At 40.4% G+C, this 69,520-nt stretch overlaps 10 protein-coding genes and 1 pseudogene across 12 annotated transcripts in view; 4 read left to right on the plus strand and 7 right to left on the minus strand.

Moving 5' to 3' along the window:
* Positions 1 to 5,811: 5,811 nt before the first annotated feature.
* On the minus strand, positions 5,812 to 10,343 carry LOC130210826 (extracellular calcium-sensing receptor-like; annotated as a pseudogene).
* Positions 10,344 to 14,329: 3,986 nt separating this feature from the next.
* Positions 14,330 to 18,076, minus strand: LOC130211229 (vomeronasal type-2 receptor 26-like). The gene is given in 5 exon segments (XM_056441959.1): positions 14,330 to 15,255; positions 15,257 to 15,305; positions 15,308 to 15,718; positions 16,081 to 16,204; positions 18,052 to 18,076. Coding segments are annotated over 5 exon segments (1,038 nt in total). The 5' UTR covers positions 18,061 to 18,076; the 3' UTR covers positions 14,330 to 14,810.
* Positions 16,135 to 17,849, minus strand: LOC130211228 (extracellular calcium-sensing receptor-like). Of its 2 annotated transcripts, XR_008834968.1 has the most exons (3): positions 17,571 to 17,841; positions 16,302 to 17,445; positions 16,173 to 16,191 (listed from the first exon to the last, which is right to left on the minus strand). XR_008834968.1 is itself a non-coding variant. In XM_056441958.1 (2 exons), exons 1-2 carry the CDS (start codon positions 17,832 to 17,834, stop codon positions 16,642 to 16,644), a joined length of 1,068 nt encoding a protein of 355 aa, XP_056297933.1. In that variant the 5' UTR covers positions 17,835 to 17,849; the 3' UTR covers positions 16,135 to 16,641. The 2 variants fall into 2 exon arrangements, 1 of the variants encoding a protein (XP_056297933.1); XM_056441958.1 differs by having other exon boundaries at positions 16,135 to 17,445; positions 17,571 to 17,849.
* A 4,996-nt stretch (positions 18,077 to 23,072) lies between the features above and the next one.
* Positions 23,073 to 24,475, minus strand: LOC130211230 (extracellular calcium-sensing receptor-like). The gene is made up of 4 exons (XM_056441960.1): positions 24,320 to 24,475; positions 23,400 to 24,194; positions 23,206 to 23,291; positions 23,073 to 23,119 (listed from the first exon to the last, which is right to left on the minus strand). The coding sequence occupies exons 1-4, from the start codon at positions 24,386 to 24,388 to the stop codon at positions 23,095 to 23,097; spliced, it is 975 nt and encodes a 324-aa protein (XP_056297935.1). The 5' UTR covers positions 24,389 to 24,475; the 3' UTR covers positions 23,073 to 23,094.
* A 2,988-nt stretch (positions 24,476 to 27,463) lies between these two features.
* On the minus strand, positions 27,464 to 31,984 carry LOC130211226 (extracellular calcium-sensing receptor-like). Of its 2 annotated transcripts, XM_056441955.1 has the most exons (3): positions 31,738 to 31,984; positions 29,768 to 29,891; positions 27,464 to 28,828 (listed from the first exon to the last, which is right to left on the minus strand). In XM_056441955.1, the coding sequence occupies exons 1-3, from the start codon at positions 31,744 to 31,746 to the stop codon at positions 27,921 to 27,923; spliced, it is 1,041 nt and encodes a 346-aa protein (XP_056297930.1). In that variant the 5' UTR covers positions 31,747 to 31,984; the 3' UTR covers positions 27,464 to 27,920. The 2 variants fall into 2 exon arrangements, with proteins under 2 accessions (XP_056297930.1, XP_056297929.1); XM_056441954.1 differs by lacking the exon at positions 31,738 to 31,984 and having other exon boundaries at positions 29,768 to 30,081.
* LOC130211227 (extracellular calcium-sensing receptor-like) lies at positions 30,128 to 31,750 on the minus strand. The gene is made up of 2 exons (XM_056441957.1): positions 31,256 to 31,750; positions 30,128 to 31,130 (listed from the first exon to the last, which is right to left on the minus strand). The coding sequence occupies exons 1-2, from the start codon at positions 31,517 to 31,519 to the stop codon at positions 30,327 to 30,329; spliced, it is 1,068 nt and encodes a 355-aa protein (XP_056297932.1). The 5' UTR covers positions 31,520 to 31,750; the 3' UTR covers positions 30,128 to 30,326.
* Positions 31,985 to 34,064: 2,080 nt separating the features above from the next.
* On the minus strand, positions 34,065 to 37,503 carry LOC130211220 (extracellular calcium-sensing receptor-like). Its single transcript, XM_056441947.1, has 6 exons — positions 37,400 to 37,503; positions 36,919 to 37,216; positions 35,999 to 36,793; positions 35,652 to 35,879; positions 35,431 to 35,554; positions 34,065 to 34,975 (listed from the first exon to the last, which is right to left on the minus strand). Exons 1-6 carry the CDS (start codon positions 37,486 to 37,488, stop codon positions 34,065 to 34,067), a joined length of 2,445 nt encoding a protein of 814 aa, XP_056297922.1. The 5' UTR covers positions 37,489 to 37,503.
* Positions 37,504 to 40,663: 3,160 nt separating this feature from the next.
* Positions 40,664 to 43,620, plus strand: LOC130211222 (extracellular calcium-sensing receptor-like). The gene is made up of 6 exons (XM_056441950.1): positions 40,664 to 40,803; positions 40,889 to 41,177; positions 41,259 to 42,014; positions 42,097 to 42,324; positions 42,429 to 42,552; positions 42,713 to 43,620. Exons 1-6 carry the CDS (start codon positions 40,715 to 40,717, stop codon positions 43,618 to 43,620), a joined length of 2,394 nt encoding a protein of 797 aa, XP_056297925.1. The 5' UTR covers positions 40,664 to 40,714.
* A 3,954-nt stretch (positions 43,621 to 47,574) lies between these two features.
* On the plus strand, positions 47,575 to 52,118 carry LOC130211218 (extracellular calcium-sensing receptor-like). The gene is made up of 6 exons (XM_056441945.1): positions 47,575 to 47,774; positions 47,865 to 48,153; positions 48,361 to 49,167; positions 49,261 to 49,488; positions 49,810 to 49,933; positions 50,940 to 52,118. The coding sequence occupies exons 1-6, from the start codon at positions 47,575 to 47,577 to the stop codon at positions 51,833 to 51,835; spliced, it is 2,544 nt and encodes an 847-aa protein (XP_056297920.1). The 3' UTR covers positions 51,836 to 52,118.
* A 373-nt stretch (positions 52,119 to 52,491) lies between these two features.
* On the plus strand, positions 52,492 to 55,856 carry LOC130211219 (extracellular calcium-sensing receptor-like). The gene is given in 5 exon segments (XM_056441946.1): positions 52,492 to 52,978; positions 53,111 to 53,935; positions 54,027 to 54,257; positions 54,349 to 54,472; positions 54,605 to 55,856. Coding segments are annotated over 5 exon segments (2,412 nt in total). The 5' UTR covers positions 52,492 to 52,660; the 3' UTR covers positions 55,519 to 55,856.
* An 11,760-nt stretch (positions 55,857 to 67,616) lies between these two features.
* Positions 67,617 to 69,520, plus strand: part of LOC130210827 (extracellular calcium-sensing receptor-like) — a 5,689-nt gene continuing 3,785 nt past the window's right edge. Inside the window, exon 1 of the mRNA XM_056441315.1 lies at positions 67,617 to 67,638. Coding sequence (XP_056297290.1) covers positions 67,617 to 67,638 — 22 coding nt within the window. The remainder of the gene's footprint in view (positions 67,639 to 69,520) is intronic.

Below are 69,520 nucleotides of genomic sequence, written 5' to 3' on the forward strand. Positions count from 1 at the left end.
TGCATCTCTTAGGGATTTGTCGGTACGAGCATAAGAGGCTAAGAAGTCCTTTTTGTGAGAGTTGACCAGTTGAGTTTTTCTGTGGTGACATTGCCTGTTAGTGCTTGGGGATATTCAACATTTATAGACATAGAAAAAGGTATATGATCAGTTGTTGCTGCCCCATAAAGAATGCCCATACATCCTAATGAAGCATGTGCATCAGCTCTAATACAATGTTCCAGCCATGATGTCGTGTGCCAGGCCTCACTGATGTATGTATAGTTGTCTGTAGGCAAAAGCACTTCGCTTGACCGTATTAAATGATTATTATTACAGAACTGAGCCATGTGATTGGCAAATAGGAGAAAAGTACATTTAGAATTTTAAACACATTTTAGTGGTTGAGCTTTCTTTATGTGGTGCCATACAGGCCTCTACCAGCATAGTTTTAATATACAGGGCATACAGTATGCATACAAGATAATGTCAGAAAGATAGGTTATAATTTAGCATACTCATTTTAAGTTGAGTGCTTATAGACAGCAGTTTGATGTGGACAATTGAGGGACTTTGGAGAGGACAGGTAGGGCCTTCATGGCGCTCTAACTAAAAAGAAAGCAATCCAAAACCTAATCAATAGCGACATTATACGTTTATTATATGCCAAACTTATATATTAGTTTGCTGTTTGGGCATTCACTGGCACGGTACAGCAGACTGGATCTCAGAGCTAAACGGGGAAACAAAAACATTAATGAGGAAGGATAAGGAGGTATTTAGTACCACGGAATAAAAAACGCTTTGTTCCAGCAGCCATCATTCAGGTGAACAAATTAGAATTAGAACAGTGCACTAATTTGTGGCTTTGTGTACTTTTATCATCATGTCTGTCTTGTTGTTTATGTTGACTGTAATATGTGTCGAGATCAATGCCTCACTTTCCTTTGCAAACTAAATCTAACTTCAGGTACAAATAAAGTAATGTGAAAAGAAAGATCAAAACAATCTCCTAATTGATTTCAAATGTAACATGTACATGTTGTGACAAGGATGTTAATGAATTAAAATGTACCCTGTGTTTTCTGCTTGAAGCAATATGCCACCTGTTGTTCATGTTATTGAGTAAGAGGATGAAGCAATCTGCCATGTGTAATCTCTAGTGTCCGTGTGTTTGTGCCCTGCTGGAGTTCCCAGTGGAGTCGAGCCACTTGGTAATGAAGTCATGCTTACAACAGATGGGGACTTATTAATCTTACATTGTTTTCTTCCATGCTGTTTTTGTCTAGGTAAACGTGTAACCTTATATTTGCTCTGTTGCATCATAGAATATTTGAACCTGAGAGTAGTGTGAAGATAAATAATTATGTAATTGTTGCATTTGAACTTTTATTGATTTGCTTTTATTTGTTTCAGAAAACTTTTTAGCAAAGCTGAAAAGAAGCTGAGAGGAAGAACAATAATGGATGTTGGGCATGGAGAGATGCAACTTGCATGTAGACAGAGCCCAATAAGTGAAATAAGGCCACCACACCACTGTCAGTAATATTGACCATTTGGGTTATTATATTCCCAGTATAGCAGAATGGATGGTAACTCCTTCAATGTGCATATGGGCATTTGAGTACTTTAAAAAATGTGAACCTATTCTTTAATCTGATTGCATGCAATTACAAAAGGGAGAAATATAAATTATTAAAGGAAAAATGAGAAATTCTTTGAAATACAGCCAACACACTTTTAACTGTAATTGAAAAGGGCGTGAAAAAAAATTGTTTGTCCAGCTTGCATAGTATAAGTATATGATATGAACTTATACCATACTATATATATTAAAAAGTGGTGAGCATGCAGCGCAAATATAATGTAATTCAGGCCATTGTACAGTATATAGGTTCTTATTACTTTTCCTCATGTCAATATTAAGAATATAACATCTTGACAAGTGCATTATATTTACATACCATTTCAATGACATATATAATTGTTTTCTTTATTATTTATCTTCTTCTTTATTATCAGTCAAAGTATCTTGTCAGGAATAAACTTTGGTTATAAAGAAACATTCTAAAGAATACATTTGGCCCCTGAAGAGGCAGAAACAAGTCTTTTCTGTCTTACATACATACTGTATTTGTTTGGGAATATTCTTCACATTGCCTTGTGTTATATGTCAGATGCTGCATGGCTTGCAGAAGTTTCAATCAGAACTTTATTACAGACTTAGGGTCAAGACAGTACATCAAATACATTACATACAATTGCACAATAAAAAACGATTTGATATGGCGCCGTACGTGATGGCTGCTGTGTTGCGAGCTCCCGGATTTTGTAGTAGTTTTTTGTTATTTATTCTTCTTATTGCGACTATTTTTGCACAAAACGTTAGCAGCCAGTTAACGTACGACAGATGCACACTTCTGGAGATTGGATCGGCAGTTGCTCGCCGCCTACCAGAGTTTTTCAACTCTTACTCGGACGTCCCGCCAGGAACAGTAGCGGAACTATCTCCGTCCATTTTAGGCGCGATCTCACGCAAACGTCGCCGATGGAGGGGGAAGCGAGCTGGCGTGCTGGTTAGGCTGAGACGTCGAGCCAATCGACCCCCACTACCCACCATTTTACTGGCAAATGTACAGTCTTTGGACAATAAGCTATGCGAGCTACAGGCTCGTATTCAATTCCACCGGAAACTAAGGACAACTGCATCATCTGCCTTACGGAGACATGGATGTCGGAGGAGGTTACCGACTCAGCCATCGAGCCGGCAGGATTTTCCGTCCACCGCGGACAGAACAAAGACTCTCTCTGGTAAAGATCGTGGAGGGGTATGTCTCATGATAAACAGATCTTGGTGCAACCAAAGTCATGTACATACTCTCAAGTCGTTCTGTTCCCCGGACCTGGAGTACCTAATGCTCATGTGTCGACCATTCTGGCTACCGCGGGAGTTTACAGCAGTCACCGTAACTGCTGTGTACATTCCGCCTCAAGCTAACACGGACATAGCGCTGAAGGAACTCTACGGGGCGATCAGCGAGCAGGAGTCGGCACACCCCGAGGCTGCTTTCATTGTGGCGGGGGACTTCAACAAAGCGAACCTGAAGAAAGTTCTCCCGAAGTTCTACCAACACATAACAAGCAACACGCGGGGGGAGCGGATTCTCGACCACTGCTACACTCCCTTCCGGGATGGATACAAAGCCCTCCTCCGCCCACCGTTCGGCAAATCGGACCACCGCTCCATCCAACTACTCCCGCCTACAGGCAGAGGCTTAAGCAGCAACCAATCGCTGTGAAGGAAGTGCAACGCTGGTCGGACCAATCGGAGTCTATGCTACAGGACTGTTTTGAGCGTGCTGACTGGGATGTGTTCAGGGTCGCGTCGGACAACAACGTCAGTGAGTACGCGTCCTCAGTCACCGGGTTCATCAAGAAATGCATAGATGACGTTGTTCCTACCAAGTCGGTTCGGATTTATCCCAACCAGAAACCGTGGATAAATGGCGATGTTCGCTGCACTCCGCACGTAACACCGCCTTTGACTCCGGGAATATGGCGGAATACAAAAGAGGCCGCTACGACCTCCGTAAGACCATCGGCTCTGCCAAGCGGGAGTTCAGGAACAAGGTGGAGGAAAAGCTCAAGAGCCATGACGTGAGAGGTGTGTGGAAGGGCTACAGATAATCACGGACTTCAGAGGGAGAACCAGCGGTGAAGAGAACTCCTCTACCTCCCTCCCAGGCGAGCTAAATATATTCTTTGCTCGGTTCGGCGTGACGGCAGCCCGCCAAGGCAGCGCTGCCGAGGAGACCAGCCTGCTGATCATCTCAGAGGCTGGCGTGCGCAGAGCCTTCAAGCGGGTGGACATCCGGGCGGCAGGTCCCGACCACATCCCGGGCGCGCCCTCAGAGCATGTGCAGACCAGTTGGCAGGAGTCTTCGCAGACATCTTCAACCTCTCCCTGTCCCAGGCTGTTGTTCCTGAGAGCTTCAAGATGTCCACCATTGTGCCTGTCCCCAAACACCCCAAGGTAACCTGCCTGAATGACTGGAGACCCGTAGCCCTCACCTCGATTGTCAGTAAATGCTTGAGAGGTTGGTCAAGGACTTCATTTGTTCCATGTTGCCTGCCACGCTGGACCCATGGCAATTTGCATATCGTCAAAACAGATCCACCGACGACGCAATTGCCATGGCACTTCACACCGCCCTTTCCCACCTGGAGGGAGGAACTGTTGTGTGCGAATGCTGGTTGTGGACTACAGCTCAGCGTTCAACACTATTGTTCCCGCCAAGCTCGACACCAAGCTCAGAGGTCTAGGCCTGCACTCTACCATGTGCAGCTGGATACTGGACTTCCTGTCGGGCCGCCGCCAGGTGGTGAGGATGGGCAGTACCACCTCAGAGCCGCTGACCCTCAACACGGGAGCCCCTCAGGGATGCGTGTTGAGCCCTCCTCTACTCCCTGTACACCCACGACTGCACGGCCATGCACAGCTCCAACGTCATCATCAAGTTTGCTGACGACACAACAGTGTTGGGGCTGATCACCGCCGACGACGAGACAGCCTACAGGGAGGAGGTTGGATCACTGGTACAGTGGTGCCAGGAGAACAGCCTCGTCCTCAACGTCAAGAAGACCAAGGAGCTGATCGTGGACTACAGGAAGCGGAGAGGAGAGCACACCCCATCTCCATAGACGGAGTTGCAGTAGAGAGGTCAGCAGCTTCAAGTTCCTCGGCGTGCACATCTCCGAGGACCTCACATGGACCACGCACACCACTCACGTGGTGAAAAGGGCCCAACAACGCCTGTATTTCCTTAGGCGACTGAGGAAATTCAACATGGCCCCGCATCCTCAGATCATTCTACACCAGTACCATCGAGAGTGTTCTGACAGGTTGCATCACCGTCTGGTACGGGAACTGCACCGCCCTGGGCGTAGGGCACTACAGAGGGTGGTGCGGTCGGCACAGTACATCGTTGGAGGTGAGCTTCCTCCATCCTGGACATATACACCAAGCGGTGCGTGGCCAGGGCCAAACGGATGATGAAAGACAATAACCACCCGGCCACAAACTGTTCACCCTTCTACCGTCAGGCAGGCGATACCGCGGTATCAAGTGCCGCACAAACAGACTGAGGGACAGCTTCTTCAGTCAGGCCATCAGGCTGCTGAACAAGGACTGAGACCCTCATTAACACTATACACCAGAACATATTCTGTGAATATCTATGGCCATGGTGTATATTTTATTACATTGTTTATATATATATATATTGTATATATATATTGTATGTATATACATATATATATATATATTGTCTCAAAAAAGTGTATATTTTATTACATTGTTTTATATATATATATTGTCATGATGTATATTCTATTACATTGTTTTATATATATATTGTTAATACTTTCTTCTTTTTTTGTGTGGATATTGTATAGTTTATTCTCATTCTTATTCTTTTTTTAGTCTGCTACTGCTGTCGGGTGTTTTGCACATAAGAATTTCACAAACCGATTATACTTGTATAAAAGGGGATGTGACAATAAAAACTTGAAACTTGAAACTTGAACTTGAAAATAATTCAAATCAGTGTATTATTACATCATGTCCAATATATTTTATTACATTACAGACACAAGATTATTAAAGGACAATTTAAAGTCACTCACTGGCATTGTATTTGATATCATGTCCACACCATACATAGGATATATACTAAGGAATGGTTTAAGACTGGAGCTGGATGAATTTAGGACCAAGATCATCTGCATACATAATATACAGTATATTTTAATTTTTAGTCATTTGGTAAATGGTTAATAACTTATGTCATGTTTAGACGTCTTTCCCAGTATGTGTTTCTTTGTGTTCTGCTCAGGTCTAATCAGGATTATATAACATTTTGGCAGAAAAATGCAAAACAGCATTCCATAACTTGAAGCCAGAATAGCAAATATCTCCACAGCAACAGTGTACTTCCCAGGAGAGCTGACATATGCGGGGATAAACGTGATCCAGACTGCACAGAATATTAGCATGCTGAAGGTGATGAATTTGGCTTCATTGAAGTTCTCAGGAAGCTTTCTTCCCAGAAAAGCTAGTACAAAACATAATATAGCTAGAAGTCCTATATATCCTAACACAGCCCAGAACCCAAAAGCTGAGCCAAAATTACACTCTAAGATTATTCTATCCTTATAGAACAAAATATTATTGAAAGGAAATGGAGGGTTGATTGTCAGCCATAATATGCAAATAAGAACCTGTATGAGAGTGAAACACACAACACTGAGTCTCTGCTGTGCAGGCCCAAACCATTTCATCACATTACTACCTGGAAGTGATGCCCTAAAGGCCATTAACACCACTATAGTTTTCCCCAGAACACAAGAGATACAGAGGACAAAGGTGATGCCGAATGCTGTGTGTCGCAGCATGCAGGACCACTCAGTGGGCCGGCCTATGAAGGTCAGAGAACACAGGAAACACAGAGTCAAGGAGAAGAGCAGCAGGAAAGTCAGTTCAGAGTTGTTGGCCCGTACTAAAGGGGTTTCTTTGTGGATGTAGAAGACAAGCATTGTTATCATAGTTAGACAAACTCCCAGCAGAGCAAATGAGGAAATCAAAGTTCCAAGAATTTCATCATATGTCAGAAATTCTAATGCTTTGTTGACACAAGTATTTCTCTTCTTGTTGGACCAGTACTCTGATGGGCATTTCATACAGTGTATTGAGTCTGCAAGATAAAAAATAAAGAATACAGATAAATAGCAAGTTAAAATAATGTTATGATTTCAGAGGTCAACACTTCTAAATGTGGATTTGGCTCTCGACGAAGGCGGTCGCATTTTTCTCTCCCTCTCCTCCCCATGACCTTCCCCTCCCTGCTTGGCTTCTCTCGTCATGTCTTGTCTGTCTCTATACTTGAGAGACTCTCTCCGCATCGCTCTTCGAACTAAAAACCATGGACGTAATCAACTGGTCCTTAAACGCAATTGACACCATCTTCTCGATGAGAAGCTCGGGTTCGGGGGAACCTGCCTGTCCTGCCGGGACGTTGCAGCTGGTTACACGATGGACGTGTCGTGTGCCTAGCAGCCCTTTCCGTGGAGGACGTAGAAGACATCTACCTATTCGGAACTTTGATTACAGGATTTCTGCTGTTTGGATTTGGCGCTGCCCTGGTTTATCGGAAAATTAAGGAAACGGTGACAGCCGTTAAAAGCCCCCTAAGGCTGCCCGACATGATTGACGCGTTGGGCAGAGTTGTTGGCACTCAGACTTTGGCATTAAACCGTCAGAATGATAACATCGTGGAGAAGCTGACGGCTCTGCAAATGAAATTGGATCGATTTGAAATCCTATTGGCAAACGGGAGGAAAATGGAGGAATAGTGGGTGCGCAAAATTGAATTGCAGCTACTGGAAGACCAAACAATCCCAATCTTATCTGCTGCCCTCTACCAGGACGGGCCTTGGCCAAGGCCGTGACTGGAACAACAACTCCCGAAGATCACTGAAGCGAGACTCTCTCATTCCTTCCCCTATCCACAGAAACCTGTGGTTGTTTTCTCCCCAGGACCCTTCAAGGCCATCTCCATGGCAACGACCATCTTGTGGACTAAGAACTTTGTCTGTTGTGGACTGGGGGAGGACGATACACGGGGCCACTCACACAGGAACTTCAACAAACTGAAATGCACTCACTACCCCCATCCCACGCCTTCGCCTGCTTTGCCCCCAGGGTGACAGGACGGGTCTGCGTCCGCGCCGTGGGCGAAGGACCGGGCTGGCTGCTTGTCGGTGCTGGTTACCTTCTGCCCCAATGACGGGCTATCGCCCAGTCTTTGGATTACCTCCCTCCCCTTCCTACTCGTTGCAAGTCATGTCTAAGATGTATGTGCTTATGTGCAATGGTGTTTTTGTTTCTCCTGCTCCCACACTGTACCCCTCTAGGGGCATAGTCGGGGGGTGGCTTTTTCTTTTTCTCGCCTCTCTTCCCTCATGTTATGCTGTCATCTTTCATCCACCTTTTCCTAGATGGCGCCATGACGGCGCCGGTGTCTTGGTCTTGTGATTCTTGCACCTTCCGCCAAAAAAAGTTCCTCGTTTGTTTGTGAAAACATTCTTTGGCAATAAACCTGTTTCTGATTCTGATTCTGATTCTGATTCTAAAAACTCATTCGGATTTTCTGTTTTTTTCTCTCTATGTCATTATGTGTAATATAATATAATGTATTGCACAAGAAACAGGAAATTGAATTTTTACCTGTTGAATTACTGATTTTGCCCGCTGGACAGGGTATGCAATCATAACAACAGATTGGCTTGCCTTTCTGGAGGACCTTACGGGTTCCTGGGAGACAGGTCTCACTGCAGACTGACACAGGAACCACCTACGTACATAATAACAAATTCATAAACACAATTTGTGAAAAAGACAACAAGCTCAATATTTATATCAAGGTTTTTAAAATTTTCAGTGAACAGGTTGTCCAAGCAGTTTCTAATTTACCTTGGTCAACCCATTTCCCCAGACAACTGGGTTATTATTTAGAATAAACTGATGAATCTCTGGAAGAGATGCATCATAAATGCCAACTGTTACTCCTTCCATGGTTCCTTTGTTTGTCATTTGTAGGTTTACAAGTTCATATCTTGCCGGTGAATCTCCATTACTGTCAAAAGTCACTCTTTCTCCTTCCTCAGTAGTGAAATTCACAGTGTTAAGGTATTGCAAGACCTAATAAATACATAATGGAGAGATTCAACTACAGATTCCTGCTGTTATCATTCTTTCACACTTAACTGATGGTTCCTCACCTGCCATGGTTGAATGTGTTTGGTATCGGCACAGATCCCATTTAAAAAAGGCCCTGTACCTTCTTCACATTTAATCAGGTTGTCAAGAGCATGAGCCACTGCGTAAACCGACTTGTATACATTATTGGTGAATCTCAGCTCAGAGACATCAGTGAACTTTGATTCAACAGTCTGCAAGCTCTCGAAGCCGCTGCATGGCTTTCTTTGTGTGTTTGCAGTGTTATTCAGAGCGCAGTCAAACACGTCTTCCCAGAAATCTCTGACAAACTGACTGTCAGGAAACTGTGAAGGGTGAAGCTGCCTCAGGTGCTCCTCCAGCCCCGGGATCTTAGCTTTGCTGACAGTGAAGCCCAGTGAGCCCACCAGGAGGCTGTGTCCCTCACTGTCAGTCAGAGAGTCATCTGTGATCCAGGCGTCACTGCCAACCCACTGCAGCCCTGTGATGTTCTGTCTGAATAACTCAGTCGCCAGCAACTTAATTTCTCTGTGAGACATAAAAGCCATAATCACTTTGGAAGTGGCATGCTTAATGATCTCGATTATTCTCTGACGGCTGTCAGGAGGATGTGACGAGGAAAACACTTCAGAATACTCAATGCACACTCCATATTCTTGTGCAACTCGGATAAATGCAGCAATGCCATTGAGGCCATATTCGTTTTCCACAGCTAGAGCCCCAATCCATGTCCATCCAAAGTGCTTGACCAGCTTTGCCAGTGCTCTGCTCTGGTAATAGTCACTGGGAATAGTTCTGAAAAAAGTGGGGTACTCTTTCCTGTTGCTCAGACAGGCACACGTGGCAAAATGACTGATCTGCAGGTAATTATACAAACATGTTACTGGTAAAGTAGTTATTCAAGATTCTTGCACAATGACCATGTAGTTTCATAATCTAGATATTTCTAACCACACACTTAACTCAAATAAAAAAAAATACTTTGCATTAACTGCAATGACCATTCCTCTATTACTTACCACAGGTATATGGAACCTTCCAACAACTTGTGCAAATGCAATAGTTGGTCTCGATCCTGAATGTCCTAAGATAGTATGCACTGTCCCAGATTTATTGCAGTTGTCATCACTGACTTCTCCCTTTAGTCCGCTCACCAGCGCGAGTGCAGCTCTCAGAATGTCCATCGTTCCACAGTTATCATATATCTTGTAGCCCAGTTTAACATTTGGGAGCAAATTAATGTTCTTGTTGATCTCATTTATGGCAAATATGACAGCTTGAGCAAATTTAAATTCCCTAAAGTTGAAGCTGGGTCGATAACAGATAGAAGTAAATAATATATATTTGTCTCAAAATGCAATTCAAAATACTCATACACAATTTAAAATAGACCTAAAAATACATACTTGTTACATTTTCGGACCTCTGGAAATGTCTGAAATGTGTCAATTACATAATCCTGTGTTGTGCGAAATGAAAATATGCCTCCGATTACAAGGTCACCATCTTGGGCCAGTTCAGGTGGTTGTGCTGAGCCTTGCAGTCGGCACACGGAGTCTCCTTGGCCCATCTTTCCCATCAGCACCACCAAGAGGAGCAACCTCAACAATGGCATAGCTCTGCTCTGCTCTTCAGGTCAGGCCAATCTGCTCTAATTCTTATGACAGGGCTTTATACACCTTCAATAACAAGAAGGAATGTGCCATGATTGAACTCATGCCTCAAGAGACCACAGGAAAACAAACAAGTTCAGTCAAATATATTTTGTCTTTGAAAATGGGGATTTTATTCCATGCTTTTATGAACTGTATTAAATGTTGTTTATATACATATTTATTTATATATCGTTCAATATGAAAATTGTAGAGATAATCCCCTGAGCTATAGCTGTCTGAAAACCACTTTGGGTTAACTGCTTCCTACCACACTACAAGAAACACACAAACAGATGCAATCACTCTGCCCTACTGGAAGCTCCCAGCGCCCTATTTCTCGTACGTGGCTCAATAAAGTCGATCAAATGTCCTATTATCCCGCTTAAATTAACGAGATGATTGACATCAGGATATCTCGGTTTCTCAGAGGCTGATCCGCCCTCAAACTGTCTCGTTAATTTGAACCAGACGTCAGTGTACAGGATGATTGCGCGTGTCCGTCCAACTTCAAAAGGGTGAAGCGTCGATCACCGAAACCATGATTTTATAACGGCACAAAGTCAAATAAACTGACAGGAAGAGCCTCTTTTTTCTCCACTGACGAGCAGGAGACGATCAAGAACGTATATGAGGAATTCATAATCATGAACATCTAACATCTCTGTCATTAAATTCATTCACTTCCTTTGCGCTGTAGAGGGGGTGTGGCATGTATCTCCATGGAAACAGTTATACACCATGGAAGAAATAACCACTATTTTTGCTTTATACTTGATGTGGAACTCCGACAAACTTCGGAACATCAAACGCCCTTGTGTTTGGGTTCAGAACAATATCATATATATAGTTATACAGATCATCACCCGTAGGCTCACACAGCTCGGTAACTTTCACCGGCGACTTCGCTGAATAACTCGATGAACATCCTTTTTATTCTCATCCATTCTCGCCTGTGCATTAATGAATCTACTTCAATGCTTTTAGTGTGAACGCAGCACAAGTGTTGGGGAAATGTAACGGATAATTTGAAGTCCCTCATCACTAGGGATGAGAATTGATAAGATTTTAACGATTCCGATACCTTATCGATTCCTGCTTATCGATTCGATTCCTTATCGATTCTCTTATCGATTCTTTTGGGCAAGGGGTGAAAAAAAGAGCACAAACGGGTTTATTCACATTAATTTTCTTTTATATAATGCTGCACACACACAGTATGTATACATACACATTTACTTTTTTTAAATAAGCTAAAACATTTATACGATATTACTCTTGAACTTAAAATAAAACTTACATAACTTAAATAAAATGTATTCTGTTTAATTTAAACATGTTCCTAGAAATTACAGTGCTCCTTCCTTTTTTTTAAAGGGTATATGAACTGAGCTGCCAAAAATGAAACTAGCAGTGGCAAATACCAAGTGTGCGCCATCAATTGTATGGATCATCAACAATTCTTGTGCAGAAAAATAAGCATGTCTGCTTTCTCCGGGAGGATACGCGATCTCTCAGGACTTATTGTGTCTCCAGCCGTGGAGAACTCTCTCAGATGGGGTGGAGGATGAACACAAAGATATGAGGAGGTGTACAAGACGTGCTGTAGCCTGTGACCCAGACAGACCACCAGCCTCTGAACCCGTCTGACTCTGAACCTCATCAGCTACATTGGATGGCAATGGAGATTATTTATATAGTGAAAGCTGGTTTACACAATGAAACAAATGGCACTAACAAAATCGCTGAATTTGCTGAGCTGACATAAAGCCACATGAAGAGGGGAGGCGAACACGACCTCTGCCTCAATGTAGGGTGACAATGGAAGATTCTGTAGCTAAGCTAGCGTAGCTATATGCTAAGTTTAATAATGGATTAAAAATCGATATGCTCAGTTTAATAATGGGTTAACACGATAACGCGAACGTTTGCTGATAACACACGCCCTCCGATAATTAACACCGTTACGATCAAACATTTCTCAAAACTGGACTTCCAATCCAAACGTGAAGTGATCAATAACGGGAGACCAATGCCGGAGCTAAAATGTATGCTTCAAACGAAGGGACAGAAGATAACTTGATCGACTCCACACAATAAAGGCAAATGGCTTCACACAGTGAGTGGTTGTGATCACTTCTGAGGAGTTTACCTTGGACAGAAAGAGATGAAGCGCCGACGTTAGCTGAGCTGCTGCATCGAACACATGACATTCCTGTCATTTAATTCCACGCTGTGTTCAAATGCTTCTTCATATTAGTTGTATTTCCTCCCTTCGACGAAATAGATTTTTGACACACGTTACAAGTGGCGTAGTTGTCATTTTGTCGTGTGAAATAGAGCCAAACTTTAGAGCGCTTCTGCCTCGTTGCCATGTTTGCTGCAGTCTGAAGAAACTAAAAAAGTTTGCGCATGCGCAACGCCACAGAGGACCGTTAGCAGAACCGTTAAAGAATTTGGCTAACGATCCCAAACAATCGGTTCACTGGGAACCGGTTCTAAAACAGAACCGGTTCTCGATGCCCATCCCTACTCATCACCCCAATTAATCCGATTATATTTCTTTAAATGTGCCTGCTGGCAGTCGACTTTATGGCTCAACTATTCCAGAACAAGTAGATAATATAAATGTGTATATACAGGACTGTCTCAGAAAATTAGAATATTGTGATGAAGTTCTTGATTTTCTGTAATGCAATTAAAAAAACAAAAATGTCATGCATTCTGGATTCATTACAAATCAACTGAAATATTGCAAGCCTTTTATTCTTTTAATATTGCTGATTATGGCTTACAGCTTAAGAAAACTCAAATATCCTATCTCTAAATATTAGAATATCATGAAAAAGTATACGAGTAGGGTATTAAACAAATCACTTGAATTGTCTAATTAACTCGAAACACCTGCAAGGGTTTCCTGAACCTTGACAAACACTCAGCTGTTATAAATCTTTTTTTTTACTTGGTCTGAGGTAATATTAAAATTTTATGAGATAGGATTTTAGAGTTTTCTTAAGCTGCAAGCCATAATCAGCAATATTAAAAAAAATAAAAGGCTTGCAATATTTCAGTTGATTTGTAATGAATCCAGAATGCATGACATTTTTGTTTTTTTAATTGCATTACAGAAAATAAAGAACTTTATCACAATATTCTAATTTTCTGAGACAGTCCTGTACATGTATGTGGAGATGACCATATTGAATAGGAGTTTGAATATGTGTGTGTGAATCTGTGCACGGGCCAGGGAACGTAATAAACATATCAAGAAGTTTCTTTTTCCTGATGTTCTGCATCGCTGCCACTATACAACAATGTAGAACAATATACACAAATGTACAACAATGTACAAAACCGTACAGAAATGTACAACACTGTACAAAACTGTACAACAAAGTACACAAATGTATAACACTGTACACAAATGTACAACCCTGAACAACAATATACCGCAAAAAAGCGCACAGCTCTGCATACTGAGTTAATGCCAGCGTGTGGTGTTCAATGTGCTCCAGAAGTTCTGTAAATAAATGATTCCTTGTGGGCAAGATGGATAGCGTTCGGATAGTAAGTCATGCTGACATGATAAGAACTCTCTCGCTATAAAACTCTAATCTAACTAATATCGCTGCTTCAATGAGGAAGTGAGCTCAATTTCCTTCTGGGCGCGTGGCCAGATTATCCAGCTAGTTTGAATGAGCCTGCGCTGGAGCAGGTTAGAATTTTTTATTTGTTTTTATGGTGATTTTTCCAAACTTGCTTCATGGAACCGAAAAGCCTCACTTGTGTAATCTCATCCTCGAAATGATCTCGCTAACTACGTTAGCCAGCTATGAGAAATAAGGCCCTGCTGCCAAATGGAGAATACGTAGCTCAAGCAAACAAAAGGGAAACACAACGTATGCAAATTTGAAAAGATACATTTTATTGCACAAAGCAAACCAAATGTCATCAGTTGAACCAAATTAAACTACATTGAAGATGATCAGAATTATTAAAATATGAGGCGTGGACGTTAGTGAAACTTGAAGTATGTGTGAGCGTTTGACAAAAGAATCTAATCAAACCATAGCAGAGCAGTTGCCAGAAGGGAGAAGAAGTGAAAAAGCTGCAGTCGTGCTTTAAGTGATGTTGAAAGGTTTTCTGAGAGAAGGGTCAACCTTGCTTTGCCTGCTGCCACCACAACCCAGTCCTGGATAAGTGTAATGAAATGGATGGATGGACTGTTCAAATTAAGAAAAACAGTCCAGTTGCAGAAGGTAAAACCAAAACAGAGCAACAGGGATAGGTTAGACTGGTGAAAGATAGATACAATAATATACATGTGTTCCAGTCTCAAATACGGCAGGCAAATAAATGCATTAAATAGTTTTTAGCTTTCAGAATTATTTTGCTCCTTCCTTTCCCATCATATTCTTTTTTGTATTCTTCTCAGGTTTCAAGAGGATAATATAACATTTTGGAATAAAAATACAAAACAGCAGTCCAAAACTAGAGGCCAGAATAGCAAATATTTCTACAGCAACACTGAACTTCCCAGGAGAGCTGATATAAGCTGGGATAAAAGTGATCCACACTGCACAAAATATCAGCATGCTAAAGGTGATGAATTTAGCTTCATTAAAATTATCGGGCAGTTTCCGGGCCAGAAAAGCAAGAATAAAACAAAACATGGCCAGAAGTCCAATGTATCCAAGTACAGCCCAGAAGCCTACAGCTGAACCCAAAGCACACTCTAAGATGATTTTGTCCTTGAATTGCTTAAAATTCTTAAATGGAAAAGGAGGAGAAATTGTTAACCATAGGATACATATGATAACCTGTATGAGAGTGAAACACAGAACACTGAGTCTCTGCTGTGCAGGTCCAAACCATTTCATCACATTGCTACTGGGAAGTGTGGCCCTGAAGGCCATTAACACCATTATAGTTTTCCCCAGAACACAAGAGATACAGAGGACAAAGGTGATGCCGAATGCTATGTGTCGCAGCATGCAGGACCACTCAGTGGGCCGGCCTATGAAGGTCAGAGAACACAGGAAACACAGAGTCAAGGAGAAGAGCAGCAGGAAGCTGAGCTCAGAGTTGTTGGCCCTGACAATTGGAGTTTTTCTGTATATGAAGAAAATGAGTGCCACAACATTAGTGATGCATGTTCCAAATAGCGATGCTGCAGTGAGCAGTGCTCCCATAATCTCCTTGTATGATAGAAACTCTGCATTCTTCTTCACACAGGCATCTCTTCTCTCATTTGACCAATATTCAGGGTTGCATCGGAAACAGGTGATAGAATCTGAAAAAAGTATATTAAACCAGGTGTTGAATTTGCTCACCACATTTATCCCTTTTTTTCTTCCTTTTTTTTTATGCATACAAGATATGACTACAAGATAAGAAATGCATAGTATTATGAGGGTTACATCGTATTAGTATGAATAATCTGCATTTTATGTGCACAAGTTAATACTATATATGATATATAGGTATCATATGTAATGTTTTGTTTAGGTTGTTTCATTTCTTAAAAACGAAGCATGATATATATTTTCAAATGTCAATGATACTGCTGAAACAATTTAATCTCCTAGCCACCAGGAGGAGGTGAAACATTATTGTTGACTTTTTTTTAATGTTCTACTTGTATATTTGTACTACCTGTAATGTTGCTTATTTCTCCCTCTGCACATCTTAAACACTCATAGCAGCAGACTGGCTTTCCTTTCTGGAGGACCTTGCGAGTTCCTGGAGGACACTTCTCACTGCAAACTGACAAAGGCACCTGCATGACCAGAACAACCATGAGAAAAATGTTTGTGCAATTAGGACAATTCAAATACACTGTATCCAACAACTTCAGGGATAACATTGTACCATACCTTCTTTGAGTTTTGGGCCCAAATCAAAGACCTATTTAGCAGATGCATCTCTTTGCCTGCATGTAAAGTTGCATCATAAAGACCAACTGTGACAAAGTCCACAAGGCCCTTTTCTGTAGGCTGCCAGTTTATAATTTCATACTTTGCTGCTGGGTCTCCATCCTCATTAAAGTAAACCTCATCTCCGTCCTTTGTTTTGAACTGAATCTTTTTTAGAAGCTGTAAAATCTAAGAAGATGTAGAACATTATCTGACATACATGTTATAGGTTAAACTTCGAAATGTTAACAACAAAATTTCCTTTTTATTGTGACATGAAAAATATTATCGCTGCTAGTCTTCAACTCACCTTATATGGATCAAGCTGCACTGTGTTGTTACAGGTTTCTTTACAGTTGAGAATACTATGAAGTGTGTGAGCCACAGCATACACTCCTTTGTATACATTGTTAAAGATTGGCATCAGTGACATATCAGTAAAGCTGTTTTGTACTCCAGTCAGATTTTCATGTCCAGTACATTGTCTCAGATGTCCTGATGATGGCTGTGACTGCCTGAACTTACAGCTAAATAATGCTTCCCAAAACTCTGTAAACATTTCCTTACTAGATGAATTGAGCGGCTTTACATCCAACATGAACTCTCTAATGCCACTGACATGTGCTTTGGGGATCGACAGGCCTATGGCACCATCCAGAATGTGATGCCTATCCATTGCGGCAGTTTGTGAATCAAATATCCAGCCCTCACTGCCTACCCACTGGTACCCAGTCAAGTTGTTGTGAGACAAGTCAAGTAATAACACATTCATATCATAGCTGGATAGGAAAGCCACAATAACCTTGGAAGTAGAAGTCTTGATAGTGTCAATTATCTTTTGTATTTTATCCGGTGGATCTGTTCTAAAGAAAGACACAGAGTACTCCAGACAGATGCCTAGCTGCCGTGCGGTTTTTATGAATGTGGCCATGCCATCATTGCCATAATCATCATTTGTTCTAATTGCTCCAACCCAAGTCCAACCAAAATGCTTGACCAACTGGGCCATGGCCCTGCTCTGGTAGTAGTCACTGGGTATGGTTCTGAGGAATGATGGGTACTTGGTTTTATCACTGAGACAAGCACAAGTAGCAAAATGGCTGATCTAAGAGAAAAGAGAAATGATTTACCACTGCAAAGATATGAAATAGAATGCTATGATCAGCTGGAAGATTTAAACAATTATAATATTGTTTTCCCAATGAATAACTATTTAACAATCTTACCAACCATTGGGATGTGAAAGGGTCCGATGACAGTAGCTATAGCCATGCAAGGTGAAGATGACGTTTCTCCCATAATGGCCTGCACATTGGAAAGTCTGATACATGGTGCCTGGGAAGTGGCCGATGCTACTGCATTACCATTAGCCAATGACAATGCAACCCTTACACTTCTGGCAATGGAGCCACATGAATCATACATCTCGTAGCCCAGAGAGATTCCAGGCAGTAGGTCTGTGCTGTTATTGATCTCCTCAATGGCAAAGAGCATAGCCTGAGCAAACTGGAACCCTATGAAATTCAGTCTTAATGCAGGCAGTTATACATTGTTGTAATATGAAATATTCTTGAAATGTAAACAAAAGCATAATAAATTAAAATATTTGATAGTATTATTATACATTAAAGACATTTCTCTTTTTAAATACTCAGTAGGACTTCCTCTTAGATATTCTGAAATCAAAATAGATTTAGTTTGTATAATTTACCTGGTGCATTGCAGTGGCAGTGGCATTTGATTGTAGGTATCCTGTCTGTCTTTCCAGCTGCTGTGGAAAGAAAATATGCCCCCCAACATGATGTTCCCATCCTTATAAAACTGGGGGCTCTCAGGAACCCCTCTCTGCCTGCACACCAGCTCCTTAGTCTGAGAGAAAGATGCAACTAGCAAGAGTTGTAAGAGTGCCCATCCCTGCTCTGGCCACTTCTGTGTGGATGGCATACTGTCAAAGAGAGATAAACCAATGCGGCATCATGTCTGCCTTAAGGGTAATTCAAAACGTGCAATGGTATTTATACATTTTGATCCAGCAATGCAAATAATAATAAAATAATGATGTGTCATCTCTGTGGAGCAGGGCAGGAGGAGGGAGGTTCCCAAAAAAGGCTTGTGGGCCTCAGCAAATCAAAGCTGATATCTGGCAAACTCCAAATGACCATCTATGGCATCTTTGTGGGTTTCCAGCCAGATCATCTGTCAACAATCTCTGCTGTCAAACAATAGGATCACCAGCTCCCCATCTCCACCGACATCCCTCTATATCGTCCAGATCACCCTCTCTGCTAAAGTCCAGCGAAATCACGAGTCGGCCGTCCACCTTTGGATTCCTGCTCAGCTACTTTTCCGTCTCTAGGGCGCCCACCTGAGCTGCCCTGTTGTTAAAGCCTCCACTGTGAAAACAACCGATATGCATTGGTTCTTCCTGATGTAATGTTACCGTTTATGCTTTATGTGCAGCCTACAATTAAAAAAAAGTGTGTATATATATATATATACAGGACTGTCTCAGAAAATTAGAATATTGTGATGAAGTTCTTTATTTTCTGTAATGCAATTAAAAAAACAAAAATGTCATGCATTCTGGATTCATTACAAATCAACTGAAATATTGCAAGCCTTTTATTCTGATTTATTGCTGATTATGGCTTACAGCTTAAGAAAACTCAAATATCCTATCTCTAAATATTAGAATATCATGAAAAAGTATACTAGTAGGGTATTAAACAAATCACTTGAATTGTCTAATTAACTCGAAACACCTGCAAGGGTTTCCTGAGCCTTGACAAACACTCAGCTGTTATAAATCTTTTTTTTTACTTGGTCTGAGGAAATATTAAAATTTTATGAGATAGGATTTTAGAGTTTTCTTAAGCTGTAAGCCATAATCAGCAATATTAAAAGAATAAAAGGCTTGCAATATTTCAGTTGATTTGTAATGAATCCAGAATGCATGACATTTTTGTTTTTTTAATTGCATTACAGAAAATAAAGAACTTTATCACAATATTCTAATTTTCTGAGACAGTCCTGTATATACACTACCGTTCAAAAGTTTGGGGTCACATAGAAATGTCTTTATTTTTCAAAGAAAAGCACTGTTTTTTCAATAAAGATAACATTAATCAAAAATACACACTATACATTGTTAATGTGGTAAATGACTATTCTAGGTGGAAACATCTGGTTTCTAATGAAATATCTCCATAGATGTATAGAGGCCCATTTCCATCAACTATCACTCCAGTGTTCTAATGGTACATTGTGTTTGCTAATCGCCTTAGAAGACTAATATCTGATTAGAAAACCCTTGTGTAATTATGCTAGCACAGCTGAAAACAGTTATGCTGGTGATATAAACTATACAACTGGCCTTCCTTTGAGCTTGAAGTTTGAAGAACAAAATTAATACTTCAAATATTAATCATTATTTCTAACCTTGTCAATGTCTTGACTATATTTTCTATTCAATTTTCAATTAATTTGATAAATAAAAGTGAGTTTTCATAGAAGACATGAAATTGTCTGGATGACCCCAAACTTTTGAACGGTAGTGTATATATATATATAATGTTTTGAATAGCTGAGGTTCTTGATAGCATCACTCAAAATTGGATTTCTTTTAAAGGAAAAATTCAGCCAACGATCTTCTCTCGATTTCTCCTTTCCAACTGGAGAATTTATTCTCTGATCACACGCAAAATACAAGCTCGATGCAATTGCAATCACAGCGGGAGTCCTCTCTGTTCAACACATGTTGAAAACCCTAAACAACTCTCCTCTCCCCATCAAAGTATGGCCCACTAAGCACATTTGGTGACATTATCTTGACCTCGGACCGGCGCTCGTCTGCTCCATCTTGGAGGGGGGCCCTCGTTCCCCTCTCTCTTTGTAACAACATAACACGTGTGTGTTGCGTGTGTGTGAGGCGAATACCTAGCTTTGAGGGGCAGTCATAATATTTCTTATCAGACACATATTCCATCTGCTATGTGATGTTATTCTGAATTTGCAGGAGATTGAACACAACTGTCCCTTCAATAATTCAGTTTTATATTATCATTCTCCACAAGCTTTCCATGTGCTAACTGCAATTATACCCCACACGGTACTAAAACACCTGCTTGGTAACCAGTTTTTGAACGATAATACATTGTCATCATTGTGGCAGTTTGGTGAAGACCCTTCACTCTTTCAACTTGACACACACAGCCATGGACATGGCAGGTTGGAACACCGACAAAGCCCGACAGGACGTTTCACCCGACATGATAAAATTACATGCCAAAGCTAATCTATTTCTCAAGCGGCCACAAAAAAAGGGAAACACACCGTATGCAAATTTAAACAGATACATTTTATTGCACAAAACAAACCAAATGACATCAACTGAACCAAATTAAACTAAATTAAAGATTATCTGAATAATTAGAATGTGTGGCATGGACGTTAGTGAAACTTGAAATATGTGTGAGGGTTTGACAAAAAGAAAAAAAAGAAAACCAGAGCAGGTGCCTGAAGGGAGAAGCAGTGAAAAAGCTGCAGTCGTGCTTGAAGTGATGTTGCAATGTTTTCTGAGAGAAGGGTCAACCTTGCTTTGCCTGCTGCCACCACAACCCAGTCCTGGATAAGTTTAATGAAATGGATGGATGGACTGTTCAAATTAAGAAAAACAGTACAGTTGCAGTAGGTGAAACCAAAAAAGAGCAACAGGGATAGGTTAGACTGGTGAAAGATAGATACAATAATTACCTTCGCATTGAAAATGCGGAAGGTAATGTTTTGATCGCCATGTATTTATTTATTTATTTATTTATTTGTATGCGTGTTATTCGCGTAACAAAATAAGTTGTAAACCGAATCGCATGAAATTTGGTGGGATGATTGGTTATTATCCGGGGACCATTTGATTAGATTTTGGGATTGATCGGGTCTAAGGTCAAGGTCATGAAAAAGGTCAACATCTTATTGAATCGCATGAAATTTGGTGGGATGATTGGTTATTATCCGGGGACGATTTGATTAGACTTTGGGATCGATCGGGTCAAAGGTCAAGGTCATGAAAAGGTCAACATCTTCTTTTTACCATAGCATGGTCAATTTATATCCAATTGGCATGCAACTAATGCCAAAATGTTCATAATTCAATGCCCAATCTTGTGATATGCGAAGGTATGCGCTCTACTGAGTGCCCGTTCTAGTTACATGTGTTCCAGTCTCAAATACGGCAGGCATAAAATGCATTAAATAGTTTTTAGCTTTCAGAATTATTTTGCTCCTTCCTTTCCCATCATATTCTTTTTTGTATTCTTCTCAGGTTTCAAGAGGATAATATAACATTTTGGAATAAAAATGCAAAATAGCAGTCCAAAACTAGAGGCCAGAATAGCAAATATTTCTACAGCAACACTGAACTTCCCAGGAGAGCTGATATAAGCTGGGATAAAAGTGATCCACACTGCACAAAATATCAGCATGCTAAAGGTGATGAATTTAGCTTCATTAAAATTATCGGGCAGTTTCCGGGCCAGAAAAGCAAGAATAAAACAAAACATGGCCAGAAGTCCAATGTATCCAAGTACAGCCCAGAAGCCTACAGCTGAACCCAAAGCACACTCTAAGATGATTTTGTCCTTGAATTGCTTAAAATTCTTAAATGGAAAAGGAGGAGAAATTGTTAACCATAGGATACATATGATAACCTGTATGAGAGTGAAACACAGAACACTGAGTCTCTGCTGTGCAGGTCCAAACCATTTCATCACATTGCTACTGGGAAGTGTGGCCCTGAAGGCCATTAACACCATTATAGTTTTCCCCAGAACACAAGAGATACAGAGGACAAAGGTGATGCCGAATGCTGTGTGTCGCAGCATGCAGGACCACTCAGTGGGCCGGCCTATGAAGGTCAGAGAACACAGGAAACACAGAGTCAAGGAGAAGAGCAGCAGGAAGCTGAGCTCAGAGTTGTTGGCCCTGACAATAGGAGTTTTTCTGTATATGAAGAAAATGAGTGCCACAACATTAGTGATGCATGTTCCAAATAGCGATGCTGCAGTGAGCAGTGCTCCCATAATCTCCTTGTATGATAGAAACTCTGCCTTCTTCTCCACACAGGCATCTCTTCTCTCATTTGACCAATATTCAGGGTGGCATCGCACACAGGTGATAGAATCTGAAAAAGTAAAGTAAACCAGGTGTTGGATTTGCTAAGTATATTTATCTTTTATTATTTTTCTAATTTGCTTTTTTTAATGCATACATGATATGACTAAGATAATAAATGGATAGTATTATGAGGGACAAGATATACTATATCTAGGTATTATCTGTAATGTTTTGTTTAAGTTGTTTAATTTCTTAATAAGAAAGCATGATATATCATTTTTTAAATCTACATTTTCAATGATACTGCTCAAACAATTTAATACCCTTGCCACCAGGAGGAGAGGAAACATTATTGTTGAACTTTTTTATGTTCTACATGTATCATTTTACTATACCTGTAGTGTTGCTTATTTCTCCCTCTGCACATCTTAAACAGTCATAGCAGCAGACTGGCTTTCCTTTCTGGAGGACCTTGCGAGTTCCTGGAGGACACTTCTCACTGCAAACTGACAAAGGCACCTGCATGAACAGAACAACCATGAGAAGATGTATGTGCAATTAGGACAATTCAAATACACTGTATCCAACAACTTCAGGGATAACATTGAATCATACCTCTTGTGAGTTTTGGGCCCATATCAAAGACCTATTTTGCAGATGTAGCTGTTTGCCTGCATGTAAAGTTGCATCATGAAGACCAACTGTGACAAAGTCCACAAGGCCCTTTTCTGTAGGCTGCCAGTTTATAATTTCATACTTTGCTGCTGGGTCTCCATCCTCATTAAAGTAAACCTCATCTCCGTCCTTTGTTTTGAACTGAATCTTTTTCAGAAGCTGTAAAATCTAAGAAGATGTAGAACATTATCTGACATAAACTTCGAAATGTTAAAAAGAATAGTTTCCTTGTTATAGTTACATAAAAAATATTATCGCTGCTAGGCTTCAACTCACCTTATATGGATCAAGCTGCACTGTGTTGTTACAGGTTTCTTTGCAGTTGAGAATACTATGAAGTGTGTGAGCCACAGCATACACTCCTTTGTATACATTGTTAAAGATTGGCATCAGTGACATATCAGTAAAGCTGTTTTGTACTCCAGTCAGATTTTCATGTCCAGTACATTGTCTCAGATGTCCTGATGATGGCTGTGACTGCCTGAACTTACAGCTAAATAATGCTTCCCAAAACTCTGTAAACATTTCATTACTAGATGAATTGAGCGGCTTTACATCCAACATGAACTCTCTAATGCCACTGACATGTGCTTTGGGGATCGACAGGCCTATGGCACCATCCAAAATGTGATGCCTATCCATTGCGGCAGTGTGTGAATCAAATATCCAGCCCTCGCTGCCTACCCACTGGTACCCAGTCAAGTTGTTGTGGGAAAACTCATGTAATAACACATCCATATCCATGTGGGAGAGGAAAGCCACAATAACCTTGGAAGTAGAAGTCTTGATAGTGTCAATTATCTTTTGTATTTTATCTGGTGGATCTGTTCTAAAGAAAGACACAGAGTACTCCAGACAGATCCCCAGCTGCCGTGCGGTTTCTATAAATGTGGCCATGCCATTATTACCATAATCATCATTTGTTCTAATAGCTCCAACCCAAGTCCAACCAAAATGCTTGACCAACTGGGCCATGGCCCTGCTCTGGTAGTAGTCACTGGGTATGGTTCTGAGGAAGGATGGGTACTTGGTTTTATCACTGAGACAAGCACAAGTAGCAAAATGGCTGATCTAAGAGAAAAGAGAAATGATTTACAACTACAAAGATATTAAATAGAATGCTATGATCAGTTGGAAGATTTAAACAATTATAAAATTGTTTTCCCAATGAATAACAATTTAACAATCTTACCAACCATTGGGATGTGAAAGGGTCCGATGACAGTAGCTATAGCCATGCAAGGTGAAGATGACGTTTCTCCCATAATGGCCTGCACATTGGAAAGTCTGATACATGGTGCCTGGGAAGTGGCCGATGCTACTGCATTACCATTAGCCAATGACAATGCAACCCTTACACCTCTGGCAATGGAGCCACATGAATCATAAATATTGTAGCCCAGAGAGATTCCAGGCAGTAGGTCTGTGCTGTTATTAATCTCCTCAATGGCAAAGAGCATAGCCTGGGCAAACTGGAACCCTCTGAAATTCAGACTTAATGCAGGCAGTTATACATTGTTGTAATATGAAATATTTAGAAATATAAACAAAAGCATCATGAATTCAATTATTTTTATAGTATTAGTATACATTACAGGCATTCCTCATTTAAAATACTCAAAATGACTTTCTTCTAGATATTCTGAAATCAAAATAGATATATTGTGTATAATTTACCTGGTGCATTGCAGTGGCAGTGGCATTTGATGGTAGGTATCCTCTCTGTCTTTCCAGCTGCTGTGGAAAGAAAATATGCCCCCCAACATGATGTCCCCATCCTTATAAAACTGGGGGCTCTCAGGAACCCCTCTCTGCCTGCACACCAGCTCCTTAGTCTGAGAGAAAGATGCAACTAGCAGGAGTTGTAAGAGTGCCCATCCCTGCTCTGGCCACTTCTGTGTGGATGGCATACTGTCAAAGAGAGCTAAACCAATGCGGCATCATGTGTGCCTTAAGGGTAATTCTATATTTGCAATGGTATTTATACATTTTGATCCAGCAATGCGAATAATAATAAAATAATGATGTGTCATCTCTGTGGAGCAGGGCAGGAGGAGGGAGGTTCCCAAAAAAGGCTTGTGGGCCTTAGCAAATCAAAGCTGATATCTAGCACACTACAAATGACCATTTATGGCATCTTTGTGGATTCCCAGCCAGATCATCTGTCAATAATCTCAGCTGTCAAACAATTGGATCACCAGCTCCCCATCTCCACCGACGTCCCTCTGTCCCTTCCAGATCACCCTCTCTGCCAAAGTCCAGCGAAATCACGAGTCGACCGTCCACCTTTGGATTCCTGCTCAGCTACTTTTCCGTCTCTAGGGCGCCCACCTGAGCTGCCCTGTTGTTAAAGCCTCCACTGTGGAAACAACCGATATGCATTGGTTCTTCCTGATGTAATGTTACCGTTTATGCTTTATGTGCAGCCTACAATTAAAAAACAGTATACATACAGTGCATCCGGAAAGTATTCACAGCGCTTAATTTTTTCCACATTTTGTTATGTTACAGCCTTATTCCAAAATGGATTAAATTCATTATTTTCCTTAACATTCTACACACAAAAACCCATAATGACAAAGTGAAAACTGTTTTTTGCACATTTTTGCACATTTCTTAAAAATAAAGAACGAAAACATAACATGTACAAAAGTATTCACAGCCTTTGCTCAATACTTTGTTGAAGCACCTTTGGCAGCAATTACAGCCTCAAGTCTTCTTGGGTATGATTCCACAAGCGTGGCACACCTATTTCTGGCCAGTTTCTCCCATTCTTCTTTGCAGAACCTCTCAAGTTCCATCAGGTTGGATGGGGAGCGTCGGTGCACAGCCATTTTCAGATCTCTCCAGAGATGTTCAATCGGGTTCAAGTCAGGGCTCTGGCTGGGCCACTCGAGGACATTCACAGAGTCGTCCCGAAGCCACTCCTTTGTTATCTCGGCTGTGTGCTTCGGGTCGTTGTCCTGTTGGAAGATGAACCGTTGCCCCAGTCTGAGGTCCAGAGCGCTTTGGAGCATGTTTTCATCGAGGATGTCTCTGTACATTGCTGCATTCATCTTTCCCTCAATCCTGACTCGTCTCCCAGTTCCTCCCGCTGAAAAACATCCCCACAGCATGATGCTGCCACCACCATGCTTCACTGTAGGGATGGTATTGGCCAGGTGATGAGCAGTGCCTGGTTTCCTCCAGACATGACGCTTGGCATTCAGGCCAAAGAGTTCAATCTTTGTTTCATCAGACCAGAGAATTTTGTTTCTCATGGTCTGAGAGTCCTTCAGGTGCTTTTTTGCAAACTCTAGGCGGGCTGTCATGTGCTTTTTACTGAGGAGTGTCTTCCGTCTGGCCACTCTACCAAACAGGCCTGATTTGTGGAGTGCTGCAGAGATGGTTGTCCTTCTGGAAGGTTGTCCTCTCTTCATAGAACAACGCTGGAGCTCTGTCAGAGTGACCATCGGGTTCCTGGTCACCTCCCTGACTAAGGCCCTTCTCCCCCGATCGCTCAGTCTGGCTGGGCGGCCAACTCTAGGAAGAGTCCTGGTGGTTCCAAACTTCTTCCATTTCCGGATGATGGAGGCCACTGTGCTCATTGGGACTTTCAATGCTGCAGAAATCTTTCTGTACCCTTCGCCAGATCTGTGACTCCAATCAAACATCTCAAGGATGATCAGTGGAAACAGGATGCACCTGAGCTAAATTTTTAGTGTCATGGCAAAGGCTGTGAATACTTATGTACATGTTATGTTTTCGTTCTTTATTTTTAATAAATGTGCAAAAATGTGCAAAAAACAGTTTTCACTTTGTCATTATGGGTTGTTGTGTGTAGAATGTTGAGGAAAATAATGAATTTAATACATTTTGGAATAAGGCTGTAACATAACAAAATGTGGAAAAAGTGAAGCGCTGTGAATACTTTCCGGATGCACTGTATATGTATTATTTTTTCAATAGTTGAGGTCGTCCACAAGCTTTCCACGTGCCAACTGCAATAATACCCCACACAGTACTAAAACACCTAGTTGGGAATCAGTTTTTAAAAAAAAATGTTTTGCCTGTTTATCGCAGTTTGATGAAGACCCTTCACTCTTTCAACATCACACACGCAGCCATGTATACATGGCAAGTTGGAAGACCGACAAAGCCCGGACCTCAACCCAATCAAATTACTTTGGCCTGATCTGAAACGTAGACAGGATGTTTCACCTGACATGATAAAACTACATGCCAAAGCTAATCTATTTCTACTGAATATACAAACTTGTATGGGAGGAAATTCCCATACATGAGCCAAATGGAGAATACTTAGCTCAAACACCCACAACAAAAGGGAAACACACCGTATGCAAATTTAAAAAGATACATTTTATTGCACAAAACAAACCAAATGTCAACAGTTGAACCAAATTAAACTAAATTAAAAATGCTTAGAATATGAGGTGTGGACGTTAATGAAACTTGAAGTATATGTGAGGGTTTGACAAAAGAAACTAATCAAACCATAGCAGAGCAGTTGCCTGAAGGGAGAAGCAGTGAAAAAGCTGCAGTCGTGCTTTAAGTGATGTTGAAAGGTTTTTTGAGAGAAGGGACAACCTTGCTTTGCCTGCTGCCACCACAACCCAGTCCTGGATAAGTGTAATAAAATGGATGGATGGACTGTTCAAATTAAGAAAAACAGTACAGTTGCAGTAGGTAAAACCAAAACAGAGCAACAGGGATAGGTTAGACTGGTGAAAGATAGATACAATGATATACATGTGTTCCAGTCTCAAATACGCATTAAATAGTTTTCAGTTTTCAGAATTATTTTTCTCCTCCCTTTCCCATCATATTCTTTTTTGTATTCTTCTCAGGTTTCAAGAGGATAATATAACATTTTGGAATAAAAATACAAAACAGCAGTCCAAAACTAGAGGCCAGAATAGCAAATATTTCTACAGCAACACTGGACTTCCCAGGAGAGCTGATATAAGCTGGGATAAAAGTGATCCACACTGCACAAAATATCAGCATGCTAAAGGTGATGAATTTAGCTTCATTAAAATTATCGGGTAGTTTCCGGCCCAGAAAAGCAAGAATAAAACAAAACATGGCCAGAAGTCCAATGTATCCAAGTACAGCCCAGAAGCCTACAGCTGAACCCAAAGCACACTCTAAGATGATTTTGTCCTTGAATTGCTTAAAATTCTTAAATGGAAAAGGAGGAGAAATTGTTAACCATAGGATACATATGATAACCTGTATGAGAGTGAAACACAGAACACTGAGTCTCTGCTGTGCAGGTCCAAACCATTTCATCACATTGCTACTGGGAAGTGTGGCCCTGAAGGCCATTAACACCATTATAGTTTTCCCCAGAACACAAGAGATACAGAGGACAAAGGTGATGCCGAATGCTATGTGTCGCAGCATGCAGGACCACTCAGTGGGCCGGCCTATGAAGGTCAGAGAACACAGGAAACACAGAGTCAAGGAGAAGAGCAGCAGGAAGCTCAGCTCAGAGTTGTTGGCCCTGACAATAGGAGTTTTTCTATATAAGAAGAAAATGAGTGCCACAACATTAGTGATGCATGTTCCAAATAGCGATGCTGCAGTGAGCAGTGCTCCCATAATCTCCTTGTATGATAGAAACTCTGCATTCTTCTTCACACAGGCATCTCTTCTCTCATTTGACCAATATTCAGGGTTGCATCGGAAACAGGTGATAGAATCTGAAAAAAAGTATATTAAACCAGGTGTTGGATTTGCTAAGTATATTTATATTTTATTTTATTTCAAATTTAAATTTTTTCTTTGCATAAAATACATGACTACAAGGTAAGAAATGTATAGTATTATGATGGTTACATCGTATCAGTTTGAATAATCTCGATTGTATGTGGACAAGATCTAATACATACAGGACTGTCTCAGAAAATTAGAATATTGTGATAAAAGTTTTTTTCTTTATTAATGCAAAAAAAAAAAATGTCATGCATTCATCTTCATTCATTACAAACTGAAAAATATGACCTTTTATTTTATTCTTTTATTGATTGCTGATTATGGCTTACAAAAAAAGAAACCTAAAAAATCCTAAATATTTCCTCAGACCAAGACCAAGTTAAAAAAAATTTTATAACAGCTGAGTGTTTGTCAGGGCTCAGAAAAGTTCTGCAGGTTTTTTAAGATTAAATAGACAATTTAAGGTGATTTGTTTAATACCCTAGTATACTTTTTTTCTTGATATTCTATTATAGAGAGAGAGATATTGAGTTTTTTGAGCTGTTTAAGTATAAACAATAAATCATAAAAATAAGGCTAAAATAAATGCATGATTCTTTGTGAATCCAGAATATGAATTTGATTTTTTTTTTTTTTTTTAATTTTCTGCAAAACAGAGAATATCATGTATAGGTATTATCTGTAATGTTTTGATTAATTTCTAAGCATAAGATATATTTTAAAACGTCCATTTTCAATGATGCTGCTCAAACAATTGTATCTACTCTAAATATACATTCATTGCATTTTCAGAGGGAGATCATGTCAAATGTCAAACCTTTGGTTGGTGAGCACAAAACTATTTTGCATAATCAGGCACCACAAGGAGGAGGTGAGAGATTACTGTAGGCCTTTGTTTATTTTCTACATGTATCATTTTACTTTACCTGTAATGTTGCTTATTTCTCCCTCTGCACATCTTAAACAGTCATAGCAGCAGACTGGCTTTCCTTTCTGGAGGACCTTGCGAGTTCCTGGAGGACACTTCTCACTGCAAACTGACAAAGGCACCTGCATGAACAGAACAACCATGAGAAAGATGTATGTGCAATTAGGACAATTCAAATACACTGTTTCCAACAACTTCAGGGATAGCATTGAATCATACCTCTTTTGAGTTTTGGGCCCATATTAAAGATCTATTTAGCATATTCATCTCTTTGCCTGCATGTAAAGTTGCATCATAAAGACCAACTGTGACAAAGTCCACAGGGCCCTTTTCTGTAGGCTGCCAGTTTATGATTTCATACTTTGCTGCTGGGTCTCCATCCTCATTAAAGTAAACCTCATCTCCGTCCTTTGTTTTGAACTGAATCTTTTTCAGAAGCTGTAAAATCTAAGAAGATGTAGAACATTATCTGACATACATGTTATAGGCTTAACTTCAAAATGTGAACAAAATAGTTTCCTTGTTTTAGTGACAAACAATATTATCGCTGCTAGGCTTCAACTCACCTTATATGGATCAAGCGGCACTGTGTTGTTACAGGTTTCTTTACAGTTGAGAATACTATGAAGTGTGTGAGCCACAGCATACACTCCTTTGTATACATTGTTAATGATTGGCATCAGTGACATATCAGTAAAGCTGTTTTGTACTCCAGTCAGATTTTCATGTCCAGTACATTGTCTCAGATGTCCTGATGATGGCTGTGACTGCCTGAACTTACAGCTAAATAATGCTTCCCAAAACTCTGTAAACATTTCATTACTAGATGAATTGAGCGGCTTTACATCCAACATGAACTCTCTAATGCCACTGATATGTGCTTTGGGGATCGACAGGCCTATGGCACCATCCAGAATGTGATGCCTATCCATTGCCGCAATTTGTGAATCAAATATCCAGCTCTCACTGCCTACCCACTGGTACCCAGTTAAGTTGTTATGAGTCAACTCATGTAATAACACATCCATATCCATGTGGTTGAGGAAAGCCACAATAACCTTGGAAGTAGAAGTCTTGATAGTGTCAATTATCTTTTGTATTTTATCTGGTGGATATGTTCTAAAGAAAGACACAGAGTACTCCAGACAGATCCCCAGCCGCCGTGCGGCTTCTATAAATGTGGCCATGCCATTATTGCCATAATCATCATTTGTTCTAATAGCTCCAACCCAAGTCCAACCAAAATGCTTGACCAACTGGGCCAGGGCCCTGCTCTGGTAGTAGTCACTGGGTATGGTTCTGAGGAAGGATGGGTACCTGGTTTTATCACTGAGACAAGCACAAGTAGCAAAATGGCTGATCTAAGAGAAAAGAGAAATGATTTACCACTACAAAGATATTAAATAGAATGCTATGATCAGCTGGAAGATTTAAACAATTATAATATTGTTCTCCCAATAAATAACAATGAAACAATTTTACCAACCATTGGGATGTGAAAAGGTCCGATGACAGTAGCTATAGCCATGCAAGGTGAAGATGACGTTTCTCCCATAATGGCCTGCACATTGGAAAGTCTGATACATGGTGCCTGGGAAGTGGCCGATGCTACTGCATTACCATTAGCCAATGACAATGCAACCCTTACACCTCTGGCAATGGAGCCACATGAATCATACATCTCGTAGCCCAGAGAGATTCCAGGCAGTAGGTCTGTGCTGTTATTGATCTCCTCAATGGCAAAGAGCATAGCCTGAGCAAACTGGAACTCTCTGAAATTCAGACTTAATGCAGGCAGTTATACATTGTTGTAATATGAAATATTCTTGAAATATTAACAAAAGCATCATGAATTCAATTATTTTAAAAGTATTAGTATACATTACAGGCATTTCTCACTTCAAATACTCAAAAGGACTTTCTCTTAGATATTCTGAAATCAAAATACATATATTGTGTATAATTTACCTGGTGCATTGCAGTGGCAGTGGCATTTGATGGTAGGTATCCTGTCTGTCTTTCCAGCTGCTGTGGAAAGAAAATATGCCCCCCAACATGATGTCCCCATCCTTATAAAACTGGGGGCTCTCAGGAACCCCTCTTTGCCTGCACACCAGCTCCTTAGTCTGAGAGAAAGATGCAACTAGCAGGAGTTGTAAGACTGCCCATCCCTGCTCTGGCCACTTCTGTGTGGATGGCATACTGTCAAAGAGAGCTAAACCAATGCATCATGTGTGCCTTAAGGGTAATTCTATATTTGCAATGGTATTTATACATTTTGATCCAGCAATGCGAATAATAATAAAATAATGATGTGTCATCTCTGTGGAGCAGGGCAGGAGGAGGGAGGTTCCCAAAAAGCTTGGGGCCTTGCAAATCAAAGCTGATATCTAGCACTACAAATGACCATTTATGGCATCCCAGATCATCTGTCAATAATCTCAGCTGTCAAACAATTGGATCACCAGCTCCCCATCTCCACCGACGTCCCTCTGTCCCTTCCAGATCACCCTCTCTGCCAAAGTCCAGCGAAATCACGAGTCGACCGTCCACCTTGGATTCCTGCTCAGCTACTTTCCGTCTCTAGGCGCCCACCTGAGCTGCCCTGTTGTTAAAGCCCACTGTGGAAACAACCGATATGCATTGGTTCTTCCTGATGTAATGTTACCGTTTATGCTTTATGTGCAGCCTACAATTAAAAACAGTATACACAGTGTCCGAGTATTCACAGCGCTTAATTTTTTCACATTTTGTTATAATATAGCCTTATTCCAAAATGGATTAAATTCATTTTAACATTCTACACACAAAACCCATAATGACAAACTGAAACTGTTTTTGCAATTTTGCACATTTATTAAAAATAAAGAACGAAAACATAACATGTACATAAGTATTCACAGCCTTTGCTCAATACTTTGTTGAAGCACCTTTGGCAGCAATTACAGCCTCAAGTCTTCTTGGGTATGATTCCACAAGCGTGGCACACCTATTTCTGGGCAGTTTCTCCCATTCTTCTTTGCAGAACCTCTCAAGTTCCATCAGGTTGGATGGGGAGCGTCAGTGCACAGCCATTTTCAGATCTCTCCAGAGACAGATGTGTGCCTTTCTCAATCATGTCCAATCAACTGAATTTAGCACAGGTGGACTCCAATCAAACATCTCAAGGATGATCAGTGGAAACAGGATGCACCCGAGCTAAATTTTGAGTGTCATGGCAAAGGCTGTGAATACTTATGTACATGTTATGTTTTCGTTCTTTATTTTTAATAAATGTGCAAAAATTAGCAAAAACAGTTTTTATGGGTTGTTGTGTGTAGAATGTTGAGAAATAATGAATTTAATCCATTATGGAATAAGGCTGTAACATAACAAAATGTGGAAAAGTGAGCGCTGTGAATACTTTCCGGATGCACTGTATATGTATTATTTTTTCAATAGTTGAGGTCGTCCACAAGCTTTCCACGTGCCAACTGCAATAATACCCCACACAGTACTAAAACACCTAGTTGGGAATCAGTTTTTAAAAAAAAATTGTTTTGCATGTTTATCGCAGTTTGATGAAGACCCTTCACTCTTTCAACATGACACACGCAGCCATGTATACATGGCAAGTTGGAAGACCAACAAAGCCCGGACCTCAACCCAATCAAATTACTTTGGCCTGAACTGAAACGTAGACAGGATGTTTCACCTGACATGATAAAACTACATGCCAAAGCTAATCTATTTCTACTGAATATACAAACTTGTATGGGAGGAAATTCCCATACATGAGCCAAATGGAGAATACTTAGCTCAAACACCCACAACAAAAGGGAAACACACCGTATGCAAATTTAAAAAGATAAATTTTATTGCACAAAACAAACCAAATGTCAACAGTTGAACCAAATTAAACTAAATTAAAAATGCTTCGAATATGAGGCGTGGACGTTAATGAAACTTGAAGTATATGTGAGGGTTTGACAAAAGAAACTAATCAAACCATAGCAGAGCAGTTGCCTGAAGGGAGAAGCAGTGAAAAAGCTGCAGTCGTGCTTTAAGTGATGTTGAAAGGTTTTCTGAGAGAAGGGACAACCTTGCTTTGCTGCCACCACACAGTCCTGGATAAGTGTAATAAAATGGATGGATGGACTGTTCAAATTAAGAAAAACAATACAGTTGCAAAGGTACCAAAACAGAGCAACAGGGATAGGTTAGACTGGTGAAAGATAGATACAATAATATACATGTGTTCCAGTCTCAAATACGGCAGGCAAATAAATGCATTAAATAGTTTTTAGCTTTCAGAATTATTTTGCAGCTCCTTCCTTTCCCATCATATTCTTTTTTGTATTCTTCTCAGGTTTCAAGAGGATAATATAACATTTTGGAATAAAAATGCAAAATAGCAGTCCAAAACTAGAGGCCAGAATAGCAAATATTTCTACAGCAACACTGAACTTCCCAGGAGAGCTGATATAAGCTGGGATGAAAGTGATCCATACTGCACAAAATATCAGCATGCTAAAGGTGATGAATTTAGCTTCATTAAAATTATCGGGCAGTTTCCGGGCCAGAAAAGCAAGAATAAAACAAAACATGGCCAGAAGTCCAATGTATCCAAGTACAGCCCAGAAGCCTACAGCTGAACCCAAAGCACACTCTAAGATGATTTTGTCCTTGAATTGCTTAAAATTCTTAAATGGAAAAGGAGGAGAAATTGTTAACCATAGGATACATATGATAACCTGTATGAGAGTGAAACACAGAACACTGAGTCTCTGCTGTGCAGGTCCAAACCATTTCATCACATTGCTACTGGGAAGTGTGGCCCTGAAGGCCATTAACACCATTATAGTTTTCCCCAGAACACAAGAGATACAGAGGACAAAGGTGATGCCGAATGCTGTGTGTCGCAGCATGCAGGACCACTCAGTGGGCCGGCCTATGAAGGTCAGAGAACACAGGAAACACAGAGTCAAGGAGAAGAGCAGCAGGAAGCTGAGCTCAGAGTTGTTGGCCCTGACAATAGGAGTTTTTCTATATAAGAAGAAAATGAGTGCCACAACATTAGTGATGCATGTTCCAAATAGCGACGCTGCAGTGAGCAGTGCTCCCATAATCTCCTTGTATGATAGAAACTCTGCATTCTTCTTCACACAGGCATCTCTTCTCTCATTTGACCAATATTCAGGGTGGCATCGCACACAGGTGATAGAATCTGAAAAAAAAGTATATTAAACCAGGTGTTGGATTTGCTAAGTATATTTATATTTTATTTTATTTCTAATTTTAATTTTTTCTATGCATAAAAGACATGACTACAAGGTAAGAAATGTATAGTATTATGATGGTTACATCGTATCAGTTTGAATAATCTCGATTGTATGTGGACAAGATCTAATACATATTGGTATTATCTGTAATGTTTTGTTTAGGTTGTTTAATTTCTAAGCATAAGATATATTTTAAAACGTCAATTTTCAATGATGCTGCTCAAACAATTGTATCTACTCTAAATATACATTCATTGCATTTTCAGAGGGAGATCATGTCAAATGTCAAACCTTTGGTTGGTGAGCACAAAACTATTTTGCATAATAAGGCACCACAAGGAGGAGGTGAGAGATTACTGTAGGCCTTTCTTTATTTTCTACATGTATCAATTTAATTTACCTGTAATGTTGCTTATTTCTCCCTCTGCACATCTTAAACACTCATAGCAACAGACTGGCTTTCCTTTCTGGAGGACCTTGCGAGTTCCTGGAGGACACTTCTCACTGCAAACTGACAAAGGCACCTGCATGAACAGAACAACCATGAGAAAGATGTATGTGCAATGAGGACAATTCAAATACACTGTATCCAACAACTTCAGGGATAGCATTGAATCATACCTCTTTTGAGTTTTGGGCCCATATCAAAGATATATTTAGCAGATTCATCTGTTTGCCTGCATGTAAAGTTGAATCATGAAGACCAACTATGATGAAGTCCACAAGGCCCTTTTCTGTAGGTTGCCAGTTTATGATTTCATACTTTGCTGCTGGGTCTCCATCCTCATTAAAGTAAACCTCATCTCCGTCCTTTGTTTTGAACTGAATCTTTTTTAGAAGCTGTAAAATCTAAGAAGATGTAGAACATTATCTGACATACATGTTATAGGTTAAACTTCAAAATGTTAACAAAATAGTTTCCTTGTTTTAGTGACAAACAATATTATCGCTGCTAGTCTTCAACTCACCTTATATGGATCAAGCGGCACTGTGTTGTTACAGGTTTCTTTACAGTTGAGAATACTATGAAGTGTGTGAGCCACAGCATACACTCCTTTGTATACATTGTTAAAGATTGGCATCAGTGACATATCAGTAAAGCTGTTTTGTACTCCAGTCAGATTTTCATGTCCAGTACATTGTCTCAGATGTCCTGATGATGGCTGTGACTGCCTGAACTTACAGCTAAATAATGCTTCCCAAAACTCTGTAAACATTTCATTACTAGATGAATTGAGCGGCTTTACATCCAACATGAACTCTCTAATGCCACTGACATGTGCTTTGGGGATCGACAGGCCTATGGCACCATCCAAAATGTGATGCCTATCCATTGCCGCAATTTGTGAATCAAATATCCAGCTCTCACTGCCTACCCACTGGTACCCAGTTAAGTTGTTATGAGTCAACTCATGTAATAACACATCCATATCCATGTGGGAGAGGAAAGCCACAATAACCTTGGAAGTAGAAGTCTTGATAGTGTCAATTATCTTTTGTATTTTATCTGGTGGATATGTTCTAAAGAAAGACACAGAGTACTCCAGACAGATCCCCAGCCGCCGTGCGGCTTCTATAAATGTGGCCATGCCATTATTGCCATAATCATCATTTGTTCTAATAGCTCCAACCCAAGTCCAACCAAAATGCTTGACCAACTGGGCCAGGGCCCTGCTCTGGTAGTAGTCACTGGGTATGGTTCTGAGGAAGGATGGGTACTTGGTTTTATCACTGAGACAAGCACAAGTAGCAAAATGGCTGATCTAAGAGAAAAGAGAAATGATTTACCACAACAAAGATATGAAATAGAATGCTATGATCAGCTTGAAGATTTAAACAATTCTAACATTGTTTTCCCAATAAATAACAATTCAACAATCATACCAACCATTGGGATGTGAAAGGGTCCGATGACAGTAGCTATAGCCATGCAAGGTGAAGATGATGTTTCTCCCATAATGGCCTGCACATTGGAAAGTCTGATACATGGTGCCTGGGAAGTGGCCGATGCTACTGCATTACCATTAGCCAATGACAATGCAACCCTTACACTTCTGGCAATGGAGCCACATGTATCATACATCTCGTAGCCCAGAGAGATTCCAGGCAGTAGGTCTGTGCTGTTATTGATCTCCTCAATGGCAAAGAGCATAGCCTGGGCAAACTGGAACTCTCTGAAATTCAGACTTAATGCAGGCAGTTATACATTGTTGTCATATGAAATATTCTTGAAATATAAACAAAAGCATAACAAATTCAATTCTTTAATGGTATTAATATACACCACAGGGATTTCTCATTTCAAATACTCAGTAGGACTTCCTTTTAGATATTCTGGAATCAAAATAGATTTAGTTTGTATAATTTACCTGGTGCATTGCAGTGGCAGTGGTTTCTGATGGTAGGTATCCTGTCTGTCTTTCCAGCTGCTGTGGAAAGAAAATATGCCCCCCAACATGATGTTCCCATCCTTATAAAACTGGGGGCTCTCAGGAACCCCTATTTGCCTGCACACCAGCTCCTTAGTCTGAGAGAAAGATGCAACTAGCAAGAGTTGTAAGAGTGCCCATCCCTGCTCTGGCCACTTCTGTGTGGATGGCATACTGTCAAAGAGAGCTAAACCAATGCGGCATCATGTCTGCCTTAAGGGTAATTCAAAACGTGCAATGGTATTTATACATTTTGATCCAGCAATGCAAATAATAATAGAACAATAATTTGTCATCTCTGTGGAGCAGGGCAGAAGGAGGGAGGTTCCCAAAAAAGGCTTGTGGGCCTCAGTGTCTCAAAGCTGATATCTGGCAAACTCCAAATGACCATCTATGGCATCTTTTTGGATTCCTAGCCAGATCATCTGTCAATAATCTCAGCTGTCAAACAATAGGATTACCAGCTCCCCATCTCCACCGATGTCCCTCTGTCCCTTCCAGATCACCCTCTCTGCCAAAGTCCAGCGAAATCACGAGTCGGCCGTCCACCTTTGAATTCCTGCTCAGCTACTTTTCCGTTTCTAGAGCGCCCACCTGAGCTGCCCTGTTGTTAAAGCCTCCACTGTGGAAACAACCGATATGCATTGGTTCTTCCTGATGTAATGTTACCGTTTATGCTTCCAATGCAACGTTTTTTTCAATAGGTTCTCCACACGCTTTCCATGTGCCAACTGCAATAATACCCCACATGGTACTAAAACAGCTGGTTGGGAATATTTTTTTTAGCAATGATACATTTTCATTTTTATGGCAGTTTGGTGAAGACCCTTCAGTCTTTCAACATGACACACACAGCCATGTATACATGGCAGGTTGGATGGCCAACAAAACCCGGACCTCAACCAAATAAAATTACTTTGGCTTGAACTGAAAAACAGACAGGACGTTTCACCCGACATGATAAAACTACATGCCAAAGCTCATCTATTTCTACTGCTAATACACTTGTATGGGAGGAAATTCCCATACACGAGCCAACTTTAGAATGTAATTGGATAGTCTTCACAGAAGAATTTTGGAGATTAATTTGAATTACCATATAGTTTTGGAGGGAATCACTCAGAGCGATATGTCCAACAGTCCTACAGGTCTGCAATGTTTGGGTATTGAGACATAGATCATTTTTAATGTGAAAGTACAGTTTTACAGGAAAAAAATAAACAGGCAAAGGCTGCAGGGTTGGGTCCTTTCTTCCCTTCTTTTCTTGTTGCGATTCACTTGATGTGAGCCAAATACTCCATTGTGCTGATCGCTGCAATATATAGTTGTTTGTAGTATTCAATAGTTTCCTTTATTCGCAGTTTGAACAGTTATTTTGCCTCCGAATCTTCTACATCAAGAAAATATATCCCTCATTGTCCATATATTCATTGTGAAAATATTGTTAATCTTAGAAATGGGTCTTCAGGGCTCTCAAGTTTTGAAGACAGGCAAGCGTGAGATTTCAATCAGCACCCGATGCTCACCTGTGCGCGCATCGCAGCTGAGCGTTGCGCGCGCCGGCATTCGAGCCGAGAAGAATTGTTGACGGGGGGGGGGGGTGCTAGTGACTTTGTCTTTGCTCCGTCCCGTCTGTAGCGATCACGATCGGCGTATTGAGCACCCCTGCATTCAAACATGAAATAGCCGAGAGTTTTTTTCAGCGCGAGAAATACGATGTGTGGCGGGAGTGCGTGAGACTTGATATCCCTGGGTCTTACATCTAACTGGATATTTGTTGTTAACATTCAGCACATCACATCGATTCTCAATGGTTAAAAAACAACAACGTCATACTATGTCTTTATTTTCCATATTTATTATTGAAGTTTGTTGAGTTCAATACTCAAACACATCAAATATTCTCCAGTAAAGATCTTCAGGGGATCATGATGCTACAGCCCTGACGGTATGTTTCCAGTGTAAACTTAGGGGACAGGTGTTTGTGTGGAGAAAGAAGAATGGAGAAACGTTGAACTCTGAAGGGAGTTTATTTGTTTTTCAGTGGGACGAGCCTGAGGTGTAAATCATGGTTAGGCCTGAGGCACCTGCACTTCATCACATATGTTCCTATCAGCCCCCAAAGGACATACTCTGTGGGGAGATCAAAAGTGTTTCATAAACTAACCGCCATCTCTACAAACATACAAACAACAATTCATTTTTAATTAAAGAAGACCTAAGAGGCATATCAGGTGGCAATTAGCATCCTGTTGACTAAAAAATAACAATAACACCAAATTAAATATCACATGGCCCAATGACTTGCTAAATCAGCTGTGCTAAATTGTTTATTTAGATTAGTTGTCAAAAGTGTAACTTTAATGCCCTTATCCAAATGCCAAATTCACAAAAAGCTATGTAACATGTATGGTAAATTAAAATAAAATAAAATATACATTTTCCAAAATCATATAAGAGTAATTAATGGATGAGGATGATTGTTTTGTAAAATACACAACATTCATGGCCTCCATTATTACAAAATAGCATATTTTTTCAGGAGAGGAAGTTCATACTCATATGTCTTCTATACTTTCCATACAAATCACATTTTTTATAAAAATGGAATGCCATAATAATAAGCATCAAAACACAGACACTATTTGTTCATAAAGTTGCCATCACAATTTAACAAAATATCTATTTAGTTTTGAATTGATTCATGTGTAATCTAACATACGGTAGGTTTCCACCATATTTGTCCTTGCATGTAGAGAAGTATAGCAAGCAAAATATACTGAACTTAGATAATGCAAAATATAGTTACTTTATATTACAATAGGAAGTTGGTTACTTTGAAGCTAATATTGTTTCTATTTTCTGGAAAATTTAATCTATAACAATTCATGGTATTTCGTAACTTATCATATGTTGTGTAGAGAACTTATTCTGTAAAGTAACTAATAACTACACCTTTATTACACAATGGAAACTGTCCTATCTCTCCTATCTCACTTATCTCTGATTGGTTGGTAAGAGGCCGGTGACCCCTATCCTCAGCTAAGATAATAAATAGTCACATTTAACATGTGTTCATTTCGACATGGGTGGTAGCTCTGGACAATCTGAATTTCAGAGTGTAAAATGTCACTAGTGATATTAGGACTGCTTTTCTTGTGGCATCTTTTGTCATTTGGAGCGAATGAGGAAGCTCATTTTTGTCAGATCCTTGGGAGTCCAGAGATCCCACTGCTGTCTAAGGAGGGGGATGTAATGATTGGGGGAGCCTTTTCCATCCACAGCAAAATCACACAGCCTCCGCTTTCCTTTACAGAAAAACCATCACGGCTCACATGTTCCAGGTAATGTTGAGCTATGTCTTTTCAAATATGTCCTCATGAGCTGTGTCATAGTGAACAAAGTTGATTGTTGCTCTTTTTGTTTCAGTGTGAACCTCAGGGAGTTTCGATTTGCACAGACCATGATCTTTGCAATTCAAGAAATAAACAAAAGCAAATTTCTTCTTCCCAATGTTTCGATTGGATATCGTATTTATGACAACTGTGGCTCAACATTATCCTCAATGCGTGCTGTGATGGCCCTGATGAACGGTGATGAGTGGACTGTAGGAAAGAGCTGTTCTGGTCAATCAGCTGTTCACGCTATTATCGGGGAGTCTGAATCCTCTTCAACCATAGTGCTGTCCCGGACTACTGGACCATTCAAAATACCTGTGGTATGAGCAATACTTGTGCATCACTGTCTCTATTACATGAAAACTCTTTGTATTAGTTTTTCTCTCTTTGTGTATTCTCAGATAAGTCATTCAGCTACTTGTGAATGTTTAAGCAATAGGAAGGAGTATCCCTCCTTCTTTAGAACTATTGCCAGCGATCGTTACCAAAGTCGAGCTCTTGCCCAGATGGTCAAGCACTTTGGCTGGACCTGGGTCGGGGCAGTCAACAGTGACAGTGACTATGGCAACAATGGCATGGCCATCTTCCTTGCTGCAGCCCAGGAGGAAGGAGTGTGTGTGGAGTATACAGAGAAATTTCACCGGGCAGAACCAGAAAAACTCATGAAAGTCATAGAAGTGATCCGAAAGAGCACTGCCCGGGTCATTGTTGGTTTCCTGGCACACGTGGAGATGAACAACCTTCTTGAGAAGTTAACTCTGTACAACATCACAGGCCTGCAGTTTATTGGTGTGGAGGCCTGGATCACTGCTAACAGCCTTGTGACTCCCACCAGCTTCCGTGTACTGGGAGGTTCACTGGGTTTTGCAATGCAAAAGACCAACATAAGTGGCCTGGGTGATTTTTTAATCAAGGATTTCTGGGATACAGAGTTTAAGTGTAAGGAGACAAACAGGGACACCAAGGCAGAAACAGTGCTATGCAAAGCCAACCAGGATCTTATGGAGCTCAAATACAATGATGATGATGTTGAAGAGCTGCGATACTCTAATAACATCTACAGAGCTGTCTACGCTGTGGCCCATTCTCTGCACAGCATTCTAAAGTGCTCAGAAAGTCAGGGGTGTGACAGGACGATAGAGGTTACTCCCTGGCAGGTAAAAAGGACAAACTACTGTACGGTTTATTAATTAGCTTTCTTCATTTACATGTTGGTTTATTGCCTTATTGTTTTTAAAGGTCGTGGAGTCATTGAAGCAGGTCAATTTTACTACTAATAATGGAGACCAGGTATGGTTTGACAGCACTGGAGCAGCTGTGGCTAGGTATGAGGTGGTGAACTGGCAGCGTGGATCTGATGACTCGGTCCAATTTAAACCTGTCGGTTATTATGATGCCTCCCTACCTCCTGGACAGAAGTTTGTCCTCAAGACTGAAGCCATAATCTGGCCTGGAGGGAAGACAGAGGCAAATATAATTGTTGACAGTAATGCAATGCAAGGCTTTGAAATAGTTTGTCCTGAATGGTTGATTATAAAAACTTAACATCTATTCTCTTTTTCGATTTAAAGTTGCCTCTCTCAATGTGCAGTGAAATATGTCGTCCAGGAACTTATAAAGTCCTTCAGAAAGGAAAGCCAGTCTGCTGCTATGACTGCATACCATGTGCAGAGGGAGACATCAGCAACAGCACAGGTATATGTACCACAGACCTTAGATATGGTAATTTTCATACATTGTTTGCTTTTCACACTCTATGTATCATGCTAAAGTTCACTATGCTACAGTCTCGTATTCACATTTTTACAATCTAACTGATAGAATCACAATAATAGTGAGCATTTTCCTATTACAGATTCTAATGACTGCAAAAAGTGTCCTGAAGAGTATTGGTCCAATCAAAACAGAGATGCATGTGTACTGAAAAATGTCGAGTTCCTCTACTTCACTGAGGTTATGGGTATAATTCTTGTATTTTTCACTTTGTTTGGTGTGTTCCTAACTTTAATTGTGGCCACACTATTCTTGATCAATAAGGACTCTCCCTTGGTGAAAGCCAACAACTCTGAGCTGAGCTTCCTGCTGCTCTTCTCCTTGACTCTGTGTTTCCTGTGTTCTTTGACCTTCATAGGCCGGCCCACTGAGTGGTCCTGCATGCTGCGACACACAGCATTCGGTATCACCTTTGTCCTCTGTATCTCTTGTGTTCTGGGGAAAACTATAGTGGTGTTAATGGCCTTCAGGGCATCACTTCCAAGTAGCAATGTGATGAAATGGTTTGGACCTGCACAGCAGAGACTCAGTGTTCTGTGTTTCACTCTCATACAGGTTCTTATTTGCACATTATGGCTGACAATCAACCCTCCATATCCATTCAAAAATATGAAACACTATAAAGAAAAGATTATTCTTGAGTGCACCCTGGGATCAACTGTGGCGTACTGGGCTGTGTTAGGATATATAGGTCTCCTAGCTGTGTTATGTTTTGTACTTGCTTTTTTGGCTAGAAAGTTGCCTGATAATTTCAATGAAGCTAAATTCATCACCTTTAGCATGTTGATATTTTGTGCGGTCTGGATCACATTTATCCCAGCATATGTCAGCTCTCCAGGAAAGTTAACTGTGGCTGTAGAGATATTTGCTATTTTAGCCTCCAGTTATGGACTACTTCTCTGTATATTTGCACCAAAATGCTTCATTATTGTACTCAAACCTGAACTGAACACAAAAAAACATCTGATGGGAAAAACGGCATCCGATTAAAGGGATTTTTTTTCTCAATGTTATTCAACCTTGTTTTGCTTTTAGTAATGTATATGTATCTCGAATGTAAAAAAAATGCTTGAGAAAATAATGACGTTAAAAATCTGTATTTTCAAAAAGAAATTACAAAATATGTTTTGTACTGTGTAAAACTTGTATTGTTACCACTTCATTGGACATTAAGAAAATAACATATTAATTAGTCCCTCACTTTTTATTTGAATTAGCACAATTAGGGCCTGCAAATTAAAGTAAATTACTATATAGGCCTTCACACAAACTGGCATCACACAAGCGTACACTGAACATGTTTAACAAAAACATGGTTCAAAATACTTTGTCTTCAAAGAAATATTTTAAAAGAACCTGAAATTCACACTAATCCAAAACACGTTTTTGTTTTCAGTATCCCCATATTTACAGGGATTTTCAAGGATCGTACCTAAATGTATTCATAAAAGTTCCATCGTTTTTTTCAGGAACGCCATGTTCAAACTCAGCCACCTGTATAAATGTACATCCTTGCTAGTGCATAGGAGATAAAGGTCTTTCCTTAGGGCACATCAGCATGCAGTGGATATAACCAATGGCCAAAAGTCACAAGCACACATAAATTACATCATAAAATATATCATATTTATTCAGTATATTTTCAGGGTTTCATTCCAACATAGTAAAGTGAGAATAAAGGCCGTATTTAGTGCATTAACATACATACTAACAATCATTGAATCCAAAAATTACATTTTTAGCATAACATTTAGCATGTTGGTATACTAAATAAAGGTTTTTCTTCAGTGCCGCCTGCTGGACAGTGAATATATTGTAATTGTGATAACTCCATTCATATAATACTACTTTAGTATGTACATATACTACACATATTTATTGGATCCATGTGCAACGGTATTTAATAATAAGAACGTTCAACAATTCAGTGACAGACTCATTTAAATTCCAACATTTTTATGATGTGTTCACACCAAAAGCCCAAAACGCGTGAGTTTACTCGCTAGACTATTTGCTGCGTTCACACCAAAAGCGGTGCGATTTTAAGCAAAGGGCGGGGCTTATCTCCATGAATTGTCTACGTAAGTTAGTTGTTATTTCCGCCATCCATCATAGAAGGAATAACCACTATTGTCGAATTATACTTGTTGTGGAAATCGCACAAACGTCGGAACATCAAACGCCCTTGTATTTGGATTCATGACATCATCCGTCGCCGCACACAACTCAGTGAATGTCACCGTCTTCTCCAGTAACTGCGTCTGGATGACTGCCGCTTCCAGGGCTACTTCAGGCTAACCAGTAGCCAGTTTGATGACCTGTTGGCTCGGATCGGTGCGATGATCTCTCGGTTGGACACCAATTAAAGGTGTTCAACCTCAGCTGCGCAGCGCTTGTCCATCTGTCTCCGGTGAGTGGCAGTTTCATTAAATATATGTATGCAATATAATGTCATCCATATTATATACAGATACGGCAGCCATGTTTGTTTATACACATATGTATCTACTAACTATATAACGTATTTTATAAACTCGCCGGCATATTTTATTATTATTTATGCATAGTATCTGTGAAGCTATATCAAAACTTTTACTGTTTACTAGGGTGACCAGACGTCCTCTTTTCCCTGGACATGTCCTCTTTTTGAGACCTAAAAAATGCGTCCGGCAGGGATTCCAAAAACGTCCGGGATTTTGCTTCGTCGGATATTTGCGTTTCTCTGGGTCTTTCACAAACTAGTTATTACCCCTTACAAGTTTTGGAAATGGTATCTCCCTTACGTTCCACCTTCTTGCGCAAGCTCTGACTGTCGAGAGAACAGTCATTGGTCGACCGATCTCAGTGTTGCCAGATACACGATAATTAACCTCCAAATACGACAATTTTGAGCCTTTGGTACGATACTTCACCATTTCCAATCAGGCAACACTGAGCACCTTGCCGCCTCCACTAGTTGCATTGTTGTTTGTGCAGCATGCTATACACTCCTACTACTACCCCCCCCCCCCCCCCCCGAGATGAAGTGTCCTCTTTTTCACAAACTCAAGTCTGGTCACCCTATGTTAACACCAATAGTATCTTCAATACAACTCAGTTAAATTTGATATTTTCTGTGCTGCAGATATCTCGCGACTTGGGACTCATTTAGGACCATTGGCAACAGCTTCCGTGTCGGAGTCTCCACTGTCTCGAATATCCTTTCTTCTCAGTGGAGAATGTACTGGCGTGCCATTGAGCTCCAAACAGAAATTGAGGAGAAGTGTGTGAAGGCTCCATGTGTACTGCATAATTTCCTGTGGAGAACAACACAAACTGCAGTGAGCGTACTGGTTGGAAAGGTGGAGCAACTGCCAGATCTTGGAATAATAACTCAGGGAAAGAGGCCATCAGGATGAGGGAGGCCTTCACATCCTTCTTCTCTGCTGAATGAACTGTCCCATGGCAAGACACGGTGTAATACTCAAGCATATCAAAAACGACTCCTTAAGAGTCAACCAACATTACTAATGATCAAATTTTCCTTTTTTTGTTTCTTAAAAAGTTGAAATATTTCAACTAAAGGGCGAAATTCTCGCCGTTCAAAACGTACCGCCCAAAATGCGCCACACGGCAACATTTTATCAGTCTATCGCAACAACACGCGTCAGTACGTTGACTTTGCATGGAATCTCGTCGCGTGAAAAATCACAACGCTTTTGGTGTGAACGCAGCATTAGAATTTCCAATTGATCAAATTTCTGCAAAACTTAAGTGAAAGACTGAGGATAGGTCTATAAAAAAACAGTAATCGTTAAAGGGGATCTAAACTCTAGTCTCCTGTCTGAAGTCAGACTTGCTCGATGTCCAGTCACTGGTATAACATGCACACAACTAACTACATCCTGCTTTGGCTCTGAACAATGGCATTGTATTTATGTCAAGGTGTACAATCATCGAACAATGATCCTGTTCTTGGGAATACTGGGCTGGAATATTGATAATAATATATGTATTTATTTTTTTCAACAAAAGTAAGGATACATTGTTTAATATTAAATACACACATGCAGTCTGATAAAAAATATGCCCATCACCACCCTCTCAACAAATGCATATACATTCAATTTTATTTCGCTGGCGCATTTATTCAAAGCGACTTAGATTCATGTACCGTAGACATAGCTACAGGAAGCAATTCAGCTCAAGGACACATGGACTAGGGCGGGGATTGAGCCGCCAACCCTTTGATTGAAAGACGGACCTGGTAACCACTCACCACTGACCCCCAGTCACCCCAGGAATAACAAACCCAAGATGTATATTGTTGAGCACAGCCATGGGTGGAGGGATTTTATTGTTTTATGGTTTACTCTGGTCCCCTACCACCTGATTTTTTTTTATATACTCCTTCATAACTGTTGAAACGATATAATTGCAAGTACTATCTATACACTCAAAAGCTTTCTTCACATGCAGATCAAATGCAGTGTAAGGGAGTACATGCTAATGTACTAATTTGTAATATCTTGGTCTGAAACCGTTAAAGTAAACTGCCCCAAACAAAAATTAATCAGAATACCTAACACATTTTTGGCTGTGTAGATACTCTTGTAATAATCATCATTTTAATAATACAATCAATGCACTTCCTGAAATATTGGTTAAAATATTTATTTTAAGTAGTGTTTCTCTAGATCTTCTCCTGATTATTTAGTTAGAATTCCTGCTTTTCTTTTTTCTCTTTTCATTGTTGTACATAAAGGCAAATATAAAGACAAAGGAAGAGGTTCAAACGATCTGACGTCATCATACAGTGATTTTATAAGGATACCTCACTCATCATCACATGCAGAAGGATCCAGCTCTGCCCATGAAAGGAGATACATATGTTGGTCAGTGATAGAATAGCATATTACAGGTATAGGTTTATGTTAGTACCAGATGGGTGACTCTGCCAATGCAATGCTACTCTTTGTTCTCTTTGTGGGAGTCTGTGGAGCAGTGGATGACACTGCACTATGTGAGATGTTGGGGAGCCCAGAGTTTCCTCTGTTATCTAAGGAAGGAGATATTACTATTGGAGGAGCGTTCTCTCTCCATAGCCAAATATCAAAGCCTTCGCTGTCGTTCACAAATGCTCCAGAATCTCTCATATGTTCCAGGTAATGTTTGATCGTCTTCTTTGTCAATTATTATTTCTTAAACAAAAAAGTCATACAATTGTTGGTTAAAAGTGTTCTTAATCTTTTCAGGTTGAATTTTAGAGAATTTCGTTTTGCCCAAACAATGATTTTTGCGATCCAGGAGATCAACAATAGCAGCTCTCTGCTGCCTAATATCTCAATTGGTTATAAAATATTTGACAGCTGTGGTTCAACATTGCCTTCAATTCGTGCAGTAATGGGTCTAATGAATGGACAGGAAAGTACTCGGGGTAAAACCTGCTCAAGACAGTCATCTGTTCATGCCATCATCGGGGCCTCTGAGTCCTCCTCTACCATTGTGATGCTACACATTGCAGGGATTTTCAAAATACCGGTGGTAATTATTTGTTAGCAATTGTCTGTTAATTTCTGACTCATTTCAACCTGTTTCAGTAGGATTGTAATGATCTGAATGTGTCTTATGATACAGTTAATAGAGTGACCCTCAACAAAGTCAGATATGAAGTAAAACAACATTTTGTCAAAGTTTTGTTCAAATGTTATCAATGTTATCTTTTGTTTCCCTACTTTTCTTCTCTATTAGATCAGCCACTTTGCCACTTGTGCTTGTCTGAGTAACAGAAAGGAATATCCCTCTTTCTTCAGAACCATCCCTAGTGATTACTATCAGAGCAGAGCCTTAGCAAAACTGGTAAAGCACTTTGGCTGGACATGGGTAGGGGCAGTTAGAAGTGATAATGACTATGGTAACAATGGCATGGCAACATTTATCACAGCTGCAAGCCAAGAGGGGGTATGCGTTGAGTACTCAGAGGCCATTTCGCGGACTGACCCCAGTTGGCAGGTTGCCAATGTGGTCAGAGTGATCCACAGTGGCAGTGCAAGGGTCTTAGTTGCCTTCCTTGCCCAGGGTGAGATGAACATTCTGCTTGAGGAAGCTCTGAAGCAGAACTTGACTGGACTGCAGTGGGTGGGCAGTGAGTCCTGGATTACGGCCGGTCATCTGGCCACGGAGAGGTACTCGGGAATCCTAACAGGGTCTCTGGGTTTCACCATGAAAAAAACAAAGATCAGAGGCCTGCGAGAGTTTCTTTTGAAGGTTAACCCAAGTCAAAAACCACACAATAATCTGCTGAGAGAGTTCTGGGAAGCCACATTTGGTTGCAGTTTCCGATCTAATTTGCATGGTCAGACTCAGTGCTCTGGCTCTGAGAAACTAGAGAACATCAACAATCCTTTCACAGATGTGACAGAACTCAGGATATCTAACAATGTGTATAAAGCTGTGTATGCTGTGGCTCATGCAATGCATAACATGTTAAAATGTGGACAAAACGATGAAGCTGTAAATCAGTCGTGTAACTGGAAATATAATTTACAGATTAAACACGTAAGTAGTTGCCTTCAAGGATTGAGTACATTGTTTGAAATAATCAACAATTCCCTTAAATATAAGGTTTTTTTAAATGTTCTCTTTTGGCAGGTGGTGAAATACCTCCAAGTTGTGAATTTTACTCTTTCGTCAGGAGAAAGAGTACATTTTGATGGAAATGGAGACCCTGTAGCAATGTATGAGCTGGTGAACTGGCAGAGAAACCAAGCAGGAGATACTGTGTTTGTGGCTGTCGGGAGCTACAATGCCTCTCTACCAAAAGGAAAACAGTTTATCATGAATGAAAAGAACACAACATGGGCTGATGAATCCCCAAAGGTATCAATGTGTTGAATATGATATACTAATTATGGAGGTTATTTATCAATGTCATAACTTCTCCCATAGCCATTTCATCATGAAACATAGGTACGTTCTGCATTGTTAAAGGAAATCATATAAAAGTCTAAAATGACACTTTTATAACTGTGTATAGTTTACAGATTGGCAAGCAAAGTGCCAAAAAGTTTACATGTAATATGCAAGAGGTTGAAATAATTTTTAGACTAAAAATGTATTCAATTTAATACAAATTATATGAACATTATGATTAAAGAAAAATACACTATGAGTATTTGATGAGTGGTGGTGGTATTACAGAGGCCACAGTCTGTCTGCAGTGAGAGTTGTCTACCAGGTTTCCGGCAGGCTGTGATTAAAGGCAAGCCCAAATGCTGTTTCTCATGCATCGCCTGTGCTGCTGGACAAATCAGCAATTCCAGCAGTGAGTAAGAGCTTTCCTATTTCTATTTGATTGTCCAATATTTCTACCAAATCAATGCTCACCAGTTTCTTCCAGCAAGCGTATATTTTAAAATTAGCTCTGTTCTCATAACGAAGGTTACGATACTGTAACCATGGTTCCGTACGCACAGGCACTGCTCCTCTACTGGACTCTATGTGTAATTTTATCTTCCGATCATGAGCATGATCTCACTCATACAACATTTGCAAAAGCATAGCCGGCCAATGAGGATATACCTAACCCAATACACGCAAACCCCACAGTATATACGGCGGCACATACCGCTGCTAAATCTACACAGTCTATTCAGCGAGCGGCAGCCGGGCAGCCTGTGATAGATTTACGGTTATAATATTGAAACCTTTGCTTTAATTGGAATCTATGGGTACAGCGGTTGGAGCCTGTTGAATGCACCTAACCACATTGATCCTGAATGGCTCAAAGTTAATCACCACAGCCCATTTACTTCTTTACAACCCAGGCAATGAGGGGGAACAATAATAGATAGCAGCTTAGAAGCATAGCAGCAAATTATAGCAAGGAAGCGTAGAGTCAAAGCATAGCAGTGAAGCATAGCAGAGAAGCATAGCAGCAAAGTATAGCAAGGCAGTATGGAGTCAATGAATAGAGGCAGTGAAGCATAGCAGCGAAGAATAGAAGTGAAGATATCCCCATGGATGTGAAGTCGGGAAATGATGGCACTGACAAGATTCCTGATGCGATTCTTGAAGCGGTGACTTAAATGGGCAATTCCTTATTTGCTAAAATTAGCACAAAAAAAGCAGTGGGGTGTGCTGCTTCATATACTGTATAGTTTGGTACACACAAACTGATTGGGCATTTACACTTACGCAGATTTTCATGGCGAAGGTGGTTTGTGATTCGAGGAAAGTTACCACAGATTCCAGTAAAGGACAGATGGTGTGTGAGTTTGAACCTGCATCTTACAGCATTAACATTTTAGTGTTCCATGTTTTTTATTCAGATACGGGAGAATGCTCCCACTGTCCACTGGAGTACTGGTCAAATGAAGATCATAGCCAGTGTGTTCCAAAGGTGATTGAGTTCCTATCTTTTGGAGAAACCATGGGCGCCCTTCTCACCGCTTTCTCATTGTTTGGAGCAGGCTTAACACTGGTGGTGTCAGGTGTTTTTTTTCGGTTTCATCACACACCTCTTGTCAAAGCCAGCAACTCTGAGCTGAGCTTCCTGCTGCTCTTCTCCTTGACTCTGTGTTTCCTGTGTTCTCTGACCTTCATAGGCCGGCCCACTGAGTGGTCCTGCATGCTGCGGCACACAGCATTTGGAATCACCTTTGCCTTGTGCATATCTTGTATCTTGGCGAAAACTTTAGCAGTGGTCATCGCCTTTAAGGCCAAAGGGCCAACAAGCACATTTCCTCAGTGTTCTGCTCCACTTCAGAGAACAAGTGTTCTTAGCTGTACATTACTGCAGGTGTTAGTTTGTGTTGTGTGGTTAATTCTCGCCCCACCATTCCCCTACAAAAATACAGCTTATGCCACTGAAAGGATAATTCTAGAGTGTAATATAGGTTCACCTGTAGGTTTCTGGGCTGTGCTGGTGTATATAGGAATCCTGGCTGTGCTATGCTTTATCCTTGCCTTTCTGGCTCGAAAGGTGCCTGATAATTTCAATGAAGCTAAGTTCATCACCTTTAGCATGCTGATATTCTGTGCGGTCTGGGTTACTTTTATCCCAGCGTATGTCAGTTCTCCTGGGAAGTTCACTGTAGCTGTAGAGATATTTGCTATTCTGGCCTCCAGCTTTGGCTTGCTATTTTGTATATTTGCTCCAAAATGTTATATTTTACTCCTAAAACCAGAGAGAAATACCAAAAAACATATGATCGGGAGAAACTAGTGAAAATTCCCGAATTGCTATTTTATTCTTATAAAGGCTGTGGGTTGAATATGATCTTGCGGAAAATGAGACGAGCAGCATTCAGAGTAGCCACATTTGCAGTTTTTTTTAATGTAATGAACAATTATATATTGAATGTTCTCAACTGCAGTGAATTAAATACCTGATATATTAAAAGTACTAATAATGCTTTGCTTAAAATTGTTATTTTTTATCATTTGCTAAATAAAATACTAATACACATGAACTTAGATCTCCCCATGAACACTGTTTTTTTTATCTTTATTGTAAATCATCATTGGTTATGCTAAAATCAATGATGGCATACAAATGCAATTCCTCTAATAGGCCCATCCATCTTTCAGTCACACCATTGGTGGACGTTGGTGGACAAAAACACATACCGGTAATTTGCATAGGTTGCTCCCAGGCCACTGTGGCTTTGTGGTAGTTATAAGAAAAACCCTATAAAATGCTGTGAGTTGAGGGATTTTAGCTTTCGGCCTTGTGTGGTAAATATTGAGGTGAGCTAAAATGCTGCTGATAGCAGATCTGCTACTTATTTGTCTTCTGGCTGTCAGAGGAGGGAAGCCTGTGTGTCAAACATATGGGACAAAAGAACAGTCTCAGTTTTCTAAGGAGGGAGACATCAACATTGGAGGCATTTTCTCCTTCCATCAGAACCCAGTCAGTGTCAATCCAGTTCACCAACTCAACCCAGGAAAAATCCAGTGTGAAGGGTAAGCGGTATGAAACAAATGTATCTGTTATCTCAATATAATATATGTTGTTTATTCATGTTCAAACTTTTTTTACTTTTCACAAATGGTAACATCTGATCCCTCTTCTTTTTTAAGACTGGACCCAGGAGAACTTCAATATGCGTTCACCATGATATTTGCCATAGGGGAGATAAACAACAGCTCAGATCTGCTGCCCGGAGTGACATTGGGTTACAGGATCTTTGACTCCTGCCCCAGTGTCCCTCTGTCCATCAGGGCATCACTTAACTTGATGAATAGGTATGAGAGTGGGGAAGAAAGCTGTAGCAAACACTCAAATGTGCATGCTGTAATAGGGGAAACCACATCTACCTCTACAATAGGTATTGCACGCACCATGGGACCCTTCAATATACCTGTGGTAAGTGTTTCTGTACACATGAGCTGTCGAGAGAATTTGTAGTTGTTGAGTGATAAGTTAGATAACATGTGTAAATGTTTTCATATTAGGCATCTCAAATCTTGCTCTTGCTCTGTTTGACTTGTGTTTCAGATCAGTCATTCAGCCACCTGTGCATGTCTTAGCAAAAGAAGGGACTATCCATCTTTTTTCAGAACCATACCTAGTGACATTCACCAAAGCACAGCCCTCGCAAAACTTATGAAACACTTTGGCTGGACCTGGGTCGGGGCTATCAGAACTAATAGTGACTATGGGAATGGTGGCATGGCCACTTTCCTGGAAGCAGCAGAAAGGGAAGGCGTATGTATTGAGTACTCAGTGGCTATTTACAGAACCGATCCCAGGAAGTGGTTCTTAGAGGTGGTGAACATTATTAAGAAATCCACCTCGAAGGTCATAGTGGCGTTTGCTGATGGCACAGACCTTGACATACTTATTAAGGAGCTTCATGCTCACAATGTGACAGGACTGCAGTGGGTGGGCAGTGAGGGTTGGATCACTTATCGCTATATTGCCTCTCCAGTAAACTACGCTGTGGTGCAGGGTGCGGTGGGCTTTTCAGCATTAAATGCTCACATCCCTGGACTGCAGGAGTTCCTCGCTAACAGCCGGCCCTCCACCACACCGGGAGACCAGGGACTGGTGGAGTTGTGGGAGACGGTGTTCGGCTGCACCCTGACTCTCAAAGCAGAGACTCAAGCTGAGGGTTCAGTCGCAGCCTGCACCGGGAAGGAGTCTCTGTGGGACACAAACACACGCTTCACCGATGTTTCAGATGCCAGTTTACTAAATAATGTTTACAAGGCCACATATGCTGTCGCTCAAGCTTTGCACATGTTGTTGACCTGCAAAGATGGACAGGGGCCTTTTGAGAACAACACTTGTGCTGATTGGGAAAATGCCCAACCATGGCAGGTAAACATACAAATAATATTAAAGTCAAGTCAAACTATTTTATATTTTAGTTTATATTTAGCTGAATAAGAACATATCTGTTTCCCTGCAGGTTCTGCATTACCTAACACAGGTCAATTTCACTACTAAGATTGGTGAAAGGGTTTTCTTTGATGAATTGGGCGACCCCGTGGCCCGTTATGCACTCGTAAACTGGCAGATGGATGAGACCGATTACATTGTCTTTGAAACCATTGGTTTCTATGATGCCTCACAGCCTGAGGGACAGCAGTTTGAGATGAAATCAGATGTGAGAGCTATCTGGGCAGGCGAGAATGTTGAGGTAAGTCAATCTCGAAAGCCTGTCCGAATGAGCGTTCTTGAATTTTATTCTGCAACGTAGCCTAATAAACAATTCTCCTTTTTTAATACAGGTACCAAGGTCTGTTTGCAGTGAGAGCTGATTACCAGGCACCCGTCGGGCTTTTGTGAAAGGCAAGCCTATCTGCTGTTTTGATTGCGTCACCTGTGCTGACGGGGAGTTCAGCAACAGTACAAGTGAGACGGCCGGATTCCTAGCCTTTACTCTAGCAATCATCGTGTTTCTGTTGGGTAGAATCACTGCAAGCACTTTACTGGTCTATCTGAGGATGTGTGCACTGTACAGCCTAAACATATTTATGCTTTCAGATGCAGTGAAATGTGACAAATGCCTCTCCGAGTACAAGTCCAGCGAAGAGAGGACTAACTGTGACTTGAAAGCTATTGAGTACATCACCTTCAGGGAATTGATGGGTATACTGTTGGCCACCTTTTCCGTCTTTGGGGCCTGCATGGCGATGACTATAGCCCTCATATTTTTCCACCACAGGCAGACACCTATTGTCAGGGCCAACAACTCTGAGCTGAGCTTCCTGCTGCTCTTCTCCTTGACTCTGTGTTTCCTGTGTTCTCTGACCTTCATAGGCCGGCCCACTGAGTGGTCCTGCATGCTGCGACACACAGCATTCGGCATCACCTTTGTCCTCTGTATCTCTTGTGTTCTGGGGAAAACGATAGTGGTGTTAATGGCCTTCAGGGCATCACTTCCAGGTCGCAATATGATGAAATGGTTTGGGCCTGCACAGCAGAGACTCAGTGTTCTGTTTTTCACTCTCATACAGGTTCTTATTTGCACATTATGGCTGACAATCAACCCTCCATATCCATTCAAAAATATGAACCACTATAAAGAAAAGATCCTTCTTGAATGTGCACTAGGTTCATCTCTGGGGTTCTGGGCTGTGTTAGGATACATAGGGCTTTTAGCCGTGTTATGTTTTGTACTTGCATTTTTGGCTAGAAAGTTACCTGACCATTTTAATGAAGCTAAATTCATCACCTTTAGCATGCTGATATTCTGTGCTGTCTGGATTACTTTTATCCCAGCTTATGCCAGCTCTCCTGGGAAGTTCACAGTGGCTGTGGAGATATTTGCAATTTTGGCTTCAAGTTATGGGCTGCTTTTTTGTGTTTTTTTGCCAAAGTGCTATATAATTTTATTAAAGCCTGAGACCAATACAAAGAAACATTTGTTGAGTAAAGGGACCCAAAGAGCCATATGATTCATTTGTTTTAATTTGTCTCTAATTGTGTTGTACTTCTACTTTTAAAATAAACTGACTAATTAAAGTTCTAATATTAAATGAAAAAGCAATGTATGTTCCCGCCCCCAAAAAAAATCCTTATTGTGTCCGTATATCAACAACTCAAAATGTATTATTAATAATAAATACTTTAATTTGGCAAAGTTTTTTCATGTAATGGGCATAGAACATTATTATTTAATGTTGCAACCTTTTCAACTGTTAATATGTGTATCACTTTACAAAAGATATGTTCCAAACCTAAATGATGAATCTCCATATTCAACTTGAAAATGAACATAAATCATGGAAACACATATTTGTTTTTGCATTCAAACAATATGTATCAACATAAATGTGCATTATTGTTTTGTAATTAACTCTACAGTTAAACTATAATAAAGGAATTAATACGACACCTTTGACATGTGATCAATGTAACAAATTAAGCAGACCTGATGCAAGTCATTGGGCCATGTGACATTTAATTTTGTGTTATTGTTATTTCTCATAATTTTAGTCAGTTGATATGCCTCTTAGGTCATCCTTAATTAAGAAATAAATAATTGATTGTATGTTTGTACAGATGGCTGTATGAAACCCTTTCGACCTCAGAGGGTGTGTCTTTTGGGGTATGATTAGAACACCTGTGGGGAAGTGCAGGTTCCTCAGGCCTGACCTTGACTTTTACCTCAGGCTCTTCCCACTCATAAGCATACGAACAAATTAACAATCTCCCTCCAGAGATTACATTGTCTCCAGTCTTCCTCCACACCACACCTGTCCCCTCAATTTACACTGGAAAAATCACACCAGGGCTGTTGTATCATAATCCCCTTAAGATCTACTGGAGAACATGAGGCCTTTGTCTGTCAATACTTTGCCCTGGAACATTTGACCATGGCTTTTCAATTCTTCAAACGTACATAACAGCATTTATTTTCAGTTGCTATGCTTTGAATAATTATCAATGTTGGAAAAGGAATCAATTTATAATGTGATTTTCTTGATTTATCCATCTATCTTTCTAGCTATCTATCTATCCATCCATCCATCCATCCATTCATCCATCCATTCATCCATCCATCTATCTGTCTATCTATCTATATATCCATCTATCTATCTATATATCTATCAATATATCTATCTCACATGACATGGCTAAAATCATCCAATTCATTATTAGAAGTATTACGAGTCTAGCAATAACGTGCATAATGTTGCCATCTTGTGGCAATATTGTGCAGTTGCTGAACAGCTGCAATGATGTTAGAGATGATGCTGTGGCTATTGATAATGATGTTGTTTATTGTTATTATTATTAGTCGTATTATTATTATTACTAGTAGTAGTAGTAATAAGAAGAAGAATAAACTGTTCATAAAATGTTCTTGTTGTCAAATTGAAAGCACAAAACTCAATTCAATTCCGGATCGAACCGTGTACTTTGTGATCACGGGATGACCACTCTCACCCACGAGCTACAGTCAACCCAAAGCAATAAAACAAATAAGGAGGAAATATAGGTATAAAAAGTGAATTTAAAAAATGTATGCGAAATAAGATGTACAACAAAAGTTGAAATGGACCAACTTGTAAGGTAATATTTACGAAATATAGATGACGAAAACCATGAATTAAAGCTCCTACGGTCCAAATATTTCACTTCAAATCAGCGAGAGATTTCTGAGGTACAGGTGCTGACACATGTTGTTCCCTGACCAGTTTAAAACAACATTTACAGGTCTTGGCCCAGCCCCCATAACCCCTCACTCTAAATCTGCAGCCCTAGCCTAGCCTTCAGCATCCTCCAAAGGGACTTCAGACCCAACTGACCCCAACAAAGAAACTGTGCTGCTAGCAAAACCAGTACAAAATGATGATGTTGGTGCAAAGTGGTTTATTATAGGAACTTTGACTCCTGGCATTTTGTACACTTAAATTATAACAACGTTATACATCAAATTTGATTTCAGGAAGTGATTTGTTGTTGGAATATTTAGACATACCTATAATAAACACAAATAATAGGATCATTAATGTATTTGAGCATTTGAGCATTTTGACTTTAAATATAGGTATAACAGTACCAGTGAAGGTTTTATTACAGTGCGTGATACATTGATACCTTAAAACAATTTAGATTTGCCCTGCTCATGAAAATATGAAAGGATGTGTCCAAATCCAGGGGCTACAACTTCTGTAGTATGCAGCCTGAAAGGCAAGTTCCCCAGAAGAATTGTCTACCTCCTCTCCCAATAAGATGACAAAGCATCCATATTTGCTAAATACCAAACTATCGTGAGCCTAATGGACTTCATTAAATACCTAGATATTTACAGGCAGTTTTCCACTTACTACCAAAGGTTCTGTCACTTTGCAATGCGTAGCATAACATTATCTTCAACAATATTTATTCTTTACAAAATAAACATCATTATGATTGACTTGTATTCACTTCCCCCTTTACTTTAATATGAACAGGGAATCCACACCTATACCTTGTGGGCATTTTTGCTGGGACCTGACTGTGTGATGTTTAAAGACTATAACTAGGCTGAGTCACATCTCTGAAGGATGTGTGAATATAAGAACATATAAAGGTTGTTGTGGAGGAAAACCTGTTCAGATCATCACAACTGATGACTGGGTGCAGCTGGACAGTTATGTATGTCATACAGCCTTACATTGTGGATGCAGGAACATCAGCCAAAATACAGAAAACCCTATTTAATTGAGTGTTATCCAGCAGAAATGAGTGTGACATCTTTGTAAACAAAGTTGAAAAGTTCTTATTATTATTAAAGGGATGGTTGGAGAGTAGGCCAAGATGGATGTAGGCAGTAATTCCCCCAAAATCTAATGTTGAATCCTTGCCAAGCCAATTCATTCTAATGTTTCATTTTATTTCACACTTAAGAAAACCATGTATGTTGTCAATAAACACATTTTGATTGCTGTGAGATTCATATTGCTGTATTACATTGGGCTTTGACATGCAAAATGTGTCACATTTAACCTAAAGATTATACCCTTTCCAATATGAAACTAGTAAGTGTAGCTGGGAGTAAATAATTATTCTGCTGTAGTCTTCCTCTTGCTAATTAATGTGAGCTGCTTGTTTTGAAAGAGGTGAGATCACCTCCAATTAAAACTCAAAATTAATTAATTTCCAACAGAACACCTGGTGAGCTCTTGTTTCTTAGCCTCAGGCCCAGATGTCATCAGTCTTGTTGGAAACACTTGCTTGTCATTTCTTGTCTAGCTGGCCCTGTGTTCCGCCTCAATCCCCTGAGTAAAAGGTGCATTGGCAGCTTTAGGATGATGCCATGACACCGCCTCCAAAATATACACAATAACAAGCTTAAGTGTTCCCCAGATGTGTTACGATTCCCCGCTTCACCGCTTCACATCGCACACTCGTGCCTCATCTCCATATGGCGCCCGTCCCAAACATTTAATCAGAATGTTTTTGTTTTTATCTCTCAATCTTAAAATTTAATTAATGATTGCATCAAGCTGCATTTACTGAATCAAAGTTAAAGGCTGTTGTTGCAAAATATCTGAGAGTGACATTGAGAGCTCAATTCAGCTTTTTGTTGAAGTTCTTATCTCAAATGTGACAGTCCTGAAACATGGGAAATGATCATTATCATTATTAAAAGTAAACTAAAGTTTCTTGTTGGAGATTATTTTAATCATGGGCTTTATGTCCTGACACTTTATTACAAACAGGTACATGAACCTTGAATGGTGCAGCTCAGTAATTCAATATGATAGTCGGTCATCCTTCAAAGCCGGTTTTTACCATCAACTTATTAAATCTTCTATGCTCAAAACTAAGTTTCTCTTCTGGGTTTACTACCTGGGTATGCCGCCGACTCAATATGTGCAAGAGTGTTTCTCAGAGTCAATCTCAGCAGTCAATGACATCATATGACCTTTTTAGTAGCATCAGAAAACAAATTAAAACCAAACTTGTCCAAAAGAACATAAATCAGCGTGATAGGAAATACCTACCATGACAGAAACCATGTTTGGTCAAATAGAAAATACATTTTTTTTGTAGTGCCTACACCAATGACCAGCAGTTTATATTATTCAATCAAATGCAAAACATGGATTCATAAATATATATAGTGAGTGCGAGATACGATTTTCCGCCATAATTGATACAGCCAGTCGTGCCATAACAGGTTGCTTGAAGTGAACCTTATTGGACACCTTTTGGACAAATTGCGGGTGGTGACGGGACCTCCGATTGCCAACGCATAGTTTGCACACTGACCTAAATGCACCATGATTTGAAACATGCAACATTTACCATTTATAATGAAACAAAGCTATCAGTTGTAACATTTCACAGTCGGATACTGAAATAAATCTATGTTCTTGACAAAATGTTTCATCAAGTCATGTGTTATTTTCACCAGAAATTCCAAGCTTTGGTTTTGCAGCTACTCGTTGCTCTTGTTGGTTGGATTGGTTAGGTTTCAGTATTTGGTATGTCTCAGTGATAGTTAGGGATGGGAATCGAGAACCGGTTCTGTTTTAGAACCGGTTCCCAGTGAACCGATTGTTTGGGATCGTCAGCCAAATTCTTTAACGGTTCTGCTAACGGTCCTCTGTGGCGTTGCGCATGCGCAAACTTTTTTAGTTTCTTCTTCAGACTGCAGCAAACATGGCAACTAGGCAGAGGCGTTCTAAAGTTTGGCTCTATTTCACACGACAAAAAGTGCTAGTGTGAGGTGAGAGTGTGCTCACCTGTGTGCGCGCATTACGGCTGAGCGCTGCGCGCGCCACTCGCTGAAAGCGCTGCACATGCAGACAGCATTTAACGGAGCGGAGCAGCGCGTGCGCTCTGATCGTGTGCTCTTTTAATGAAGTATCGATACTAAAAATATGCTAAATCACATCGTTTTTAACGTACGGGTACTTTGTTAGTATCGATACACCGTGCAGCGTGACAGCAGCAGATGTAGCGGACTAACATTCAAGCTAACCTAACTTCCCAAACGCTGAAGACATCTGAACGCTGATTGGCCGAGACGCGACACGTCCCATCAAAGATGTTCTATTGTGAAGAGCACCACTTCACATTTTCTCCGCGTCTCACTGCAATCTCAACGGCAGCGGGCCAGGTGAAAAAAATAATAAATCGGAACGCGTCTCTGGTATTGTTCAGGGGGCCGGTCCAAATGTGGAGGCGGGCCGTAGTTTGGGGACCACTGGTCCAAGGTAAACTGATCACAACCACTCACTGTGTGAAGCAATTTGCCTTTATTGTGTGTAGTCGATCAAGTTATCTTCTGTCCCTTCGTTTGAAGCATACATTTTAGCTCCGGCATTGGTCTCCCATTATTGATCACTTCACGTTTGGATAGTAATTTCTGGGAACATGTTTAAATTAAACAGAATACATTTTATTTAAGTTATGTAAGTTTTATTTTAAGTTCAAGAGGAATATGTATAAATGTTTTTGGTTATTTAAAAAAATGTAAATGTGTATGTATACATACTGTATATGGTGTGTGCAGCATTATAGAAAATTATATAAAAGAAAATTAATGTAAATAAACCCGTTTGTGCTCTTTTTTCACCCCTTGCCCAATAAGAATCGATAAAAGAATCGATAACGAATCGAATCGATATGCAGGAATCGATAAGGCATCGGAATCGTTAAAATCTTATCAATTCTCATCCCTAGTGATAGTGAGCACCCATCTTAGTGAAGTTTTACTGGTTTGCACTGGTGGCAGCTGTGACTGTGCATTGCCACCTAGTGGCTGTATGGAACCAACCACACCAACAAGCCTTACATCATTTTATTCCCAATGACGAGACAGATTTGAGAAAATATCATCATCTATGCAGTGATGAAGATTTGTTGTTTTACTTTTTCAATATTTTAAGATAGGAATTATGTTTTTTCTAATATGGCTGAAAGGATCAACAATAGTGGCTTTGTATTAATGCTTGTGCTTTCTCACCTCACAGGGTCAATTGGAACTGGCTGTCTGAAGCTGGTCATAGGTCCTGACCCCTTGCCCCTGCTTCCTGTATCCAGCCTGGATCTGTCCTCCTTCCCAATGGCCCTGCCTCCTTCTTGGTGCCTCCTACCCTCAAAGGCCTGGCCTCATTGGTCTGGCCTGGTTCGCGATGCCTCCTGCCATGGCCCTGCTGATGCCCCCTCCTCTCTTCCTCCTTCTATTTCATGGATTGTGGAAATCTGGATCGTGGTCCATGCCTACTAATTACTAATTTCTGTTATATTCATTAAATGTGTTGTAACTCTGTCACTCTGTTCATATGTACACATGACATCTATTGCTTCTGTTCATCCGGGGAGAGGGATCCTCCTCTGTTGCTCTCCTGAAGGTTTCTTCCCTGTTTTCCCTGTGAAAGGGTTTTTTGGGGGACATTTTTCCTGATCTGATGTGAGGTCAAAGGTCAGGGATGTCGTATGTGTACAGATTGCAAAGCCCTCTGGGGCAAATTTGTGATGTTTGACTTTACAAAATAAAATAAACTGAATAATGGAAACTCTAAGTGTATATTTAGACATTGCATCTTAAATCCTTGGTCATAATGGAAATATTGATTTTAAATTAAGATTATATACTATCTCAATTTACTCTTTATTGTAATTATGAATAGGGTCAAAATCTGAGATTTGATGTTTGACAATAAATGGGCTATACTTGTATACAGGGAATGTCCCTTACTGACAGTGAAGTGATAAGTCAACCGAGACAGCCCCACAATGTCGAGAGCCTTTATCAGATCACAATCAGAAACAGAATCAGAAAACGTTTTATTGCCATGGATATTTACATATACAAGGAATGTGTCATGGCGGGTGGTGCAGCAATAGACAAAGACATTAACAACAATAAACAACAATGCGATAATTAAAAATATAAATATAAGTATGAGGTAAAGTGCACAGACAGGCAGGTTTCAGAAATGTACGAGTGTAAGTGTATTTAACCCTCCTGTTATGTTGCGGGTCAAATTTATCCATTTCAAAGTTTGAAAATCTAGGAAAAATATGTGTACGTACTTTTTCTGTATAAAACTTCTTCCGCTTACCTTATTTAGTGTAACCAACGTTAAAAAAAAAAATTACAAAAATAATCTATTTCTAACCCCCCCCTTGTAGGTTTATATAACAGAGAAGATGTTCGGGTCAATTTCACCTGGCAGTGAAAGTTGAGGCTAAAAGTGATCAGAAGTGTCACGTTTAGACCACTTCCTTCTTTGTAAATGTGGGACAGTCTTTCTTACTCCCTCCCAGCAAGTTTCAACACACACATACACACAAACACACACACACAAACACACCCACCCCTGTTCAAAGCCCCATGTATAAAGTTGTCCACATTTCAAACTTCAAACAAAATAAACAGGTGTTTGTTATGGGAACCATCTCTATCCTGCTGTGTGCCCATCACCCTACATGAGAAGCACACTTTCCAGACTAAAAAATGTTTCTGATCTTCTCACATTCTCCCTAAATACACCTTTATTGGACATGGGTCACTAATGTAAGGGTTTCTTTCTTGTCTCTCCAAATAAAAGTGGGAAAACTCCACCCACACCTATCAGGGGAGGGCCAAACATACAAAATGGTTGCTGAGTAGTACTACAACATTACACTCTGCAGATACATACGACTCCACCAAGAGGATGACTGCACGCTGGCCTTTGGTCATCTTTCATAATAGAATTGATATATTTATTGATGTTTGGCCCCTCCCCGATAAGTGTGGGTGAAGTTTTACCGCAGGGAAAAATAAAGGTTCCCATCAAAATAGTATCTGTATTTGACCTGCAACATAACAGAAGAGTTAAGTGTATTTAAGTGTGTTGAAGTGTATTGTAATGACAAATTAATTGATGTACAGGGGGCTGACCGGTAGGAAATCTCCAGGGGATGACAGAATCAGTCAGTGGGGGACCCGGGCTCTGTTCATGAGCCCGACTGCCGAAGGGAAGAAGCTGTTGGTGTGGCGTGAGATCAGGCACGTGCACAGACATTTTGGGGGGCAGGTGCTGTCCTCGACATGTGTTTCCTCTGGGCAGCATCAGACCGCTATCTTACATTTTCTTTTTGAATAAAGATTAATTATTATATAGCAAAAACAGTACAAGCGTTCTGATTGGCTAATGGGTCGTCATGCCAGCCATGTATTGCCCTCCTCGCCGGTCTGATACGGATCCGTATTGCCCTCTGACCTCATTTTCAAAGTGAGCGATATTGATAGACATCAACAGCCAAGAGCAGTGGTCCTCAAACTAAGGCCCGCGGGCTGGATACGGCCCGCCTCCACATTTGGCCCGGCCCTCTGAACAATCCCAGAGAGGCCTTATGATTTTTTTTTCAGTCTGGCCACGCAAATCCTAGACTAGCCCCTGTTAAATAGAACGGAATAAGAATTCTCTCTCTCTCTTCTCTCCACCTTTCTCTCTCTCTTCTCTCTTCTCTCTCTTCTCTCTCTTCTCTCTCCCTCTCTCTATTCTCTAAACATAACTAACGTCAGTAAACAGCTGGACAAGGCTTTGAAATCACGGATTTCGTGAGTTTTTGTTTGTTTATTTTTTTAGGAAACGTCAGACCAGTTGTGACGTCATGTTTTCAGCAGCGCTAATGTTGTGGTTGATTTATCACCAAACAACGTCAGGGGACAAACACCGTCATGACCTGTTAGTCTGCTGGTCAGAGGAGAAGGATGTGCACCCGCTTGGTGGCGCGAGGAGCACTGCGCGGAGGAGGAAGTGGAGGAGGAGGAGGGAGGGGCGTGGCGGTGGGAGGGGGGGCTCGTGAGCGCCGCGGAGCATGTCGAGGCGAAATTCTCACAATAACTCAAATAAATGCCCCGTCGGATATTAAAACACATTTGGGGGGAATTGATGACAGAGAGAGTAACTTGTATTCTTAAATACTGAAAAAGTGTCTCCAGCAGAAAGGGCACTTTTCTCATCCAGGGCAAAAGGGCTGGTGCTTGAACACCACTCGGGCTCTATCTGTGCACGTGGCTGCGTGAGATCCTTGTGACAGGTTTCAGGCTGTCACCAGTAGGTTTCCCACCCTAAGCAGCAAGGATCAGCAACAAGAGGAATATTTGGTAATATATTTTATTACATCCAGGCCGCAGACTGTATCTCTGCTCCCCACCACCTCGCTCCTCAGTCCCTACTGCTCCTTTATGGAGACAGACTCACAGATGCACACACACAGATTGTCCTTAGCTGGGCTGATTACCAATCAGCCACAAGCTGAGGACAATCATACACCGTTCCCTGAGCCACACCCCTGCTCCACCCACTCTGCAGCCGAGCCTAAACACACCCCACTGCCACATACCCCCACCGACTTAGGCCAGGGCAACATCCGGCCTAACCTACTCATCCTCTCCCCCATGAGAGCGGGAGAGGAAGTCAACCACAACCATCTGCTGTACCTGCCCTCCCTCTCTGACAGCTTCTGGCTGATATACAGCACAGAGCGGTCAACCCCCTCCACCTGCTGGGACAAAACGGCTCCCAGCCCTCTGTTCTATGCGTCAGTCTGCAGAGTAAAAGGGAGAGAGAAGTTAGGTGTGTGAAGGAGTGGTTCTCCACAGAGAGCTTGCTTTACCTCCTGAAACACCAACTGGCACTGCTCCGTCCACTGGACCGGATCTGAAGCACCTTTACGGGTCAGGTCAGTCAAGGGGCTGGTCAGCTCTGCAAAGTTTGGGATGAACCGCCTGTAATAACCCGCCAGCCCCAAAAACTGCCGTACCTCTTTTTTAGTCTTGGGCCACGGGCGGTCCAAACCTCATTGTTAAACTGAAATGTGTGGTTCTATTCGCATGTGGGCCGTAACCTCCGCCAAAACAACAGTGAACAACGTAACATATTCTACTCTGTAAGCTCCCATTCACAGACTCGCTTCACACACAAGTAAGACGCAACAACAACATCCCACTTCACTCCCATAGGTCGCTCGGATGAGTGACAGCTTCGACAGCTACACAGAGGTCATGACTCATGAGACGTTCACTGACCTCCTGAACTCAGTAATTACCATAACTACTCTTATCAAGAACACTTCTTCCTATAACCACAATAACACCACTTACAACAGGTTTAGATTAGATGTCCCTCAGTGAGTTACAATATTTAAATTAAACTTTAACGTTGAACTATAGCAGTGTCTTTTTTCTTTTGACAGAATTGTTTGAAATTACATGTGTAATTTAACTATATATATATATATATATATATAATTTTATTTAAAGGATAATGAAAAAAGTGGGATTGTCTTTTTTTTACTGTAAAAATACTTTAAAGTGAATAATTAAACTCATGAGCAAGAACAGCTGATGGGGACCTCATCAAGCCAGCTGCTGTTCCAATTGCAGAAAGATCGTCCTCCGTCCTCTCGTACTCTGGAGTCTTGACTCCCAAGACCAAACTCCCAAATCCAAACTTAAAAAGAACACAAGTCTGTACTCAGTGTACTTGGAATTGATAAACGGCTGAAGTCGTTGTTTATACATTTATTTAAGGATGCATTTATTGACTTATACTTAACACTCCTGTTATGTTGCGGGTCAAATTTACCCGTTTCAAAGTTTGAAAATCTAGGAAAAATATTTGTAAGTACTTTTTCTGTCTAAAACTTATTCTGCTTACCTTATTGAGTGTAATCAATGTATAAAAAATACAAAAGAATTATCATGTATTTGCAACCCCCCCCCCCCCTGCAGGTTTATATAACAGAGATGATGTTCGGGTCAATTTGACCCGGCTGTGAAAGTGAAGGCTAAAAGTCATCAGAAGTGTCACATTTAAACTATTTATTTCTTTGTAAATGTGGGACAGTCTTTCTTACTCCCTCACTCCAAGTTTCAACACACACACTGACCCCAACACACACACACACAAACCAACACACACACACACGCACATACACCAACACACACACCACAACACACACTAGCACACACACCCCTGTTCAAAGCCCCATATATAAAGTTGTACACATTTCAAACTTCAAACAAAAGAACCAGGTGTTTGTTATGGGAACCATCTCTATCCTGATGTGTGCCCATCACCCTACATGAGAAGCACACTTTACAGACTCAACAATGTTTTTCATCTTCTAACTTTTCACCTAAATACACCTTTATTGGACATGGGACACTAATGTGAGGGTTTCTCTCAAGTCTCTCCTAATGAAGATGGTACTATAGTACTTCTAATAGACTCTCTGTCTGTCTGACTGGGAGAGACACACCCTGTTTCATCTCAATCTCAGACGCACACACACTCTCTTTCTAACGACCCCACCTGTGCGAGAAATACAGATACTATTCTGACGGAAATCTTTATTTTTCCCCGCGGGAAAACTCCACCCACACTTATCAGGGGAGGGCCAAACATACAAAATGGTCGGTTAGAAGTCTTACCAATATTACACTCTGCAGATACATACGACTGCACCACTAGGATGACTGTGTGCTGGCCTTTGGTCATCTTTTATAAAATAATGTATGCATCTTAACAATAAAAATGAACATAACTAAAGTTTACTTTAAATACAAATTCTTTATGACTCATTTGGCTTGATTTTGAGTGGGCGGGTCATTATGACCCTGAACAGCACAGGTGTCTCATCTCTATTTATCTACATCACCTCATGAAAAAAATTTGTTTACAAAATGCAAATCAAATTTTAGAGAAATTACATGTTATGGTAGATTAATGCAATTTAGATTTAGATTTTTTCAATGTACCTAAAAAATTATTTGAACATGTATTTTTCATTAAAACGGGTGAGTTTTCCTGATTGAACTCTGATCTATGGAGGGGTGAATAACTCAATTCCATTAAAAACTGATTTAATTGTTAGTAATGGTGTTGGTGATGAGGTAAAAACTATAGTTTTTAGGATTTTTTGGTTTCTGACCACTTTTGGGTGATTCAACATTAACCGGGTCAAATTGACCCGGGAACATCACGGCTACATTTAAGAAACAAACATAACAGGAGTGTTAAGTAATTTTCTGATCTCCATACGTGTCAACATGCCAGCCAGCAGGGGCGTCAGTAGGCTTATTTTAAAACTTAGAAACTGTCTCCAGTGAGCGAGAGTGTGAATGAGCGAATTTGAAATACAAGAAATAACGACTGACATCTCTCTATTCGTTGCATTAATATATATTATTATAATATTTGTTTCCATTGAATGGTATATTTGTCACTGAACTAGTTCATCTTTGTCTCAGTGATAGTGTCCAAATTAGCATAAAAAATCACTGTGACCCTGACATTCTGTCTCTTGTGTTATCAAATACTGAATGCAAGCAAAACTACAGAGCAAACATACCCAGGGGTGCAACTCCCCTTGGGGTTTAGCCCCCGTTTTCTTTGAGTCCTACAAACACCCCAACCAGCCAGCATTCAAGCATTCACACACATTCATACACTGAATGCCTCCTGTCCACCAATATCTAAAGTAATGTAGATTCACGCACAGTCAAACTGAGGTTGATTAGAAGATGACCCACTCTAACTCTAAGCCACAGCCCTCCTAGTTTATAGCTAATTAACTTGTTCTTTAACTCAACATATTTGTCATATTTCTCTACTTGCTGCCAACTGCTTGTATCTTTCTGTTGTTTTTAACACTCTATCTATATGATTGTGTTTCTGCCTCTTTTTTCTCTTCTTTTTTTCATCTTTATTCCTTTTTTTTGTAAGGCTGATTAATAATAATACAGTGAAACATCTCAGGGGTTTTAAATCTCCCATGTCAGGACACCTGATACAATTGCAATGCCTCTATTGTTCACTTCTAACCAGCTTGTTTTCAGAAACAATAAGGGGGATCCCTTTCCCTTGAGAGCATATACCCCGACTCTAAAATCTTACTCACAAGAAAAGGAAACAAATGTGTCATAATACCGAGCGTTCTGTCTTAGGGCAGTTCTGTCCTTCCTCTGAGCATCACACAGGGACATATTACATTAATAATGGAACCTATATGACCTGAGGCAGCACAACATACAGCATGTTAAAGTGTCTTTGCTACACAGTCAGTGGTGCTCTGTTTTGTAGCCTGCAGGGTTTTTCCTCTTAATCATATGCACAACATCATAAGGTTGATTTCACCACACCTGTTTAACACTACTGAAACATATTCATGACGCAAGAATAAAAAAACAGAATATCTGTAAAAAATACAGTACATATGTACTGTATGTGTGTCAGGTAATACTATTATGCTTGTGTTAAATGTATAATCAAAAAACTATACAATAATCAATTTCATGTACCTCGTTCTTTCTCTCACAATGAAGAATTATTATTGTGTTTCTGTGTCTATGTGTTTGAAAGGCGTGCATCTCACGTCCGAATCCCCTTGTGGCGTGGGCCTGCCATTTCACATCATTGAAGGATGAGTAAGGCCTAGTCAGGCATGCCACTGTGACATGAGCTCATGTCTTTCTCCATTTTGGTCAAGTGCTGATTCCAGTTCCTTGTTGTTGTTGTTGATGTTACTTACTGGGAAACTGGGGGCTTTTTTCCACTGACCAGAGGCCCAAGGGAAATTAGGTCAATTTGACAGTTGTGATATGAAGCACGTAGCCTATATAGGCTACAGGGCAGCATCTCCCACTTAGAACCCAACTGGATTGCTTGTCTATGATGTGAAGATGTTGCACTGGAGGTGTTTGATGAACATAAACTAGAATATATAGGATTAGGTTGACAATACGTTTTTTTCTTTTCTACTAAATTCATTGAGTTTAAAAAAAGACTTAACCAGACATTTCAAACTTCCAAATTTCTGTAGATACCTTGTTCATTTGACATTTACCAAGTGCTTGTTTAGTTCAGTATTCACAGTTTGTATGTTTTATCTCAAATTTATGAGTTGAACTCATATGGATATTGGCTATCTATGGTATATGGTGATAGCTTAAAG

Source organism: Pseudoliparis swirei, chromosome 20, assembly GCF_029220125.1.
Source record: "Pseudoliparis swirei isolate HS2019 ecotype Mariana Trench chromosome 20, NWPU_hadal_v1, whole genome shotgun sequence".
NCBI classification, from domain to species: Eukaryota; Metazoa; Chordata; class Actinopteri; order Perciformes; family Liparidae; genus Pseudoliparis; species Pseudoliparis swirei.

What these genes read in the sequence shown, in the direction of transcription:
- LOC130211228 (XM_056441958.1), bottom strand. Translation starts at nt 17,834, where the DNA reads ATGCTCTTTGCCATTGAGGAGATCAATAACAGCACAGACCTACTGCCT. An exon ending in GACCCTTTCACATCCCAATG is followed by an intron (nt 17,446 to 17,570) that starts GTTGGTAAGATT and finishes CTTTTCTCTTAG; the next exon opens with ATCAGCCATTTTGCTACTTG.
- LOC130211230 (XM_056441960.1), bottom strand. Translation starts at nt 24,388, where the DNA reads ATGGGAGAAACGTCATCTTCACCTTGCATGGCTATAGCTACTGTCATC. An exon ending in TGCAGCTTGATCCATATAAG is followed by an intron (nt 23,292 to 23,399) that starts GTGAGTTGAAGC and finishes ACATCTTCTTAG; the next exon opens with ATTTTACAGCTTCTGAAAAA. An exon ending in GATGGAGACCCAGCAGCAAA is followed by an intron (nt 23,120 to 23,205) that starts GTATGAAATTAT and finishes CTTTACATGCAG; the next exon opens with GCAAACAGCTACATCTGCAA.
- LOC130211226 (XM_056441954.1), bottom strand. Translation starts at nt 29,978, where the DNA reads ATGCTATCCCTGAAGTTGTTGGAAACAGTGTATTTGAATTGTCCTAAT. An exon ending in AGAAATAAGCAACATTACAG is followed by an intron (nt 28,829 to 29,767) that starts GTAAAGTAAAAT and finishes ACTTTTTTTCAG; the next exon opens with ATTCTATCACCTGTTTCCGA.
- LOC130211227 (XM_056441957.1), bottom strand. Translation starts at nt 31,519, where the DNA reads ATGCTCTTTGCCATTGAGGAGATCAATAACAGCACAGACCTACTGCCT. An exon ending in GACCTTTTCACATCCCAATG is followed by an intron (nt 31,131 to 31,255) that starts GTTGGTAAAATT and finishes CTTTTCTCTTAG; the next exon opens with ATCAGCCATTTTGCTACTTG.
- LOC130211220 (XM_056441947.1), bottom strand. Translation starts at nt 37,488, where the DNA reads ATGTTGGGGGGCATATTTTCTTTCCACAGCAGCTGGAAAGACAGACAG. An exon ending in CTGCCACTGCAATGCACCAG is followed by an intron (nt 37,217 to 37,399) that starts GTAAATTATACA and finishes GCCTGCATTAAG; the next exon opens with TCTGAATTTCAGAGAGTTCC. An exon ending in AGAAATAAGCAACATTACAG is followed by an intron (nt 34,976 to 35,430) that starts GTAAATTAAATT and finishes CTTTTTTTTCAG; the next exon opens with ATTCTATCACCTGTGTGCGA.
- LOC130211222 (XM_056441950.1), top strand. Translation starts at nt 40,715, where the DNA reads ATGATTGGGGGAGCCTTTTCCATCCACAGCAAAATCACACAGCCTCCG. An exon ending in TAGAGGTTACTCCCTGGCAG is followed by an intron (nt 42,015 to 42,096) that starts GTAAAAAGGACA and finishes TTGTTTTTAAAG; the next exon opens with GTCGTGGAGTCATTGAAGCA. An exon ending in GGCCTGGAGGGAAGACAGAG is followed by an intron (nt 42,325 to 42,428) that starts GCAAATATAATT and finishes TTCGATTTAAAG; the next exon opens with TTGCCTCTCTCAATGTGCAG.
- LOC130211218 (XM_056441945.1), top strand. Translation starts at nt 47,575, where the DNA reads ATGCTACTCTTTGTTCTCTTTGTGGGAGTCTGTGGAGCAGTGGATGAC. An exon ending in GGATTTTCAAAATACCGGTG is followed by an intron (nt 48,154 to 48,360) that starts GTAATTATTTGT and finishes CTTCTCTATTAG; the next exon opens with ATCAGCCACTTTGCCACTTG. An exon ending in ACAAATCAGCAATTCCAGCA is followed by an intron (nt 49,934 to 50,939) that starts GTGAGTAAGAGC and finishes TTTTTTATTCAG; the next exon opens with ATACGGGAGAATGCTCCCAC.